Consider the following 72,089-nt stretch of genomic DNA (forward strand, 5'->3'; position numbering starts at 1 on the left):
CCCACCATACACATATTAAAACCATTTTCAAGCCTTCATATAAGAACCTTAACAAATCCTCCCCCTCATAAAATTGACAGTCAATGTACATCAACATAAGTAAATACACTTCAAATATATCATAATCTATGCATTTAGAGTCATCATCTAAAAGCCCATAAGAATTCATCATTTAGATTTTAAAATATCAAGTTGAGGATAACATTTGGGCTCCATGGGTGGAAGAACCCATGGATGAAACCCACATACCTTGGGGGGAAAAAATCCCTGGAGACTTGGAAAGGCCTTGAGATGAAATCCTAATCTTGCCTTAGAGTTCTTAGAAGAGTTTGAGAATACATAATTTGAGTGTCTTGAGTCTAAGTGTGAAGAATGAGGTATTGAAAGGGTTTAGGGTATTTTGATGGAATAATTTTGCCTTCAAAACGACTCCATTTTGATTTAAAACACAAGAAAAGACTGTAATGTCCTTTTTAAAATATTGCTGGAACAAGATTTACGGGGACCCTTCACGGTCTATAATACTCACAAAGGCCCATGGTAAGGTACTTGGAAATTATTTTGGAAAAACCTGCAGGGTAAGTCTATTAAGTTTCACCATGGAACCTCATCACGGTCTGTGAAGGGCACGACGGGCCATGAAAGGTGGCCGTGGTGCAGGTTCTATAGGAGGCTATCACAGTGACCACCACGTGGACACACCATGGTCCGTGAAGGGTTCCATAGTTCGTGGAGGTTGTCCGTGGACCTTTTCTTGGAAAATTTCTTGAGGATCTTGGGGAGGGGTCACCACGGAAGGCTTCATGGCCTATGGTGCTCACCATGGTCATTGGTCCTCCATCGTGGTTCCTTCGATACAAGTCTAAGTCTCTAAATCTCTACCACGGTTTCTCACCATGGTTCATGGTGCTTACCACGACGCGTGATGACTTCTATTGTCAGCCTCTGGTGCCAGTTTTTGCAACTTCCTAAGTTTTCATCCTTTATTCCATCGTTTAGGACCTTTCACATTTTTGGAGTCTTACAATAGAGTAAATTCTAATGAGACTAATCGAGTTATTATTTTTAGTATTTTACTTACTTGAGTATATGAGAATTACTGGATATTATTTTGGGAGTAGTATTGAGATCGATTTGGGTAAGAGTTTAGATAGCTCAAACTCCGTAAACTATGTAGCCAGCATAAGATGGGATCTTATCGTTGGTTCGAGCGACTCCTCATTTTGATCCATTAAATACAATTTATTGGATCCATGAGATGAATTTGTATCCCTTACCCTTTAATGGACAGCTCTAGAAATGACAACAGTTCATTGTATAATCATGAGGCTCAAAAAGATGGTTGTCAGTTATAGAAACTCCCTGAAGAGTAAATGTTATTGCATTAAGTTGAATTCACTTATATTTGTAAAGCATTGACTTATTTCATAATTGCATGCTTTATCTTGAGTTGAGATATTTCAGTATTCACTCATTTGAGTATATTTTTTCAATGTTCCCTTCCAGTTATTTTACACACTGTACATTCTAAGTATTGACGTCTTTTGATGTTGCATCATTTTATGATGTAGATACAGATATTAGAGATCCTCAACACGTCGAAGATCACATCCATCCAGCCTTTGGTGATACCTCTTTGCATTTAGAGGAATTATTTTAGCCACTTATTTATCTTTTGAGGTAGCCCTGAGTCTATCCTGTTACCTATTTAGAGTCATTAGAGGCTTCATAGATATAGATAAAGTCTGGAGTTTATTTTAATTTTTCAGAGTATTTGAGACTTAATTTTGAGAAAGTACTATGTTCTTTTGAATGCCCATCTGAGTTAGCTTTTGTTGTAACTTAAGACTTCCGCTGAGTAGTTAGCCAAGCCAAGGGATCTTTTGGGAACCAAAAATGGTTTATGAGTTCCATTCATCCCTAAGGTGTAGACTCGGGGGTGACATCCTGGTGAATCCCTTTTCCAGTCATTACATATCCCTTTGCCATGGTTCAAGTACTGGAGTATCACTTAGCTACGGTTCAAGTCCTGGTGTATCTCTTAAGCCATGGTTAGAGTCTTGGCGTATCTCTTCAACCACGGTTCGAGTCCTGGAATCACCCTTCTAAGCCAGGTTCGAGTCCTTGCTAGGTTATTATATTGGGTTCATTCGGGTGCCTTAGTTGTGGTTCAATTTTGGGGATGGCTTTGTTAGTTGGAATGTCCTATTCTCAGTTAGTAGTATCCTTAGTCTTCCGTATACTCATCAGGCTTATGGGGATCCGCTTGAGTTTTACTTAAACTTGCCCATGAATGTCTAGGCATATGGGACCTAGTGAGGTCATAGATGATTTTTTTTCTTTTACGTTCCTTCCTAGACTCATGTGCATTCCATATTAGAATTTCATTCATTTGGTCTCTATAGTGTTAATTCCTTCTTTTCATATCGCTTTTACTTTTCAAGCACAATCGGCCTATGATGCCTATAGGGTACTTGTTGTTTTGGTACTCACAATACACTCTACATCTTTTTGTTATGTAGGTCCGAGTACCAATTAGCAGCACTGAGTTTGAGCCAGTTGCAGGGGGTTTCATAGACGAGGGTGAGCATCATGGTGTTCTAGATCATACATGTCTCCTTCTATTTATACTTTTGTCTAGTCTTTTATGTTTGAGACGAGTATGTATCTTTTTGGTCCACTTTTGGGACTTGTACTCATTTTAGTAGCTCTGTACATGTGACTACCAGGATTTGAGATTGGATCTCTTTTTGTATTTTCTATACTTTCTCATTTTTCTCTTCATCTGTTGTGTTCTATAAATTATCTCTTGTTAATTGTTGTATCTCTTGTTATCTATAGTTTCTACCCAATATGTCTGTTACTAGTCATTTCGGGATATGGATTGATTTTCCTACTGATGGGTTATGGTAGGCATCATCATGACTCGAGGTTTCAGGTTGTGACAGTTATATTAAAGACTTTTAATTAAGTCTTAATCCATTATATTAACAATATTTAACTATCACAGAAATTAAACAACCAGACAAAGAACACATTTTCATAAATATTATTCAAAATATCACAATTCATATGATCAGTTGTATATATTACATATCATCTTTCTCATTACGCTGGTGATAAGGATTTATAACACTATCAGCCAAAATCTTAGCAAGAATGTCTATAGGAGAAGATTGATAAAAATGAGGTCTAGGACACGTCCTTAGAAGCCAATATTTCTTTATTTTAACTTCTATATCTATTTTTCCTCCCACTTGACTATAAGTGCATACATATATGTCAAAAACTCCTGATTTGAACCAACACAATTATAAATGCTAAACATTTCTTTCATTCAATGATCTGGGAGAGAAAAAATAAATATAAATAAAGCTTGCGGATCGAAGATCCATATAAAATGGGAAGTTAACTCTTCTCGTTTCATCTTAAATAGATGAATATATCCAGGTATGGAAGAAGAAGGGTCCATTTGGATCTCTTTAAATTCCTCATATTTTCTTCTCCTTTCCCTCATCCAAGCTCTTTGATTCCTTAAGATATTTTGAATAGAAGTTGAATCAGAATTGTTAATGACTAATGTCTTTCGTTGACGAACTCCTCTACGTTGTCTTCTTGCGTGATTGTTAGTACCACTCACAGTTGGAGTACTGTGAGCCTGCCCACGTCCAACCATTTCTAAAATGAGAACAAAGAAACAATCAGAACATTTATTCATAACCATTTAATAGGTGTATAAAACATCAGGCAATTCAACATTTTATCTATTCCCACAATTCAACCTAGAAAACCAATCAAATCGAGTAGCATCTTTTCACCTAAGTTATGAACATAGGGTCTTGCTACTCTTTGTCAAACAGAAATCAGATATTCTGTCTTCTTATATTTTGAAAAAAAGAAAATAATTTTTTCAAATATCATATGTTTAAAAATGAAGATATTTTATGTCTAAAAAATCCATAAAAATAAATATAAAAACATAGGCTTTGATGCCAACCAAAAATATTAAATAGTAACATGACGATCAATTGTACCTATTAATAATAACAGAATTTTCTCATAACCAAATCAAAAAAAATTGGCGCCTCTTTGAAAAACAAGAGATCCTCTTCTACTAATGAATATAATAATGTGATATACATTTTTATGTTAAAAAACAAGTATTTACACCTATATTTATAGCCTATCCGGGCCTAGCCTTATGGCAAGTAGTTTGACCCATTTGATTACTTCTTTAGGATATTGGATTTCTTATATCTATTTTAGATAATCATTAACGATTATAATTAATAAAGATGTAAGAAACATATTTCATCAATTTATTTGAAACGTAACTATTCAAGTTATATTTTAATGAACAATCCTTTTATCTAATTTAAATTGCTTGTGGTTATTTAAGAAATCAAAATTAAAATTGAACAAAACTAAAAATCAAACAAAATCCACGTGTAAACTATTTTATTTGACTTTGTTAGGTACATTTAAATAGTAAGAAACCAACAATATTGTATTATGTTCAGTTTTTATTAATATGAAACCATGTATAGGGATTTATAATATATGTCGTTTAGGCATATTCCTGAAGCTTTCTTCTTGAGTTTATATTTTTCTATATTTAACTTAATATGGAGTAATTTATTTTATTATTTTAATCATTAAGGTTAGTTAATTTTGAGACAATGATGGATCCAGGATTTTATGGTTGTAGTTGTTGAACCTTTTTTCATAAAGCTACTAACGATCATGAAATAGAAGTGCAAAAATATTTAAACACAAGAATAAAAGAAGTTAATGAAAAACCATCAAAGAAAGTTAAAAACTAAACGTAAAAATTGTTTGAACACAATAATAATAATAATAATAATAATAATAATAATAATAATAATAATAATAATAATAATAGAAAAAAGGTAAAAACTAAGATTTAAAAGTGAACTAAGAAAGTGTAACGACCTGTTCGGTCACTATCAAAAGCCACATCGTTACTGAATAGAGAGAATTATTGAAATAAGCTATAAATTTAATTTAGGGTGACACGAAGAAAATTTTGGAATTTGTAATTTAGCTCGGGCTAATGTCATAGCACTACAATAGGAATTTTCCCGCTATAGTGTCACCATTGTAGTGGCCAGTAGATTGTTATATCAGGCTGACGGAATCAGTAACTAGGAAACATGGGTTTTATATTGGGACTCCTCCTCTTTATTTGAAAAGGGGACGAGGGATTTTCAAAAACCACCTAGGCTGTTGCAAGCTTTGGAGAAATGGAGAGGAAATCTTGCGTGAAAGGGGTAAAACTCATGGATTCTAGGCCTAGTTCCATTAGGATTAGCCTCTATAGAGTTAGAAGTTCATGCTCAGACTTTTGTAGAAGTTGATCGACACCCTGGAAGGCTAGGTTTAACTGAGTAGTTAGACATGTTTGTGATTTTATAATATGTTTTAGATTGATGAAAGATTTCATGCTTAGGTCTTCGAGCACAGAGTCTGGATGGCTAAAATGCATTGATTATTATTTTTTAGGGTGAGAATCGGTGAGGGGGTTATTCTATGATTGATAATCTATGCGTAATCGGGCAATGAGGTGGGATTAAGGAATTGGTAATGGTTAAGTGTAAGGGAATTGATCTGTCTAGGAAGGGTCATGCAAGTTAGAACGATGGACAATAGTTTGGGGTAGGTGATTTTGAATAGTTTTCCAATTTACGTTATGTGTTCATGTTAATTGTTTCATTAGTATTGCTTGTAAAATACGTGTGTAGGGAATAAAGAAATGAATGTGAAATAATATCTTCTTGTCAATTTCATGCAATGAACTTGTCTTAATTGCTTGTGGTCTTATAAGTTGGGTTGTATTTATTATGGATCGGATTGTGTGATATTTGTGATTCTTTGATTGGATTGGGTACTACGCTTGGTATTGATTAACGGTTGGGTTGGGTATCATACCTGACATAGGATATATTTTTATTTGCTCGAGCACCATGCCTGGTAGAATCTATTATGGTTGGCTCAGGTACCACGCATTCTACATGTTTGGTTGTGCTTTTGTGGGTTAGTCCATGAGTGGCCTAATTATTGAGTTTTAATGCTGGAGTGGTTCTTGTGTAAGACCAAGATTGCTAGTTAAACACCATAGACTATGCCCTAGGGATATGGGTAGTCCAAGTTACTTGAATGTTGTTTGGATCATGTGCGGGTTGTTGTTGTGGTTTGAACATGTCCCAAGTGATTGTTAATTAGTCAAGTTGTTGGTTGAGAGTCTTTCTTATATTCAATAACTTGGAATGTATATGTCTTTTAAGGTGGTCTAGGACATCACTAATAAGGGGGTTGAGTTAAGATGGATAACTAAGAGTTTTGGTAGTGATCCACTAGATTGGCTAAGTCTAAGGATCAAGGTTGCTGGCATGGGATCTTAAGTGAGGGTGACAGACTGGCTAATGGGGATAGTTAGTAAATTTTAATTTGGGGTAGGAATTAGTAAGGAATTCTTGTGTTTGGTAAGATGGGTAGGCTTGGAAAGCCTTAGTGGGATAGGAAGATAGAATGGTTTCTAATGGTAGAGTTGGCAAAAGAACAAGGTAGGGAGGTTTGGGATATAGTGTATGAGTTCATAGGTAGTATACCTAGTAGTGAGGGTTGTTATTAAAAGACTAGGGTTGGATAACTTGAAGTTATGTTTCTTTTGAATATTTACATGATATCATATGGTGGATACGGATTGATCGATAATGCCTACAAGTATGTATTGTTTGTACTGATATTACTCTTGTTATAAAATTTGGTATACTCTAGTTACTGGATCATTGATGTTTTCTAGGTGAAGATGATGGTGATCTCCAGCCGCTTCTACTCATCTCTACCTATGGTGGGATATGTGTATATTGTCATACTATCCTTATACTTAGAAACTCTTGTACCTATTTAGACTAGTTCTTAGGGAGGGGTTTTCTTGGTTTTGTAAATGATTTCCTTGTACTCAAGTTTACATAATTGTTTTTAAATACTAATGGTATTTCTAATTATTTTGATTTCTGAATTGCCTATTTTAAATTGGGTGGCAACAGTTCTCCTATAAAGGTGACTAGAGTAGGTGCCCGCATGGACTAGTAGTTGGGTCATAAAAATATGGTATCAGAGTGTGGATTACCGATCTCACAATATAAGAGCAAATGTCAAATTACGACCACATCTAATCTTTAGGAAGCTAGGAAGCATTTTAGGAAATTGTTCCACTTCTTTTACTCCTTTTGTGCGGTCTATTACTTGCTTGGGCGGGTTGATTTCCATTGGTATCTTTTGATTCCAATTGGTATTTCAATGAAATAAATTAAATATTGTTGATTCTGACTGAACGACACAAGTAAGGGAAGTTGGAATTAAGAAGGTTTCAATTGGTATATGTCCTTAAAGGCTATGTAAATACATGAAGATTGGTTATGTAACGACCATTTCAATCACTAATGGAGAACTAATTGTAAAATAAATCGGGCAAGAAATCTTTTAAAATAGTAAGTTAAAATTTTCAGGCTAGGCTAGTCTTGGACAAAAATCTGAAACTGGGAAGTATACGTCAATCTAGGGAATGATTGGGTGAAACATCTAAGTAAAATTTGCTTTCCTTGTAGCTATGAAATTAAGCAGTCTGCAGGACTTTTCCAAATTGAATTCATGTGAGTGAAACACCCGATATCGAACTTAGCATGAAGGTTTAACGACCCCTCTAGTCCTTATGAGTAAACTAATGGTGAAAGAAATTGGGTAAGAAAACTTTTGATGTAGTGATTTGAAAATTTCAGGCTAGGCTACATTTAGACGATTTACAAATGAGGTGAAATCTAGGACAATTCAAAAAAGGATTGTGGGTAATATTTGGGCTTCAGTTGAATTCTCTATTAGCTAAATGTTAAGGAATCCTTAGGACTTTTTGGAAGTGAATCCGTGTAAGTGGAACTCTCGTATCGAAATTGACATGAAAGGGTTAGTTTAGAATGTCAAGGCTCGAAGGTGTGTATAAAAATAGGGACTTTTGAGAGGACTTCTGAGTTTCTTTCTTGTGCAGGCCTCTATAGCGGGTGGGATCCCACTATGGTAGTGACTCTATAGTGGGTTGGGGGGCACTATATTGGGTTGAGTCGCAATTCTATGCAGAAAAGTCCCAATACCGCTCATTATTCGACAAACACATTTTGGGAAAGTATAGACGCAACCTAGGGCATTTTTTATCTATCTTCCATCATTTTTATCGATAAAAGTAATTTAATTACTCCCATAACCTAGTAATTTTATGTTTAAGCCTCGAAATATATTGTGGTAATCTTAGGGGAGGTTTTGACTTGAATTAAGGGTGGAAAATCCCTTGTTTGGGTGGGATGATCATGAAATTATCCTAGGGTTATGATTAAGTTATAATACGGGTATATTTAGGAAATATTTAATTGTTTTAGACCAAGAACAAGCCAAAATGCATAACAAAGGGAAGGCTCGAGTTTAATAGAGCTTCCAAGGCTTGATTCAAGGTAGGTGATGTTTGTTTGTTTTCCAAAGTATGTAATGTGGGAATGTAAACTATTTTATAGTATTACTTGTACAATGCATGTTCGGGAAAACATAAGGGTGAGTTAAATGATATCATGTTGTATTCTCATGCAATGAATATGTTAATTTTACTTGTGACTTACAAGTGTGGTTGATTCATTGTGAATGTGATTGTAGATTGGCTCGGATACCATGCCTAGTATGGGATACTATCGGTTAGCTTTATAATAACCCACTAGATCATTTTGTTCATCTCTAGGAATTATGACGTTTAAAGCTTTACTATAGCGACCCCAAGTCATTTATGACTTGTTTGAACTGATAATTTAGTCGCCTCATCATTCATTTGATTTTTATACAAATTTCTATGTTTTGAAGCTTTTAAATAGTTGACTTCGATCAAATTTTCAGCTAACGGCCTCAAAATGATATTTTTACAATTCAATTAGCTCCAAAAAGTCAAATTTGGTCTGGTTGGACCTTTCTAATAGATCTTGAGGCTTTTTTGCTCATCTTAAGACCCCTTATGGTATTTAACTTAAAAAGTGTTTGGATATGGGACCCATTTTTCATCAAGAAACCTTGATTGGAATTTTTTACATCTTTGTTGAGTTTGAAATTTTAAATTTGGTGGGGTAGTATAGTTCATTTGCATGCAGCGGTTCCGAATGAATTCTGAGCACCCCGTCAGAGATTTGAACTTTGGAAAAACCAGTTGATGTTCATCAGCTGGTGCAGACCATATTTTCTCTTTATATTTATAGGCAGTGGTTTGCATTTGTAGAGGCCAAGGGAATTGCTATGCACGTTCGCTAAGCCCCAACCGCATTCACGAAGGCCTGGCTTGGATTCCTTGCAAGTTCATGGAAGGCTACCTCATTTATGGAGGCATAGGCACTTTTCATCCACGTTCACGGGACTTCCTTCGCATTTATGAAGGATAGTCTAGTTTGGGATACCTTCCATGTTCGCAGAACCTTTTTCTATGCATGCTTTTCTTTACGTTCATAGAGAGAAATTGCCTGGTCTTTGAATTAAAACACTAGATGTGAACCAACCACAATTTTAAACTTCTAACTTTGATTGTGGGATCTATAAACCTCCAAATTGAGTGATTCCATTTACCTTGCATCCATATTGTTTGTAGACACGTGTAAGAGTGTTCGGGGAGCATCATATGGAGGTATTTTTGTCTATAGACACGTAATGTTTTACCAAACCCAAGATTTTACACCATTTAGTATTTAAATATTTCTTTTATATCTTAATTTGATTGTAATGACCCTGGAGGTCATTTTTGACAAAATTACAATTTTACCCTCTATGTTAGTTTTCCTAAGTCATTTTTGGTTGGGTTTGAAAGCTGATTTTTGAAAATCTTGTAAACAATTAAGGTTTTGCTAAAAAAATGAGTTTTAAAGGCTTCGTTGTCAAATTTTGAGTTTTGGAGTCATTAGGAGTTTTGAGTCTCATAATAGAATTATGTCGATTCTATCAGTTCCAGAATATGGAAATTGGTCTAGGAGAGTTGTCGGAACCATATTTGGAGTTGAAACATGGATTTTAGGTCTGAAGTTGGAAATTTAGCTAAAGTTTGATCCAAGTTTGACTTTGGTTAACATTTGGGGCTTGGGCGCTCAAATTGAATTTCTTATGATTCCAACGATTACGAGGGATGATTCTAATGCTAGAAATGGCTTCATTGTAATTTTTTGAGGTCCCAAGGGTATTTTGGGTATTTTAAGTATCAAAACTAGATTAGTTGCGACTATCGGATTCCTATTCAAGGAGAGCTCAAATTCGAATTTTGATGAATCCAATTGAGCCTAGAACATCAAATTTAGTAGGGTAGAATATATGGTTTGTGTATATAGTGTTTCAATCAAATCCCAAGGGTCAAATTGGAAACTTTTGTGACTTGGTATATTTCTTGAGTGTTGAGATCTAGTGCACTCGCTTTATCGGAGGGGGGGTTGTCGCTTAAGCGAGGTACCTATCTCTTTAGCGATGTTCGCTTAAGCGATGTACCCGCCATTTTAGTGAGTAGTGTCACTTAAGCGGGGTTCACTTAAGTGAACCATGTTCGCAAAAGCGAAAACCTAGTCACTTATGCAACATCTGAGAGAATTTAGGCAAGGTTTAAGGTGTTTACACCATTTTTTAACTTTTAAAGCTCGGTTAGGCGATTTTCTAAGAGATGTTTCGTGAAAAAACATTGGGTAAGTTGTTTTCAACTTATATTTTTGATTTCCATTAACTAAATGATGATTTAGCCTGAAATTTGGTGATTTGAATTGGGGATTTGCGTAATCTGAAATTTTATCAAAACTTGGGATTGTGAACTCATTTTAACCCCGTTTTAAATGGTTTTTACCTCTAGATTTCTGATTACTTGAAGAATATTTTCAGCTAAAAATAATCATATTTTGAGTTCATTTTTCATTGTGAAAGTTTTGACCATTTTGCCCCTATCACTTGAAATGCTTGATTTTAATGTCGATAGCTTTGAAATGTGATTGTGGCTCGATTTGTTTTTAGATTGTGGTGACTTGGAGCATCGTCGGAGAGCGAAAGCTTTGATTTTGGATTGATCATTACTTTGGTTAAAAGGCAAGTGGACTTCTAATCTTTTGTTAAGTATGTTGAACCTTGTATTTTCCTATTTGGGATAGTACATTGGATATGATTCATCTATTATGAGGCATTGATTGTAGAATTCAGGTATGGATAATTGTCAAAGTGTTGCAAATTCTTAGGTTATTAATTATTTATGTGTGATTATGGACTATATGGTATTATATTATGATCATTTATTATGTATTCACTCATTACTTGTGCATATATTTGTATGTGGTGGCTGAGAAAGTGGTATGAGTGAGATAATAAATATTGAGACCAAGGTTTTTAGTCTTTACTATGTTCTAGTTGTGTATTAACATTTGTACTTTTTGAGTTGGCCAATGATCCTACAAGTTTAATTTTGTGTACTGATACTACGCTTAATCTTTCTTTGTTGAGTACAAGGATATTTAGGTGGTTGGTATGCAACCTCACCTATCAATCTCATGTTATTTGAGTCTAAGGGTGAGTGAATTCTTTCGGACTGCCATGGGTTCGTCTTTATTTTATACTCTATGTTCCAGACCTGACTTCTTTTATTTTTGGGGTTACATCCCCATACTCTAGACTAGTAGATATTTTGATACATGATTTTCAGATTCTAGGGGGTTATTTTGGAAATGTTTTATGATGATGGATTTTAGTTATGAAACTTGTTTTAAATTGTTGAAACTATTACTTCTAGTCGTTTTAGTTGTGTGAGTATAAGTAGATGATTTTCTCTCCCATCAGAGGGTCAAGTGTGGGTTGGGTGGTGAAAGAACAACTATAATATTCCGGGTATTTAAAAGTTGGAACATGATATTATAAGGTTAAGCATTGCAAAAATGACCCCGGTGGATTTTAGATCAAGTATACCAAAAGATAAAAAAAATCCAAAAATCACATTTCCAGTAGGGTGCGCGATAGGTCCACCTCACACCTTCTCCCCTGCAGTTCAAATTTTTCCCAAGTTAAAATCTAGTCAAATTCTCATTCGCTCAAAATTGGCTCGTTAGGGAACAAGTCCGCGTCGTGGACTTGGGTAAGCTTTTCCGTCCGATTTCAGTTTTTAAGTAGGAATATTATAGACTTTTTCCTAACTATTAGTTAATGAATCTGAATGTTTGTAGGACCTAATTCGACCCTATAAACTACCTTAAAACCCTATTCTCGTTCATTATTTCACAATTCATCTATTCAAATAATTTTTTCTCTACAAAGACTCTCAAAAACTCCATTGAAGACATTCAAGGAATTCTCTCAAGTTCTCCATCAAAATTCCAAATATTTTAAAGTTTCTTTGGTATTCTCGTTCAAGGTATGTGGGTAATTCATCCAAGGGTACCTTTCACCCATAGAGTCCAATAAATTCTCATCTTTCATGACCCGAAACTCAGGAATGATGGTACTTATTCTTTTTCACCTGAGAAGTCAATCTAAACCCACTAGATGTGGAAGATAAAAATGGAAAACAATTTAGATAGATAAATATAGATACAGCGGAAACTTAGCCAACTACAAAAAAATATGGAGTGGTTGTCACATGTACAAGCCTTCTAATTACAAGATACGAAATAAATATAAGTCTCAATCTTTGTCTCTCGAACAAAACAAAGTAATAAGTAACGAGGAATAGGAAAGGCGGATGGCATCAACAGCTACCTCTCGAATCGCCTCAAAAAGTGTCGGATGAAAATATAAAAAGTGGGTCATTGTCCGAGCTCAGAACCTACACAATTATAGTTAGCAAGGAGTGAGTACTAATAATGCGGTACCCAAAAAGTAAAAAAGTAAGACTAAGCAAAGCTAGTAAACTACACTTACTCATGTCACACCATCCAACCCCTAGACTACAAATTGCACAGAAATTATCCTAGTCTAACAGTTCTAACAGCACAATATTTATATATCTCAACAACAGTACAATTCAATTCGCAAGCGAATTAGCACAATCAGTAATACATATTAGGGGAATATTAGGGGTAAAATAGTCCGCATTGGCAAAACATGTATGATGCAATAGAATGCAATGCAATATCACATATCATGATGCATGTCTGCCCTAAATGATACACATCTGCTGATCACCTCAGACTGGAACCCATGGGGGCCTTACATGGACCATGTATCTACTGAAAGAGACTTCGGCTATAATATCCGCCGAAAAGGACTCGGCTATAATATCCGTCGGAAGAGACCTTGGTCATCGAAAAAGACCTTGGAAAATCACCTCGACTGTTAAAAACCTCAGCTCCAATATCCAGCATCTCGCTCATATCACTTTTCTGAGCCATCACACATAAGTATATGCACAAGTAATAAGTGAATACAGAATGAACATTCACATACAATGTCATATAGTCCACAATCACCTAATTAGTCAATATTATCATAACAATATATCAATATAACCAAATATCCACAACAAGCCCAAGGTTCTATCATATCAAACATAACATGTTATCTCATTTCAATTTTCCATTTATTACCCTACTATTTATCATCAAGTTCATTTGAATATCAATAGTTCTTAAAACCACCTTCTATCAATCTTCAACACATAAGACAGGCATACATGATCCTACAAGCTTAAGAATATGTTTAAAAATTTACTTGCCTAGAATTAAACCTCGTACTACTTCGAAATCTGAGCTTTATCCTTACGTCGATATTTGGGATCAAGATAATCTATTCAAATATGCAATCCGAATAAGAGCACGAGTCTAATGATACCTAAATCAATATTTTTGAAAATTGGGCTGAATCTGACCTGAAACACCCGAAAATCCCGATTTCATAAACGAATAGAAAATTCTAAAATTTTTACATGAAAACGATCTTGAAGTATTTTGAAACTAATGTTGAAAACTAATTTAAATTTAGAGTTGAAATCAGCCCTTAAACATCAATTATACTAAAATCTATGTGTTTTGAGAAAATCCCAGTATTCGGATCAGAAATCCCGACTCAAATCTGAAATATTTCTTGCAAAATATCTTACCCATGTTTCGAAAAATTTAAATATGAAATTTAATCAAAATGGAGTTAATATCGACCCTGAAATCCTCAATTTAGCAAACTTTAACTTTACCTAGAAAGTCTAAATTATACGCGGTTAATATGATGAAAAATAATAGATGAATCAACATATTTATGTCAAAATCAGTTTACCCATAACACAAAAATCTGAAATTTACCTTTTTCATCAAAAATGAAGTCTAAATCGATAAAACCCCAATTTTCTTAAGAAGTTTAAGGATAAGGAAAGAAAATTAGATAAAGAAATCATGAGAAAATGTCAAATTGAGGATCGGATACTAACCCCATATTAATTCGAGAAGAATCCCACAAGAATCACTCTATTCGGAGCTCTAGAACTCCTAATATGCTCAAAATACAAAATGAACACAATCTGAAATTTTAAATATTAGTACATGGTTGTTTTGCACCTGAAACTAGTAGTGAATATTTTTGGTAAAAAGGTCGAAAAACTTTCTCATATGATAGAAAAATAATCCGATTCTATTTTCTAAATGTCTTAAATAATGATACGGACCTCTCCCTTAAATCGAAACTCAATTTCGTATTCGTTTGCCCAGCCAAATGTCATTTCTACTCAGTAAATAATTATTTTATATTTTGTGATAAAAGTTCAATCTCGGCTTAGCGAAAATGCATCAAACTTTGTAGATAAATCTTTTAATTCATACTCAAAATATTAAAACTTTTGAAATAATTTTTCGATCTTTAAAAATAATAATGGATCCTTTAGTAGCCACAATTTGTTGAAACAACGTCAAAGAATTCAAAAAGCTTTAAAACTCACCCAAATCTCATTCAGCACTTCCCGAATACAAACCAAATATGCTACTAGCGTGGATATGATATTTTACACTCGATGGAATTGTTAGAAGACGAATCTGAGGTCTCCTTGACTCAAAATCCGCTTAGTCGCAATTAAACCAACTTAAGGCTCAAAAGACCAAAATGCTCTTGAAACTCTCGAAAAATATGACAAAACTTCTTCTACGCCTAAAATCTCATCCTGAATCCAAGGAATCATCAGAAATCTAATTCGAGCATCCGAACTCAAAATATTAACAAAAGTCAAACCTTGTCCCATTTTAACTAAAAATTTCAACTTAGGACCTCAATTCCACAAAACAACCTCAAATCTAAAAACGACAACGCTCCTAGATCAATTTCTATATTCTGGAGCTGATGGAACTGACGGAATTTTATGTTAAGACCCATAACTCTGATTGGTACCAAAAACTACCTTTTGAACAACTTAAGCCTTTAAAACTAAAAAACTCACATATTACTCAACGTTTCCTCAAATCTCCAAAACCAATCACACCAATGGGTCAAATATGACTCGAGGCAACTATTGAAAGGGGTAAAATAGTCATTTCACAAAAAATTTCCACAAATGACCTCCAGGGTCATTACATCATCTTTTTGATAAATTCAAATATGTATTTTTATGGATTTTATGATGTCTATTTAAATTACACGAATTATGATTATAAATCTATTTCAATATAAATTGATGGTTATTGCATCAAATTGAAGAGTTTTTTGTGAATTTTCCTACATTGATCTATAGGGTTCATGATATGGATTATGGGTATTTTTAATTATACTTCAAATTGATATTATTTCTCATGAATTACGTATGATTTGATATAAATTGGGTTATATTGATGTTTTACGTGTAAATCCCCTCCTATTGTATCTTGAAATTATGAATATCAAAGTGTGGATCTTGTAGTTTGACTTCTGCTGATATACTTCTTCTCAATTAAGCATGAGTGTATTCAAGTTAGATGATCATGCATATTTTCAATCTAAATTCATGATTTCTAAGTTAATTTATTGTGAACCCATGCTCTATGCTATTTTCATGTATGTTTTCAAGGAATCATGATCATGAATTTTCAAAGAATTTCAATGAATTTTTATGAATGACTCATGAAATGTTTGAATGATGTTTTAATGATATTTCAAGCAAACTAATGATAGGGTGACCTAATACCCTAATGATACCCTTTATGGAAAAGTATTCATAATGATGGAAGGCTTACACCCACATTATATGAATCACATGATAATGATTAACTCTTGTGACTAATTTTTTTGAATGATTATCAAGGTCTAAGAATGACTAATGAAAAAAAATGACTGATGAATAATAAGTTATTCTTATGATATATTTGTATTATGAATGATATTCTGTTGGGATTTGTACTTAGCAACGAGTGGACTAGTGGTTATTACCCACATTCCATAACTACGTGCCACCATAGGGAAGGATATTAGAGGCGAGCATCCAATCTCAAGAGATTATAGGCGAGTACCCAATCTCAAGGACTAGAGGCGAGTATTCGGTCCAATGATGATAATGACTTTATGTCCCGGCAAGATATATTGGGCCCTTTTTCGATGGGTCAAAATATTAGAATTCCATGTTATAGCTTGTATGGTCTTAATGTCGGTTACGGTTATCTCTCACATATGTATGGTCTGTATAATATTTTAAATGTCTAATCCTCTATTTACTTTTATATGATACTCTTATGGTTTATTGTGCATTGATCCTTCTTATGTTTACTTATGATTTTACTACCTCTCCCATCATGCTATTTGAAATGGTCATTTGCACAATATGGTATTTCTTATGCATTGCATTGCCTACATACTTAGTACATTCAAATGTACTAACATATACTTCATTGCCTACATTATATTACAATGTAGAGATGGACGTTTCATCCTCTTCTTGTAGCTAGTTGGTGATTTATTGAAGACTTGTGTGGTGATTCCTCATGCTTTGAGGGCAACTCGAGTCTATCTTTCCTCTTATTATCATTTCTAGAATATGATAATGTTTTGAGACTATTTCATGTCATGTTATCTTCTTTCCTTTGAGGGTGAGATAGAAACATGTCTTAGTCCCCACTTATGTAGTCATGTAGAGGCATATTGGATATCTGTATGGAATCTATGTTGTCTTACTTTATTCTAACTATGCTATATTCTTTGACTTTTATGAGTTTTCACTTATTTGTTACTTATGTATGCTTATGATATGCTAAGAGGCTTGGTTGGAGTTTTTTCGAGAATCATAATCATCGTGTCACGTCGAGACCCTAGTTTGGGTCATGACACTAACGGTCATCCATAAGGGAAATAAAGGTAATGAACATCACTTGATTTAGTGATTAAACATGAGATTGTGTCTATGTGTAATTATGTGTGTAAATGGCTAAAATTATGAGGTGTGTAACTGCTTCTATTGTTGTGATATTATGGTCAGGAAAGGGTCATAACTTGGTTAGGCAAAATTAGTTGAGTGACTTGTTGTTATGTGGTTTAATCGAAAGGTATGTACTAATTTTTTGGCATGGACTTACCATTAGTAAAAATGGTAAGGGTATAGAATGGGTTGTAACTGTAGGTAAACTACAGTTTTAGGATAGCTGGGATTGGTTCGGAACCATGGGGAAAGGGTTATTCTTGTATGATAGTGGAAATGTGATGTTATGAATAACCTTCAGGTCTGATTCATAACTAAATTTATGGTAATGTGGTGCTAAGTTGTAATGACCCTCCTGGTCATTTTCATTCTTTTATGATCTTTTCAGTGCTTAGAGTCTTCCTGTAGCTACCCCAAGCCATATATGACCTACTGACACTGACAATTTGATCGCCTAGTTATTTTTTGGGGTTTTATGCCCAATTCCCTGTTTGGAGCTCTTGGAGTTTGAACGATTGACTTCGGTCAAAAATCCAGGAAAATGACCTTAGAATGGAATTATGAGATTCTATTAGCTTTGATTTGGCCAAATTAGGCCAGTAGCATGGTAGGCACGAGTATTAAGGCAATCGATATGAGTTTGGGACCATTAGCACTGTAGTTTTTAAAATTTGGCCTACAGTTGGCTTTGGTTAATATTCATAGTAAACCCGCTCGGATTGAAATTCTATCAACATAGTTAGCTCTGGAATATCAAGTTTGGTCTAGAATGACCTTTCATTCGTGTCTCAAGGCTTCCGGACTCATTTTGAGCCTTTTTGTAAAATTGGCACAAATTATGCTTGGGTGTGACACCTATATTTTTTTAAGACGACCTCAAATGGAAATTTTGACTATACCATTAAGTATAAAATATCGAATTTGGTGGAGTGGCATAGTATTTTTGTGCGTACGGGGTTCCGAATGAATTTTGAATGTCAATCGAAGAATTCCAAATTTCCTTGGCCTTAGCTGATGTAGGGCTGCTGGCGGCCCATTATTGTGCTCTACATTCGCGGTGGATGTGTCTGCGGAAGTATGGCAGCCAAGCCTCTATGTTCGTGGGCACTTTACCGCATTCACGGAGGAAGAGCCCCTAGACCTCTGCATTCGCCGGAGGACTCTCTACATTCACGAAGTTAACATGCTTCACTGCCACGTTCGCGGGCTTGACTTTGCATTCTCAAAGAACAAATAAGGTCAGTCAGTGGTCTTAAAATAGACCCTTTCAGCAGCCAAGTCACATTTTGAGACTTGGTATTCTTGGGGCTTTTGAGAGCAATTCTCAACCAAAATTCATGATTCTTGTTCCGGTGAGTTGGAAATTCTTGTGGGAATGTTCTGGGACCCTTTCTCATCCTAAAGGTCTTGTAAGTTCCACGTAAATTTATTGTTTGCTTGCATTGTTTTACTATTTTAAGGCTTGAAATTGGTGGTTGTTTTGAGCTCTTCCGGTGCTTGGAATGTGGCCATTTTGGGGAACAAGTTCCTTAAGCTATTTGGAACCTTGTGACGGAGTTGGTTTTTAATTTCATGCACAGGTCTCACAATCTCGATTTAGACCCAATTTTGGGTTCGTCTCCAAAATATGCAATTTTAGTATCAAAACATTCGTATTAATAAGGTGATTAAGATTTTGATAGTGTGGAGGCATTTAGAGTTATTTTTGGAGCAAAAAGCTACTAGAAAGAAGACTTGAAGTGTGCGCGTTCATCTTTGAGGTAGGCTATGATCTCCTTTATTTTGATTGAACTTCTTGAGATATTGTTTAGTATAAATAACTTGTAGTTTGGATTGTATGTGATGGGTTAGGCTTGATTCCTAGACTTTTGGTTCTTTATCCCTGTGTGATCCTTAGGCTAGGTTACCTTTATGAGATTTCCATTCTAGTTGGTAAGGTTGTTGATGATGCCTTAGTTTGGCCTTGATTAGCCTATTTGAGGTGACTTATTCGATGTTTAGGATGCTTGGCGGATTTATGCCTTAAACTTGAGATATGGTTTGATCCTTAGTTGTTGTAGTTGTTGTTGGTAGGAGTTTATAAGACTTAGTGTTCTTCATTATTGTAGCACCTATTTTGAAGCCTTGGTGTAGTGATTTCCACCTGGTTAGGCTTGTGAACTATTGTTGGATTCTATTTTTGGATTTAGAGCTAGAATTCCCTATGCTTTCTTGTTGTTGTTTGGTAGGGCTAGTTGTGGTTGTATTTTCGAGGTTGTATTCCTAGTTGGATCTAGAGGGTTTGATTGACTAGCTGAGTACCGTTTCCTCACTTTTCTTCTTCTTATTACCCATTTAGGGTTGAGTTCCCTTTTGAGCCTTGTTGTTGAGTTAGAGGAGTAGATTTGAGCCATTGTCCTTAGTTAGTGGTCAATTACATGTGCTAGTCCTGTGTCTATGCTCTAGAGGGTAAGGTGCTTGTGGAATCATTATTGTATATTATTGTGCATGTTGTTTAGGTAATGGTGATGGCATGCATTGCATTAGATCATTGTTTTCTCATGGATGTAGTCTAGCCTGGTGCATGCATTTATTCTTGGCATTGATTTGAGAAAGTTGGGTTGTAACCCAAACTATTCTATGCAGATTTTTGAATGGGGTCGTACTACCTTTATTACTAATATTTTCAATGGACTAGAGGCATCGAGGATGTGCTCATTTTATGATATTGATTTGAGGCATTGAGGATGCGCTGATTTTATTATATTGATTCGAGGCATTGAGGATGCGCTCATTTCATAATACTGGTCCAGTCGTAGAGATTTTTCGACCCTTTCTATACTGATTTGACTATTTATCTCTGATTATTGCAACGGAGAATATTTTATGATCAGATACAAATTGATATAATACTTGGATCAGGACCATGCAAGTATATAAGGGCATTTCCAAGCTCCTCATGGCGATCCCAGAGAGGTGCATGGGTCCTACTTCCTGGCCGGGACTGGAAGTAGGTGTACATATCTTGGCATGAGTCACATGGCACAAATGGTACTACTGATTTAGATATCGTACGGAGTAGCTCTTAGATTTTGGAGACTGGGTAAGCTCTTTGCGTTCGGAGTTGCCTATCTCCCTTTATTTTGTTCTGGACTAGTCTTTACTTGGTATTCAGAGACAATCTGTCCTATTACTATTATTATTGTATATATATAAATTTTATACTTTCTTATTTGGTCTAGTATCTCGACTACCGACTGATTCCAAGTCTTGGGGGTTATCTTATTGTATTGTTATTGTTCTTCTTTTTCTTATTATTATTCATTTCTCTCCTTTTGCTTGTAATGGTCCGTTGCTTATTATTCCGAATGGTGGGATTAGGTTTACCTACTAGTGGGGTGATAGTAGGTACTATCATAACTTGAGAAATTGAGTAGTGACAGAGTGCTATCAGAACTTAGGTTCGCCAGTATTGTTGGTATAAGAGCAAGTACCTAGTAGAGTCTTGTGTATTGGTGCGAAGACATCCGTATTATATCTTCGGGAGGCTATAAGGCATTTTAGGGAAAATCTATTATTGATTCCTTATTGGGTGAAACTTCTTTAATCAACCACTAAATACTTTCTTGGAATTCATTCCTCCTTAGATGGATAGTACAAGTTTTTCGATGGGCATGGCTGGAGCACCAACACATACTGCCTAGAATTATATAGTATCTATGACCACCTGGCTTCTTTGGATCCAACATTGGAGATTCAGCGTCTTGATGAGCATATGCCATAGGCAGGAGTAATTTTGGGTGCATCAAGTGGTTCTCACTTAGAGTTAGACTCGTTGGTCCCCAACAAGGTTCTTTGCTAGTTTTTAAAAATATGATTGAGTGTCTAGAGTGGGATCGACAGACTCCCCCCTTGTTTCCTACTGAGCGAGAGTTGATTCAGGGGTTTATTAATGGATTGATTTTGCCGCTCTTCCTAGAATTACAACACTTGATAGCAATGGGGTCTACTTTTCCCCAAATAGTCAGTTATGTGAGGTCAATGGAGCATGCATGTATGGATACTTACATAGGTGGAGATAAGAGATCCTACTGTTAGTGCAGTAGAGGTAATACCTCGCGTCGAGGTAGGCATCTCTGAGGTAGGCATTATCCTAGTGAGGGTCAGCTTCACTCTAGACCTACCAATCCCATGGTGAAAGCACCTCAGGTTCCATGGGGTCCTATGACAGGTTATGGTACCCACATTGGATAGAGTTCATGATAGACTTCTCAGGATTTGCTATCCAGGCATTGAGGTTTTGGGGCTTATACTAATTTGGCTGGTTCATCTTAAGTGGGTTGTGTTTGGTGGAATGTGCTATACGTGCGGTAAGTTTGGGCATCTGACTAGAGAGTGTCCTACAGTCACACATCGTAGGCAACAAGCTTGATAGGATCAGGTTTGTAGGGCTCAAGAACAGTTAGTTAGAGGTGGTACCTCGAGTGTTGAAGTTAGTGGTATGGATGTTCAGTTCGAGGCCAGGTGTATTCCATCCCATGCTTCCGCAGGTCAGACAGAGGATGAGATTCCATGTATTGATCGTATTTATGTGAAATTATTTTTAGGACCTTCCCTGCTTGTAGTTCTTAGGTGTTGGGGGCTTCGTACCCACCGGTGATTACTTGGATTTTTACATTCATCTTATGAATTTGGTAATTATTTTATTTGGACTTATGTGAGTGTGCTTATTCAGCCAGATTACTTACCTATTATTTGTTATGATAGCTTTGCTTGAAACTATGTGTATGTGTTTATCTCCCCTAGGTGAATTCTTTTAGTAGTGGATCATTTTGGTTTACATTTATGTGGCAGTAGTGGTAGAGTTATACCTTTTTGATATTGAGTGTAGTTGATTGCTCTATGGGCTTTGTTCAGCTATTTTAGAGTTTTTAGCTGTCATTTCCCCTTCCTAGTTTGCCCTCCCTGGTATACTTAGCTGGTGTGAGGTTGCTGTCGAGAGAAGGGTGTGTCAGTAGTTGTGGCCCTTGTGGTCTACTGTAGATCTTATTCATCGATTATTTCTTTGTTCGATTCCCTATTGTTAGTTTCTAAGGTGGCAAAGCTAATGTTTGGCCTTCAGATTAGTTAGGTTATGTTTAATTGTTTAATTATCAGTTAAGCTAGTTGTGTGATGCGGTCTCAGATGGCTATTTTGAGTTGAAAAAATTGAGAATGAATTGTCTCTGGTTATTCTAAATATGGTGATATTTTAGCTTGAAGCGTCATGTAAAGAGGGTTCTATTAGGTTCATAGAAATGATGGTTTCTGTATGCTTATGACCGACCAACAATTTGCAAGAAGAGATGATTGTGGAGCGAGAGCGTTCATATTGATGAGATGTGGTTTATCAGAATTACCTTGGTGTACCCTTATGACTGTTGGACTTTTAGGTGGTTAATCACTACGTCTCGAAAATTTCAGTCACAGGCTTGTCTTACCTTACAACGAAGGGCTACTTTCAGTTTTGGTGATTTCATCTTGTGCCTTGGTTCTACCAGTAAACTACAGTGGGTGCATTGATGGTTCAAGAGAGTCAGATTGTTGAATTGGGTCTTCTGTGGTGGTGTTCTTTGACTAATTCAAGCTTTGGCTTCCATGGCGAATGAAATTTATCTTAGAAACTTCAGATTCAGGATGAAGTCAAACTAATTCGTGGGATCATCTCTTGGGTTTTTGTTAAAGGTGCAAGGTTCGCGTGTGTCATTATGGTTAGTTGGCAATGTTCCATGTGGTGTACCTTGCCATGGTCCATCTTCATTTGAGTAGATTTTGGTGGGTTGATCTACTTACTCGCTACCTGTCGGCTTAGCTTTTTCTTGAGTTTGAATTGTTAGCTCATACTTGCATTGGCAGGTCGACTTGTGGTAATTGTTGCTATGATTCGATTCCATTGGGTCACTGTTGGCAGGTATAATATGTTAATAAATTGCTTACTAGGCTGGTTTTGCCCTTCAATTGGTGGGTTACTCAGATTTACACTCGTGGAGTGGTATATGGACTCATGGCATTAGTTTAATTGCTTTTAGGGTTAGATTCTCATGTTGGTTCAGTTTTTTGGAAATTCCATTGGCAGTAAAGAGACATTGGAGCTGGTCTCAGTGCGATATTTCTAATAGAGGATTTGGTTGTCCTTTAGAGTAGCCTTTTCAGTTTTGAAAGATAGACTTCAGACTAAATTAAAGTTATTAGTTTTGGGAGTCATTGGATTTGAACATCGGGTTTATGCCCTGGGCTGAGTTGTTTATTTTGAGTTCTTGATGCTCATCGATGTTCAAGTAGTGCTTGCTTTTTCCTCATGGTTATTTGGGCAGTGTTCAGATGGTGCTGAGAATGGTTGTTGTGGGTTAGGATGGGTAGGATACCTATGATAACTAAAGAGTCTTGACTTTGGAGTATAAAGCAAAGAATCCGACTTAAGAGTTATTTAGCATCCCCTTTTTTCTGTTGGTTGCCTAATTCGGAGGTATTTGTGTGGTTTTGGCTTATTACAGGTTAGTTTATTGCGCTCAGTTGAGTTTGTTCTTGTTGAGTGGAAGTCAGTAGCAAAAGAGAGAAATCGGGAGTTGGCTTGAGTTATGAAGAAGTAAAGTGAAATTGGGAGTTTTCCCTTAGCTTGAGTTCTAGGTTGGCATTGCCTTACCCATGAAGGTACCAGTAGGTCTGACGGAGCTTGCGGTCCTAGCTTTCTAATGTTTTTGTACACTTGGGTTCTTTTCCCTCCTTTGATTTTTGAGGACGAAAATCTTTTTAGTAGTGGATGTTTTAATGACCCTCCTGGTCATTTTCATCCTTTTATGGTCTTTTCAGCATTTAGAGCCTTTCTATAGCGACCACATGCCATATATGACTTGCTAGCACTAATAGTTCGGTCGTCTAGTCGTTCGTTTTGGTTTTACACCCGATTCCCTATTTGGAGCTCTTGGAGTGTGAACTATTGACTTCGGTCAAAAATCCAGAACAATGACCTCAGAATGGAATTCTAATGATTCTATCTGCTTTGATTTAACAAAATTAGGCTAGTAGCATGATCGGCACGAGTATTAAGGCAATCGATATGAGTTTGGGGAAATTTGGCACTTTAGTCTTTGAAATGTGGCCTAAGGTTGACTTTGGTCAATATTCTTGATAAACATGCTCAGATTGAAATTTTGTCAGCATGGTTAGCTTTAGAATGTCGAGTTTGGTTTAGATTTACCTTTCATTCTTGTCTCGAGGCTTCTAGTCTTATTTCGAGCCTCTTTATAGAATTGGCAAAAGTTATGCTTGGTTGTGAGACCCATATTTTACCGAGTTGACCTTGGGTGGAAATTTTGACTGCACCATTGGGTCCAGAATATCGAATGTGGTGGGTTAGCATAGTCCGTTTGCATGCACGAGGTTCCGAATGAATTCCAACCCACATCAGAGAATCCCAAATTTCATTGGCCTTAGTTGATGTATCCTCATTTGCGGTCCTCTTGGCCACATTCGCGGAAGTGTGGCAGCTAAGCGTCCACATTCGCAGGTATTTCTCCATGTTCACAGAGGGACAGCCCCTAGACCTCCGCGTTCGCGAGAGGAATCTCTGTGCTTGTGGAGGGTTAGCATGCTTAACCTGCGCGTTCGCAGGTTTAACTCCGCATTCACGGAGAAAAAATAAGGCTAGTCAGTGGTCTTAAAACAAACCCGTTCAGCAGCCAAGTCTTATTTCGAGACTTGGCATTCTTGGGGCTTTTGAGAGCAATTCTCAACCAAAATTTGTGATTCTTGTTCCGATAAGTTGGAAATTCTTGTGGAAATATTCTGGGACCCTTTCTCATCCAAAAAAACTTGTAAATTCTGTGTAAATTCATTATTTCCTTGCATCTTTGACTATTCTAGGTCTTGAAATGGCGGGGTTATTTTGAGCTCTTTCGATGCACGGAATGTGACCATTTTTGGGGGAAAATTTCCTTGAGCTATTTGGGACCTTGTGACAGAGTTGATTTTTTTATTTTGTGCATAGGTCCCACAATCCCATTTTAGACCCAATTTTGGGTCCGTCTCCGAAAAATGCATTTTAGTGTCAAAACATTCGTATTAACGAGGTGATCAACATTTTGATAGCATGGAGTCATTTGGAGCGGAAAGCTACCAAGAAGAGGACTTGAAGCGCGTGTGTTCGGCTTCGAGGTAGGCTACGATCTCCTTTCTTTTGATTGAGCTTCATGAGATATTGCTTAGTATAAATAACTTGTAGTTTAGCAAGCTATTGTATGTGATTGTGCATGTTGTTTGGGTGTTGGTGATGGCATGCATTGCATTGGATCATTATTTTCTCACGAATGTAGTCGACCCCGGTGTATGCATTGGTTCTTAGCATTGATTTGAGAAAGGTAGGTTGTAACCCAAACTATTTTATACTGATTTTCGAATGGGGGTCGTACTACCTTTATTACTACTATTTTCAGTGGACTTAAGGCATCGAGGATGCGCTCATTTTATGATATTGATTCAAGGCATCGAGGATGTGCTCATTTTATTATATTGATTTGAGGCATCGAGGATGCGCTCATTTTATTACATTGATTCGAGGCATCTAGGATGCCCTCATTTCATGATATTGGCCCGATCGTAGAGATTTTTGACCCTTTCTATATTGATTTGACTATTTATCTCAGTAATTTTGACGAAGAAGATTTTATGATCGGATAAAGATTGATATAAAACTTAGATCGAGACCAAGCAGGTACATAGAGGCGTTCCCGATCCCCCCATGGCAATCCCAGAGAGGCGCATAGGTCTTACTTCCTAGCCGGGACTGGAAGTAAGTGTATATATCTTGGCATTAGGCACATAGCTCAAATGGTACTACTGATTTGGATATTGTGCGGAGCAGCTCTTGGAGACTGGGGTGAGCTCTTTGCGTTCGGAGTTGCCTATCTCCCTCTATTTTGGCCTGGACTAGTCTTTACTTGGTATTCAGAGACAATCTGTACTATTATTATTATTGTATATGTATAAACCTTTTACTTTCTTATTTGGTCTAGTGGCTCAACTGTTGATTGATACTAGGTCTTGGGGGTTATCTTGTTGTATTGTTATTATTCTTTTTTTCTTCTTATTATTATTATTCGCTTCTCTTCTTCCACTTGTGATGGTACGTTGCCTATGGTTCCAGATTATGGGGTTAGGCTTATCTATAAGTGGGGTGATAGTAGGTGCCATCATGATTTGAGAAATCGGATCGTGACATAAATTTTAATTATGCTTTGTTGGGGTTGGTCTTGAGGTTATATTTAAGACCATGATGCAATTTCAAGAGTTAACTTTCATAACAGGGAATGGGAGATAAGGGAACTTTATAGAAATTTGCAAATTGGGTTGCTTCAATGGGGTTTCCATAGTGGCACTGATCCACTACGGTGATTCCGTTGTAGCGGGATTTTCTCCGCTATAGCAGTGTTGCAGTGGCGGCGCGCCAGCCGCTATAGCGGGATGGGTGGGATAGAATCCCTGCCCTATTTTGCTTTATCCTTTTCAGGATGTTTTAAATTGTTAATTTCAGCTGAGAGCTACTACAGATATAATGGAAATCACTTTTAAAAATTTAGCATGCATATACGAGTAATATTTTTAAACAAGCATGCAGACAAGATGGAAAATGAAGCATACAATCATCAAGACAAAATACAATGGTTCAATTTTGAGCAACTATCAGTGGAGTGTAAGAGGATAATGAACATGGATAAATCAAAGATACCAACATTGAGGATTAAGAAAAAAAAAGATTAAAGTTCAACAACATCAACATTAGCAAGCATAAGTGCACAAGCAATACCATTTACAGACTTCACAACTATGATATTTACATAAAGTTTTTTCCACTACAGGGCGTGCATAGCTGTGAAGCTACTTAGCCTAGACTATGTCATCTTACAAAAAGTTTCTCCAGCAAAAAGCTAAGGCCTTAAAGTCAAATGGGTATTTACTGATCTATGGTTGAGGAACTCGACAAAGAAGGGGACCAGGAGCATCTTGGTATCTCCACTGCCGCTTTAGCTGGAGAAGATAAAGTTAGAGGGGTGGCAAAGGAAGCAAAAGAGAAGTGATAGAAGAACATTACTTATAGTGAGTTCTGAGCTCAAACATAAGACTAGGTACCTCTATCGAAACCACCTTGATAACCATTTCATACACCGTGTTAAATCTCTTCAAGAGAGGAAATAGAGGTCTGTGAACACAAAGAGAAGGGGAAAAGAGCAAGAAACATATGAGTATTATCTTTGCAAGCAGAGAAAAGAGAACTCTTAATTTTATTTTCAGAGCCTTGAGTTTTAACCAAATATCCTTCATTAGAGCTAGTCTATATATCTATCTTTCCTCTACAATTCCCATAAAGGTAAAATGTTCAGCTCATATATTAGAAAATATAAAAGGTACTCTTTTAGCTCTATGGGGAGGCTGTAATTGTAAGACCACAAGGGAATGATCTGATATAAGGGGAGGCCATTATTAGTAGTCACGTGTTCCCAATTAATCATCCAATCAAAGTCGTCAAAGACTATCAATTATGGATATGACTCCATCTGTTCCTTGTTGCTTATTTGACCATGTGCAGAAGTCCCGTTGCCACGACAGTTCATGAACACCACTGTGTTGTATACATTCAGAGAAGTCTTGGATTTCAGCAATTATAACAGGGTTCCCAAAAATACTATCCTAGTAGGATAAGACAACATTAACGTCTCCAGCAATAACCTATAGGTGAAAAGCCCCTTGTCACAATATATTTAAGTTTTGCCATAACGATTTCCTCTGATCTATAGTGCTAAATGCATAGATGACTGTGGCTAAGAATTGGTGATCCTTGGACCAATCTCTGGCCAGTCATTGTATTAATTGAGAAGACTTGTATTTAAGTGTAATTTCATACCAATTAGGGTCCCATAGAAACCATATTATCCCATTGAAAACTTCTTGGTAATTAGTATGAATGTTCCATCCATGGGCAATAGCTTTAGAACTCTTTGCAATATTGTGTTTCTTAATTCTAGTTTCAACAATACCAGCTAGACTGATATTTTTATTCATAAAAACTGCTTAACCTCTCTCTATTTGTGTCTTTTATTTAAACCTCTAATGTTCCAGAATAACCAGATCATTTAGACAGTTTAAGAGGTACCACTTCTATCAATAGGGAGGGTAGAGACGTCATTATTATCCTCGGCCAAAACAGAAAAGGAGTTTTGTTAGTAGCGGACGTTAAGACTGGGAAATTTATCAAATTAAACTTTAGGCTTTGGGGGGTCATTTTAGAAGGAGACTTCATCCTTGGTGCAAGCAAGATATTATAATTCCCCATATTGTTCTGCATTGAAGCTAAACTTGTTTCTCTTGACACTTATCTAAAGGCTCTTGTGTCTCAGGAAGGATGACACCCTTGAATTTCTACTCTTGTGCAACCTCTTTTCCATGTCTCCTCGTTTTAGAAGGTTCTTGCTTAGGCACAAGTTGTTGTTCATGGCAGGCATGCCCTATTTTTTTGGATTTAGGATAGAAACTCGGTTCCTTTCATATATAATCTTTTACGAGAATTGATGCCCACTAGGATCCATCACAGTGATCTCATCATATTGACCTTAATGAGCATGCGAGCATATGATATACTAGTCTGTTTTTCTATACCTTCATTAAAAGATAGGGGGCACCAATGGCACTAGCTATTCTACTCAAGGAACCACAATTCCAACAATTAAGTGGGAGTTTAGAAAATTTAACATATAGTGGTATTTCAACCATAAATTCAATACTAAGATCGAAGTGCATAGTCTATGGCTCCAATATCATTGGCTTATTATTGATTATGTATGGACCAACATATAAAATTTTATGCACATTTTCAGTTTCTCCAAACTTAATGATGTAATAGCCATCTTCATATAGGTATAGATGTAGTTTAGCAACATTAGACCAATTAGGTGATCTATATTTAATCATAGCATTATATCACGAAAACTTGCCAATAAAATATGCAATTAGGACACATTTCCATTTATCAGTTTTATTTTTCACATCTACTTCTTCTAGATGCACAACTGGTTCGTCATCCACTATTAGAGGAGGAATATAAGATAGATTCATACCATTTGCTGCAACTCTATTGTGTTTGAAAAGGCTAACCCAAGTTCCAACTGGTTGGTCCTCTCTCTGTATACTCCCGATAGATTTCACACTCACAATATCCTTGTTTAGTTTCTTGTCACCTTCCTTGGAAAGTAGTGTTACTGTTCCATTGGCTGAAGTTAGAGACATTGTAGGTACGCTTATATCCTCTATCAGCGTTTTAGGGCTAAGGATAAGTTTTTTAGCCACCTCAGAATTACTCTTTGAGGGGCTATTGTCTACCGACGATTATTGAGGAATCAGTTAGGTGACACCTTCGTCTATTAGATTAGGATTGTCATAAGCTCTTTTGGCAATAGAGCTAACAAAAGTAGATAATGGAATTTTTCGGGGACGGCCTTTCACTTGTCCAGTTTGCACTTGATTTACTCGTTTACCTCCTGCTTTTACTTTCCCTCTCACCATGATTGTCGATTCGGTGCATGTTAACTAACTAAGCTGTCTCCATAAGAAAGAGAGTCTCTTTATGAATATTCAATATTACATATTTGAATTAACAAAAATAAATTATTTCCTTTGAATGTTGAAAACAAATACTTAAATTTTTGAATTAACAATTAGCACAAAAATTCAATTAAATTATTGTCCAAATGCATCATAAAAGTAAACGAATTCTTTTTCAAGTTGACATTGTCTCTTACTGTACATAAATTTGTTTTCATAAGAAGAGCATTGACAACAACAAAAAAATAATTAAAAAGTTATATCAATTATAGAACATAGCAGTGGATGGGGATTGTGGTTTCTTCACTTGATCAAAGGTCTGGGGTTTGAGCCCGAGTATATATTATTTTTGAGAGAAAGCGTTTTCCTCCGAATTGAATCATATATTGTGCAAATTAGTCGAACTTTAATACGTATAGTAAACACCAAATAAAAAATAAAAATAAATAAATTATAATACATACTAGTATTAAGAGTCAAAATACAAATATGAAGAAACAAGGATGAAACAGAAGAAGACTCATTATATTAATTATTATTATTATTATTTTGCATTCATTCCAACAAATAACAACTCTCTATTTATGTTTGGTAAACTTATTATTATTTATAGTTCGATCGAACTTATTTATTAATATGATCGAAATATATAAATTGATATATTGATTATGTATATATATGATGTATACATGTATAATTTAATTTATCGGCTATTTTGTAAACTAGATAATTCAGAGGCATTGCACAAAACTTATCCCTTTATTTTATATATCAAGTTATTTATTGTAAAATTTAACATTCGTCATTTTGACTTCTTTTTTTATTTAGCAACTGACTGGGATTAATATTCACTAATTTTAGGAACTTATGTATTTTTACTTTAAATTTGTTTTATATTTCAAACATATTATTTATGTAACTTTTTTTTTTTATAAAAAACAAGCATGTACTTAGTACTATATTTAGGATTAATAATAGGTGCAGACCTCATACGTTTCCTTCCATATCTGTAACGTTTCCCTCCAAAGACGGGTAACCAGAAAATCAACTCTACCGTTACAAATCATATCTGTAACGTTTCCCTCCAAAGACGGGTAACCAGAAAATCAACTCTACCGTTACAAATCATATCCTAACTTCCTTTCTTGCTTCTTACCTCTTAAAACTAGGGTTGGGCATTCGGTAATTCGATAATCGGTAATTCAAAGTATATGTTAAGTACCGAATTTTTAAATTTCAGTTCGGTAATTCGGTAATCGGTAAATCAAACTTCGATTCGGTACGGTATTCGGTAATACCATATTTTTTAATAGTTAATGTACAATAAAAATTTATCTGCATTTTATATTTACATTAACCTAAAGAATACATATCTTAACTTACATTTTTATTACTACACCATAATTAAGTAATATATGCACTTTAACTTACTGAATACCGAAACTGAAATTACTCTGAAGACACATTCTATGGAGGAGAAATGATACATCATAAACAAAAAGAAAATAATTTATGAATAGATACAGAATAAAAAAAATATTACCATGTAATAAAAATGATGAAAAAGAGTGAAAACAAAAATCTCTAATATATCACACATAATTTTTATACATATGTTTTTCTTTGAATTATCCAAAAACTCTATATCACTGCACTAATTATTAATTAGTTCCTGCAAAGATATGAAAGAGTTGGAATCTTTCGTTTTCAATGTAACTACCAAACAGTTTATGTAGATAACTGAAGTGGTGAATCATGCAAAATGAAATTAGAATATTAACCAATTGCATAAATTTGAAATTAGAATTTATAATTTTTACATGTACATAAATTTAAATTTCAGCAGTTATCCATAATGTACGTGTTTGAAAGTGTGCATATAGTATGCTGTAAACGTGGGAAAGTTGAAATAGAAATGGTAAGGGAAATGAAAAAATGGAATAGCTCCCTCTTACTAAACTCTTCTCTTTTTGGTAATTTTCTTCTTTTTTTTTTCTAGTTTTTTTGTATTAATAATAATAAAAAAATCGGTATTCGGTATTTTTCGAATACCGAAATTGAAATATCGAATTTTATATTTCAGTACCGAATACCAAACCGAATTACTGAAATAACCGATTCAATTCGATAATTCGATTTTCGGTATTTTATGCTCAGCCCTACTTAAAACTCATGTAATAAATGTTTTAAGAATTTCAATTATGTAATTTTAATACTTTTTTTTATATAATATTACTATATTTAGCCTATTATATCTGTTTAATTATTTTTTATATTATTCTCCTCATTCATTTTATTTATTCATTTTGAACTTTGCATATCCTTTAAAAAACACTTTATTTAGTTTATATATTAAGTGAATTATTAAGATATTACACGTGTGTTAAGAGAAACATGTAAGGACAAAATTAAAGACTACATTTCACTATTACCATTGTAATATTTTTTAAAGTATTCTCCTAGACATTGTTAAGTAAGGATAAATACGAAGAAAACAAATATTTTGAACTATGAAAAAAATATCAACAATATACTTAATACGAACTAGAAAAAGTTATGATTAATATCAATAGTTTAGTATAATACTCATATTAGTTAATATATAGTTTTAAGTCTAGAAAAATAAATAATTAATATTGACTATAAAATAAAATATAAATATAAATAATCCTTTTGTGATAGGAGAGAGTATTATTATAAATTTTATTTTAACTATCTTATAAAATAATTTTAATCTCTAAAATAGTTGTGGGCTAGCTTTACACGCACTCATAGACAGAGAGTGCGTTAGAGTTTGTTGAGAGAAAAGGAAAGGTATAGAAAGAAGAGAGAGAAACAGACAAAATTGTTAGAGAGAGAAACAGACAAAATTGTTAGAGAGAGAAACTCACCCACTTCGATATGCCTTAAAGAATTACATTACATTTCACCCAAACAACCAAGAACCTTTCTTGACCCTATCAAATTTCTCTCTTTTTTTGAATTGTTGTTTCTTATATTCATTCAATCAAAAAAATTGTTTCTTCTTTCATCCCTTACATCGACTTTTCTTCCATTTTGTGGGATTGAGTTTCTTCTTCTTGTTATTAAATCAAATATGGCCTGGGAAAGACACATGCTTGAGTCCAGTTCTTTTGGGGTTTTATCTTGCGTGAGCAACTTTTGTCTAGTTTAGTTGATTGCTGCATTTGATTTCAGTTTTGGTGAGTAAACTGATGCCTGAATTGAATATTTGTATTGGGTTTCTAATTTCTTATATAGTCATGTGCTTTTTAATTACTTAATTCGTTTTTTCAGGGTTCTTTATCTTTATACTGTATAGGAATAAAGATTGAATCTTTTTAGTAAGTTTTGGATCCAAGCTATTTTTGAGGGTTTGTTTTAGTCCAAAGAAAATAAAGAATGTACATTGAAGAACTGAAGGAGGGGGGAGTAGTAAAGAGAGAGGAGAAGTTTTGTGATGATACTTGTGAAGGTTCATTGGCTGTTTCGGATACGAAAAGGGCTTTGGTTGGAGCAGGGGCTCGTGCTCTTTTTTATCCTACATTGCTCTATAATGTTGTGAGAAACAAGATTCAGACCGAGTTTCGATGGTGGGATAGGGTTGATGAGGTATAATTAGTACCTATCTCTATTCATCTTGTTTGCTATTACATGATATCTGCTCTTGTTTATGTATATATTGATTTTAACCTTTTATTTCATATGTTAGATTTCTGCTATTTCATATTGCAATCTATAATAATTAGACTTTTTCAATGTTTAATAGAAATAAAAGTTATTGACTTTAAGATGTGACACATAGTTTGGCTAGTCCAAGTTCAGCCAGGATCATGTTTTTAGTACTGCTCTTTCATTTGTGATCTTTCTTTGTTCTTTTAAAGGGTAAATTACATCTCTAATACCAATTGCCCTGTCAAGGAGACAACGGTAGCTTTTTCCACTTTTCTCCCTTGGTGACTCGAACACAGCCTCTTGGATGGAATCGAGGATGCTATCCCTCCCTTGTCAACTGTTTCAGTTGTGCTTTGCCCTCTTGATAGTAACTTCAATTGAGAACTACAATTGGAGCTGCACTCTTTTAACTTGATAAACTATTGTCCATATTACTTGTTCAATATTTGTCCATTAAAAAATATTACTTGGGAAGGCCTAAAGGAGAATCAAGTTATATAGGTGAAAGTTCTCAAAAGTTTTTTAACCTTTACCGCCCCAAACTCACCTTCTACATCAGGGTGGTTCTGCCGTGATTTTTTACTCACTTTTCTATAGAGTATATGCTTCTAATATTTTGACCACATGTTTATGGGATGTTTAGTTATCCTTTTAATTTCCCAATAGGTGTTCATAAATCAAATTTTAGATTGTTACGCTCTAAATTTGTAGCTTGGCTCAAAATTTATCATGAGTAAGTACAAAATTATGAGATGCAAATGCTGTAATAAGAGAAACTTCAGTGTTTGTCAGAGAGATCCATTCTAGGATATGATATCTTAGTATTAAGTTGCAACACATATGATTGAAGTGTTTTCTCTAACGTCCTCTCATTGCTCTGATTTGTGCTTATTGTGGGCAGATTAGGGCTGAGTATTTAATAAAAGATGTTTTCATAAGAAGTTGATACCTCTTCTATGTCAGTGTTGTTGAAATGCAGTGTTGGAGGTCCAGATGTGCAACTGTAACAGTTGTTGACATTAATTTATAATGCTTCATTTATCACAGATTCTCTAATACTTTTAGCTGCTTTGGTTTGTTGAATTTGATTAATTCCGAACCTATTCTCCTCTACCTTTCTTCTATCAATTTAAAGTTGTAAAATTATGTGTTCGCTGTGTATTCTCTTATTATGTGTGGGAGGTGATTACATATCATCACCCTGTTTGCTCCCTTGTCCTTGGCTTTTCCGGGCTTGGTTGTCTCATTAGATTGTTATATCTGAAGAATCCGTTTCCTAAGCTTTTGCCTTTCAAGATTAAAATGACCGGGTGTTCAAGAAGTATAGAATTTAGGATTCTTTTACCTGACAGTGGCACCAATTTGTGTGATGTTAAAATATGGCCAGATTGTGCTGAAAGAAAAAGGAACTTAGTGGATACAAAAGAGAGTTGAGCCATTATTATTTACCAAGTATTTTGAATAGGGTGTAAAACAAATGTAAGGAGAAGAAAATTAGTATTCTTTTAGGAAAGAGATTTAATAGCCTGTCCCTCTTATTTTGTCCCTGGACTTTCCCTTTCATTCCTTTTCGCTATCCAATATCTCTTCTCCCAATAGTTGGTCCAAATATTTGCAGTTCTTGCAGACTTGTCAACACTTCAGGTTCATTGATTCAAACTGCTTTCAAGAAAATTTTCATTTATATACAGCCACAATGTGAAATCGAGCGGTTGTTAATATTTGTTCATGCACTTCCATATTGTGGATTTTTTAGTTTTCTCTGTTGATGCTTTCAAGAAAATTTTCATTTATATACAGCCACAATGTGAAATCGAGCGGTTGTTAATATTTGTTCATGCACTTCCATATTGTGGATTTTTTAGTTTTCTCTGTTGATTCTTTTCTTATCTGTCCTTTAATCAGAGCAGATCATATCTCTGACCTAATGTCTCTCAAAAGTAAAATGCATATATTGAATCATACATTGGGGTCTAACCATTTAGCTTTTCTTTCACTTTTCTGTTTTCAGTTGATTGAGGTGTTTTTAGTTTATATTGATTAATTTTCTATTTTTCAGTTCATACTGTTAGGAGCTGTTCCATTTCCTGCTGATGTCCCTCGCTTGAAGGCTTTAGGTGTTGCTGGAGTGGTTACCTTGAATGAACCATATGAGACTTTGGTCTCAACATCATTATATCTTGTACAGTCTAAGCCCACTTTCTTATTATCACCATCTTTTTTAGTCATTACATTTCATTAAAGTTTTATTTACTATGCTAGGTCAGTAATGGGATTGAAAGAAGGTGACTGGATTGCCTATCTGTCTATATACATATTTTGCGTGAAACTCTTAATTAAAGCATGTAATATGTAAAAGAATCAATTACAACTAGAGAAAACATATTTGGTCCTCTGTGTTTTTGCCTAATGTTATGTAGTAGTGCACATTAGCGAGAAAACTTCCCCAACATTGTTTCGAAACCACTGTTTTCTATCACTCTTAAAAGGTGGTGATTTGCACTAATTTTTCATTCAATAGTCGCCCCCTTTCTTTTTTGTAGAATCATGGCATCAATCACTTGTTGATTCCTACCAGAGACTATCTTTTTGCACCATCAGATGGAGATATTGACCGAGCTATAGAATTCATCCATGGTAAGTATTTCTCACTCAGCTCTTTAGTAATTAATGATGGTAAGAATCTTTTCCCAGCTTTTATATATCATGACTTCAAGTATATATCTTACATTGCCGGAGTTTACTGTTCATTGCATTATTTGTGATTGCCAATTCATACTTTTAATGCATGTGGCTCTGAAGGTTATGCATCTTGTGGTAAGACAACATACGTACACTGTAAAGCCGGTCGTGGACGTAGTACAACCATTGTCCTTTGCTACCTGGTGGGCACCACTCCTAAGAGTGTTCAATTATAATCTGCTTTGGCTATTTTATATTTTAATTATGCCTCTTGAGCAGGTCAAACACAAGGATATGACACCTGAGGATGCTTATGATTACGTTAGATCCATCAGACCAAGGGTGTTGTTGGCCTCCTCGCAGTGGCAGGTATGCTCTTATCTAGGATACCTGTTCTGCATTTAGGTTTAATTGTTCTTGTTGTTTTTGTTCTTAGTGCAAGGCACCTATATTCTTGCTCGATTCTGCGCGTATGAGTTAGAATATGTCAGCCGATCCCCCACAACTTTAAATTTGTGTGCTTTTGTGTTTTTGTTATATGTATATGCATGTATTGCTGCCCTCAGGGCTTTAGTTTGATGACAAAGGCTAGTACAACGCATGCAGGGGCGGATCTAGGTGGGTGGGAGGGGGTTCACCCGAACCCCCTCGTCAAAAAAATTACACTGTAGTTACAAGGTTAAATTTGATATTTATGGATATATAAAATGGAATGAACCCCCTTAAGACAGCTGAGAAGCTTAGTTCAGTGGTCTAGGGGGTTTTGAAGTATATCCGCGGGTCACGAGTTTGACTCTCTCTGACGGGGTGGCTTTTCATCTTTTTTTGGCTTTCCCCAGTATCCCCCACTGAGAACTTTCAGTTAATACTTAATACCCATATCACCAAAAACTCATAGGAAATTGGGTTAGAATTTGATGAGAATTAATAATAATTAATTAACATAACATTTGATTGTTTCTTTAAATTTTTTTCATAAATAATATTTACATAAATTATGTGGAAAATTCTATATTATTTTACGAAGGATATAATATGGAATAAGAATATGGTACTACTAATAAATATGTTTACAAACTAAAATAACAAAACTAATAGCTTGATTGACCAAAATTTCTAAAATTTGTTATTATGAAAAGTACTTTTGTATCTAAGTATTTTTGTATATTAACAATTTATGCTTGACTAATCAATTTGAAAATATTTTTGTTGATATTAGAGTTCTATTTGTGCTTAATCAAGATTCCAAAATTATTTTTGAAGAAAGTTATTATTTCAAAGATAATGCATGATTGCAAGGACATTAATTCGGAAGAAAATAAAACATTGCAAAGTGAAAGGAAAAAGAGCTCAATAAAATTTAGAAAGAGCTCAATGTAGCAAAACAAAAGTAGTAAGAAATGTTAAATGGGACATGACAAGGCAAGTTAAAATTTAGTGGGTTAAGATTAGTCTTTCCCTTCTTCTACCCCCTCTCTTTGGTCTTCTTATAATTTTCGCCACTTTAGTTCATATATATTTTGAACCCCCTGAATGAAAATCCTGGATCCGCCACTGAACACATACCACCACGAGTTGAATCCTGGCAGGTGAACTAAAACTGGAATTGAAATGGAGAAGGGGTAGATAAGGAGGGCCCTCAACCCACCATTTTATTAAGCTGGAAACAAATAAAAAGATTATGTGTTTATACTACTGTTTAGTTTATTTAAAATGCTTTTATTGATAGCTCAGAATTCATTGTCCTTTCTATTCTTATTTTTTATTTTTCTGAAGTAAAAAGCGCCAGTTCCATTGCTTATACATATGCAGGCTATTCAAGAATACTACATAAGAGTAAAAAATACTGATAGTGATGTTTGTGGAGATGATAATTCATTGAAAGTGGTTGACTTTCCAGCAGAAAATGAAGTTTCTGCCTTTGATGATGGCTCGGTTGTTCTAGTCTCTGAATGTGACCTTGATGGATATGATGAAAGCATTGAGTCAGGTCTAACACGTAACGAAGGGTTAGTGGATTTAAACCTTGCATGTAGAGGAGTTCAAGTTGCTCGCCAGGCAGCAATTTCTCGGCTTTCATACCTCTGGCTCCGCTATCATTCAACGACCCAGAAACTATCAACAAAGAAGCTGGGAAGTATTGGCATTGACATCCATGTTTATTGAGATGCCATATATGTAGGTTAAGGGAGGCCTAGGTGTTGTCTGTTCTCCTTTTTTATGGTGGTAATGTTAGATGCTTCCTCCCTTTTAACTTAAACTCCCTCCCCCTTTTTTCATGTCTTGTGGGGAGCTACATCAAAATTGTTGCAAATGTAACTCTCAAGTTGTGAGAAGCCAAGGATTCAACAAGTATGCGTAGTTTAATAATATGAAGTGTCGCGAAAGGGCATAACTGTAATCAGTTGAGTTGTCTTTGAAAGGAAACGCGTGAGGCATGTATTACTGAACTTTGATGTGTCTAATGCAACATCTTTTTATTTAAGGGTAATGCTATTTGACACGACCCAAAATGACACGAATTGGCACAACTCTGTCAAAAGACAAGAATGCCCTTTTGGCTCCAAAACCACTTTACCATTCACTCCAAAATCAAAATAACCTCTGACTTTTTTTATTTATTTTCTTTTTTCTTTCAATAAGTTTACCTTTTGTATTTATTTTTTTACGTTCTTTTTAATACATAGTAGTTAAGATGACGTGATGTACATATGTTGTGTATTTTTCAAACGTATTGATATTTGAGTTAATTAAATTGAACATTAAAATTTTTATTAATTATTTAGTTAATTTAAAATAAAACGGAAATTGGATTATATTTTGATTTGTTTTGTGCAATCTTTTTAATTAACTTGAGGTGGTAAAATCGACAGATTTAGCTCTTCAAGGTATTCTCAAGTAATTGACTAGACTACACAGAGCTATTGAAAGGATTTGATTTGTTAGTATAAGATTTTCTTGAGCCACAAGTTGAAACCCTTCTAAGTCAATAACTTTACTTCCTTTATCTTTACTACTTTTCTTACTCATTTTAACATCACTGTGATTTTTTTTTTGGCCATTCTAAATTCAAGTCACACAATCCGTTCTATTAAAATGGAACGAGCAATGATAATACGTAATTAAGCCAAGTATTGAGTGATGTTTTTTGTTTAGATGATAGTGATAGTTTACTCTTCAATAGTGATCAACACAATGAAGAATCAAACGGTGCCTATGGTGATGGCCTTGATTCTTATTTGGACAGTTAGGATGAAAATCTTTCAAACTTGATTCGTGAAGAGATGAGCATGTCAAATCAAGTGGAGCAAGAAGACGAATCTTTAGGTGTTTCCGGTGAAGAAGAATTTGATCTTCTAATGAAAGTATTTTAGAAGATGATGAAAATGCAATGAACGACGGTAATTTTATCGACCAACAATACATAGAAGGCCCTGTTCAAGGTATGATTTTTGCTAGCGTTGAATCCCTTTTTGTATTTTACAAAGAACATAATCGTCTCACTGATTTTGCTGTTGTGAAAAAGAGTACCACCAAAAAAAGTCATGAATATGCTAGGTACATTTCCTTTGCTTGCGATAAGGGTAGAAAATCAACACCTAGGAATTATAGTAAAAGGGTTGATTGCAAAGCAAAAGTTAATTGCAAAGTGATGGCCGATGGCTCGTGTGAGGTTACAACAGTTGTAACTGCTCACAATCATGTATTGGAATCTTCTTTGTCACATATTTTTGGCTGCCATAGTCATTTAAGTAGGACGTTGAAGAGAAGGCTTGAAGCCAATGACATTGCAGGATTGAGACTTTCGAAGAGCATAAGACTCTTGGAAGTCGAAGCGGGTGGTCTTCAGAAAATTGGGTGCACTCTCAAAGACTGTCAAAATTTTATTCTTCAGCAGCGGAGGATGAGGACATTGTCCAGCGATGCTGCAGCAATACAAAAGTTCTTTGTCGATATGCAAACGAAGGATGAGAAATCTTTTTTATGCAATCGACACAGACAATAGTGCGAGACTCCGCAATGTAGTGTGGGTTCACACACATTGCAAGTATGCATATGGGGAGTTTAGTGATGTTGTTTGTTTCGATACGACCTACCTCGTGAATCAATGATGTATGTCGTTTGCTTCATTCATTGGTGTGAATAAGCACAAACAGTCCATCATTTTGGGCTTCCCTATGCTCACGAGTGAGGATATTGAGACTTACAAGTTTGTGTTCTCAACTTGGCTCGCGACAATGGGAATGCACCTCCTACGTCTATCCTCATAGACCAATGTGAGAGCATCAAGGCAGTAATTAGAGAGGTGCTTCCAGACACTATCCATATGTATTGCATTTGGCACATCATGACAAAGCTGACTGCAAAGCTAAAGGGAGTGTGGGATTATAAGGCTGCCAAGTCTGAATTGAAATCAATAATTTTTAACAGCATCACTATAGTTGAGTTTGACGCAAAATGGACTGCCTTTATCGAAAAGTATGAGCTTGGGGAAAGAAAGTGGTTCCTCAATCTATATTCAGAGAGGGAAAATTGGGTTTCCGTATTTCTCAAGAACTATTTTTTGGACGGCATGATGTCCACGCAAAGGTGCGATTCAATGCATGCATTTTTTGACAGCTATATAAACGGACGAAGCTCTCTAAAGCAATTCATCGAGCAACATGAGATAGCCTTGAGATACAAATACGAGACGGAACTGCATGCAGAAGCTGATGCAAGAAAGACACATTCACCATCCTTTAGCGGGTTTGAATGGGAGATGCAGTTTCAAGGGCACTACACCCGAGTTGTCGAGCAGCTAAAGAGGCTGTACCACTGCGAATTAACAGAGCATGTTGATTCAGGTGCAGTTCAGGAAGTCCAGAAGTTTAGTATAATAGATTATTCAATAAGGAGTGATTTTCATGGAAATCAATTTTTTATACCGTGAAGTATCGATTGGGCAACTAATACCTCGAATGCAACTGCAAGAACTTTGAAAGCGAAGGTATTGTTTGCTGCCACATCTTGAGGACTATGTCATTTCGAAGGATCAACAATCTCCACGAGAGCTATATTTTGCGTCGGTGGAGAAGAGATATAATTCGTCCTTACTTATGCAATTTTTTTCTGGGTGGCTATCCAACAATGACGGAAGAGTACAAGAAGTACAATTCCTTGAAGAAATGGTTTAACAGGAATCGCGATATTGTGTTGGACAGCAACGCTAAATATTTGGACTTCAAAAATGTCTTGAAAAGTCGTTTCAATTCATATTCGGATTGGAACGACGATATGAAAGTCCCAAGCGTTGGTTATCAAGTGTCGGACGATGATGTAACATTCATCATAAATTTGAGGGAAGTTCGTTCACGTGGAAGGTCTCAGATGAGTAGGAATAGGTATGCTCGCGATAACTTATTTATGAGGGGTGGTGGACGAAGAAACACATCTTATCATGATGCAGTCCAAGAGGGTGAGAGCAGCCAAGGTAGGAGGGACGGTGGGAGATGGGAGGGGGGAGGTAAAATGATTGGTAGAGGTTGTACATTAAAGCACATTTGAAAATTTTTATCATCGTAAAATATTTGCATGAAGTCGTTGTTTGTGGTCAAGCTTCAACATTAATAAAGTGAAGATATACATATGAGAAATTTTTTGAGAAAATGCAGTAAAGTTGTTTCAGTTTTTACTAGCTCAAAAACATGATGAAGAAATTTATTTATCGTACTGATGGTACGTAGAATTCTTATTTGTTCATTAAATATTCACCAAAATTATATATAAGCTAAGCGTACGTTGTGTCTAAAATCTTATCTAAATTCTCTTTGGTCTACATCTTTACCTAATACTTTATCATGTTCATTCAAGATCAAATAATTGGCCACCTGTAAATCGATTGTGATATTCTATATTATTATAACTATATCTAATGGGAACTCATATACAAATAAGAGTGTAAGAAAAATCAATGAACAAAATGTGATGCGCAAAATTGAGACAAAAGAAGTATATATCTATTTGTTCTTGTAATTTCCCGTTTAAAATAGTTAAAGTGTACGATGAATGAGATCAATTCACCTAATACAATTGATTGAAATAATTATTCAAATTAGGAATAACTTACGTGTTCCAAAATAAGTAGAATTTTATGTGTTTGCTTATACTAATCTTTTCCAATTGTAAGTTGCTTCTTAGATGTCATTTACTCTATGTTCACAAGTAAGAATGACCAGTAGGGGTTGTTTGGTACGTGAATGGGATAGACAAAGTTATCGTATGGATCGATATATTTCATGAGATAAATTATTCTATTATATATATGAAATAAATTATTCTATTAAACTCAGGATAAAATAATCATGCATATCCTTTGAAGTCGAATAAATTGATAATCACGATTGTAAGCTAATAATAGATATATGAGTATACCTATCATACCTAAATAACATTAATACGCAAGAATTCCCGGATAATATTGAATTTTATATCTATTGAAATTGCTACATGCACGAGGTTCAATTCCTCAATATTTTTATATTAAAACTCAACTTCATATAACTTGTTTGGACTGCACCAAATATTTCCATGTAGAGGAAAAAGAATGCAATCAAAATTAAAGCAAAATAAATTATCAAATTTTTGATAATTAAAACTTCAAATCTTAGTAGACGTATTTTAGAATTGACATGGAGCAGTACGAAATTGTCGTATTAGTGCTTGATATAATAACAACGATCGACTTCATCCAAATAATGGACTTTACCAATTGATTTGATCATAGAATTATTTAAATATTAATAATATATGATTTTATTTCATGATATTCCTCAGTTAATGTCATATATTTAACTGATATATACATTGTGATATTGTAATGACCCTCAAGGTCATTTTTGAAATTTTTGTAAAATGACCATTTTTACCCCTCCCTTTAGTTGCCCCGAGTCATTTCTGATTAGTTCAGGGTGTTGATTTTTAGAAAATCCTATGAAAAGTTAAGTTTTTGGAAATTTGAGTTTTCATAAGCTTTAAGTATTAAAAAATGGTATTTGGCGTCAATCGGAGCTACAGATCTAGGAATGGAATTCCGTCGATTTCAGCAACTCCGAAATGACGAAATTGTCTTGGGAGACTTTACGGAATCAGTTTTGGAGTTGTAACGAAGATTTGAGGCCTTGAGTTGAGAATTTGAGAAATTTTAAGCTAAAGTTTGACTTTGGTCAACTTTTGGAGTTTCGATGCTCGAAATGGAATTCTGACAACTCCGTTGGGTTCGGGAGATGATTTTTGGTCTAGAAAAAATATTGGTTGAATTTTAAGAGGTCCCGAGCCCATTTTGGTATTTTGAAGACCTAAGTTGGTTTAGTTGCGACTTTTCAAATTCCGGATCAAAGAGATCTCGAATTCAAATTCTGATGATTCCATCAGTTCCGAATGGCTAAATTAGACTAGTAGCACAATTGGAATGACTATCGAGGAAATTAATACGAGTTTGAGGCCATTTGACGCTTTTGACTTTGAAAGTTAGCCTATGGTTGATTTTGGTCAATATTCTTGGAAAACCACTCGAATGAAAATTCTGACATCACGGTTAGTTCCATAATGTCTATTTTGGTCTAGAAAGATGTTTCATTCACTTTTCGAGGCTTTCAGACTAATATCGAGGCCCGTTGTGGAATGTGACTTAAAATGACTCTTAGGTGTGGGACCCACTTTCTATTAAAATGATCTCATATGGGAATTCTTAATGCGCCATTGAGTACGGAACATCGAATTTAGTGGGGTAGCATATATGGTTTATTTTTATCGAATTCCGAACGAATTCCGAGCACCCCATCGGAGATTTTGGATTTTCCAAAATCTGATTTTGGCAGCAGCTAGTGCAGCCCGTTTTTGGGTTTTTCTCCGACTTTAAAACCCTTTATCTTGAGTTATATAACTCTAAATTAGGTGATTCAAAGGCAAACTTGTGAGATTTTTCGTGGAAAACGCATTGGAGAGCTTGAAAACTGATTTGGAGCATTTGATTCAGGTAAAAGTCATGATCTTATTTGCAGCAGTGTCCATTTTCGGAATAATTTTTTGAAGAACTTTGAGAAGTTATTTCTTGACGTATATAAATCCGATTTTAGTGATTCAAGGGTCTAAATTGAAGAGAATTTCGTGAGGAATCTCGGAGTGATCTCAGAAACGCGAGTGGAGGCTTCATTTGAGGTAAAATGCATTTTTAGTTACTGATTTAGTCTTTTTGGAAAGAAATTTTGTTGAATTTTGGAAGAGTGTATCTTGGTCAATATAACTCCGTTTTGAGTGATTCTTGAGGCTAAATTGTGGGGTTTTTCACAAGGATCATCTTAGTATAATTTTTTTGGATTTGAAGGGTCTCGTTTCTTCTGAATTAGCTGATTTTGATGCTGCCATTTTTAGGTCTTTTAGTTGGAATTTATGTGTTTTGGTTGCATGCTCATCCCATGTAATTTTCTACCCCAAATTGTGTTATAAATATGATTTGTGAGCTCGGAGTGATGTTTGGAACCTATTTTGGAGAGTCAAATCCGGAATTTTATATATGGGTCCCATAATTCTCGTTTTAGATCCCAAAATTAGTCCATCTCCAAAAATTATGAAATTAGTGTCTAAACGACCATATTGACATCTTAATTCTGCTTTTGACAGTGTGGCAGCATTCCGAGGCATTTCGGAAAGAAAAAGCTCCGACACAGTGATTTAGAGCTTGCATTTTTAGCCTTTAGGTAGGCTACGGTTTACCTTTATTTAGATTGAGATGAATTGTGTGAAAGAATGTTGAAATAGTTAGAATTTGGGTTGGGTGGTTTGATTGTATATTTTAGCTGTTAGAAATCATGTTGTAGGCTAGTTATCGGGTTTTTCAGATATTTAGAAACATGTATATCTTGTCGTTATTTGTTAGTATTATAAGGAGAGTTGGAAGAGCATGGTGTTGATACTGTGGAGTATGTTGGCCTTAGTATGAGATGTAAATTTGCTTTAGATTCCCGATGTCGCTCTGGTGGACTTAGATTCTTGTAGAATAGTATAGCGGGCTAGTGCTTGGTAGTTTGGCCTTAGTTAGGCGTTACACTTTCTCTTAAAAATATCCTCATCCATAAATTGATATAATCATGTATTTTGTGATATGTCGGCAACACTAGATTTCATGATCATTGACTTTGGCTTCGGTTTCAATTTTGGTGGCATATTGGTTGAATCATTTGGGAAAAGATTTTTGGTACTGTTGTATTCTAGTTGGGAAGTAGAATATTTGGGATTATGGGATAAATTATCTATGAGCATCCGGGTACCAAGTCCCGACCTCCATTATGAATTATCGGGGAGCATCCGGGTACTCAGCCCCGGCCTCTACTGGCTTGCTAGTATGGCGAGCATCCGGGTACCCAGTCTCGGCCTCAATCATATCAATGTATTACGATGAGCATCCGTGTACCCAATCCCAGCCTCGATTGTACCAATATATAATGGCAAGAATCTGGGTACTCAATCCCGACCTTGACCACTTTAAACATTCGGGCGAGCATCTGGGTCCCAGTCCTGGCCTCGACCCCTAAGTTACCCATATATCGATTGACTCTTAGAGATTTTGGGTTTGGAAATGATATAGTACTTCGGCTCCTAACATCTCAGATTCTTGGTTCCTAGACTTGGTAGTTGTAGCTATTCTGTGTACTCGGTGGGCTTATTGGGGTTCGTCTGGGTTTTTATTCAACTTGCGCACGTGTGTCCCGACTGGGCTTATGGGGGCCTAGTTGGGTATAGTTAGCTGTAGTTCTCATAGGTAGTACTATTTTCCCTTTTTGATGCTTATGTTGACTCCTATTTAGGCTATTCCTCTTTTTCATATTGTTTTTACCTTTTCTACTCATTCGGCCTATGATGCCTACTGGGTACTTGTTGTCTTGGTACTCATCCTACACTCTGCATCTACTTTCATGATGCAAGACCGAGCACCACCTACCTCCATGGATAGATCGAGACTATTGCAGTCAGCTTCGGAGACTAGGGTGAGCACTTGGCGTTTTTGGATCATTCCTATCTCTTTTAGTATGGATGGTCCGGGTTTTGCCTTTTGAGACTAGCCAATTGTTGCATATATTTTTGGTCTACTTTCAAGACTTATACTCGTCTTTTATTTTGTAGCAGCTCTATACTTGTGACTTCCAAGTTTTGGGAGGGATCTTTAGTTGTTTATATAATGTTTTGGTTTACTTCTGCTTATTATTTTTGCCTATCTTTATAATTCGCCACTCTTGTTTAGTTTCTGCTCTCAAACCCATTACTTGAAGTTTCGGGTTGAGGAGTTGGCTTACCTACTAGTGGGTTATAGTAGGTGCCATCATAACCTAAAGAATTGGGTCGTGATAAGTTGGTATCAGAGCCCCAGGTTCATTGGTCTCATTTGTACAAAGCTAATGTCTAGTAGAGTCTCACGGATGGGTGCGGAGACATTCGTAACTTATCTTCGAGAGGCTACAGGATGTCATTAGGAACATTCTCTATGTTGTATCATTTCGAGCAGTGTTGTGTCTTATTGATTTTGTGAAATCTCATTTGTTCCTCTTTTTCGCAAGGATAGTTCGTACGCGTGGTACCACTGATCGTGATAACGCACCAAGGCCTGGCATGCCTAGAGGTCATCCTCATGGGACAGGTAGGGAAGTAGCACCAGCTCCCGACCTCGAGATAGAGCCAGAGCTGGTAGAGGAGCATCTGGACGCTCCTATTACTACTCAGCCAGAGGGACCACCACCACCAGCACAGCCCTCAGCTGCACCAATTATGACCCCAGCACTACAGTCAGCGATTGTGCAGCTCCTCACATCTATTGGGGTTGTACTATAGGACCCAACCCCAGTAGTGGGCATACCAACACCGCGGGATCTGCCGTCCATCCAGCACCTGAGGTTCAACTGCCTCCACCAGTTATTGCTCCCTCGCTAGTAGTTTCGGAGGGTGTGATGTCAGTACAAGATCAAAAGATGTTAGGGGTATTTCAGAGGCTGTCACCCTCAATATTTTCTAGAGCCATTGTTGAGGATGTCATGGAGTTCTTGACTACCTTTCAGGAGAAGCTCCATTCCTTGGGTCTTGTGGAGTCTAGAGGCACCGACTTCACTGCTCACCAGTTCAGAGAGGCAGCCAGACAGTGGTGGTGCTCTTATTTGCAGTCTAGCTGGGTCACCATCATTAACATGGGCCCAGTTCTTAAAGGCTTACCTGAATCAATACATCCCTAGGAGTGTTAGGGACCAACTTCAGGATTAGTTTACTCAGTTGGAGCAGGGCCACATGACAATTAAGGAGTACGAGGCTAAATTTCATCATCTTTTCTGACATGCCACTATTATTCTACCCACTGAGGAGGAGCGGGTACGATATTTTTTACGCAGATTGAGACCTTACTTAAGGTTAGGTACTGAGTACTTGGTTCCTGCGGGCCGCTCTTTTCTGGATGTGGTGGATCATGCCCGCACGATCAAGATTATTCATCTTCAGGACCAAGAGGGCAGCGATAAAAGACCCAGACATCAGGGTAGATTTAGTGGGTCTCAGCCTAGAGGCAATGATAGTTAAGACAGGCCCCGCCAGCGGTTCCAGCAGGATAGATACCAGAAGGGTCAGTCCAGTCGGCCGATTCAGGCCACCTTGCCAGCAGTTGAGGGTAGTCAACCCCGTTCGGAGTGTTCCACCGTAGGGCAGAGCTCGAGGGGATCAGGTCCATTTCCTTCCTACCACATATGAGTTATCATGGGCCGCTCAGCTTTAGTATGCTTCGATTGTGGCTCACTAGAGCACTGGGCTAAGGAGTGTCCCAGCTGGGATAGACTGTTAGCAGTAGCGCCACCTCCACCAAGAGGTATAGATCGGGGTCAAGGCTACGGCAATGGTCATCAGGGTGTTCGGGGAGGTTTTCGGGGAGGCATGTCAGGTGGTAGGGCGAATGTTCATAGGGGAGGCCGATAGGGCCACTTCTATGCTGCTCCGGCAAGGGCATAGGCTGAGGCATCAGATAATGTTATCACAAGTACTATTCTTATTTTTCAGCAGACTGCTTCAACTTTATTTGATCTAGGTTCTACGTATTCCTATGTGTTTATATATTTTTCTCCACGTTTGGGTATTGCTTATGAGTCACTTGAGGTCTCATTGCATGTTTCGACCCCAGTAGGGGATTTTTTAGTAATGGATCAAGTTTGTAGATCCTGTACGGTGACTATTCAAGGGCATGAGACTTATTTTACTTGATATGCTGGACTTCAATATTATTCTAGGTATGAATTAGCTATCCTCTCATCATGCCATTTTGGACTATTATGCCATGACTGTTACATCCATGCCTGGTATTCCCTTGATCTTATGGCAGGGCATTTATAGTCGCTCACCAACTGGGATCATATCCTTTATGCAGGCCCAATAGCTAGTTGTGTCTGGGTGTTTGGCGTACTTAGCATATGTCCATGATGTGTCCAGTGAGGCCCCTACTATTGATTCAGTCCTTATGGTTAAGGAGTATACGGATATCTTCCCTACTGACCTACCTGGTCTACCCCAGAGAGAGATATTGACTTTGCCATAGATTTGGAGCCAGGAACTAAGCCTATTTCTATACCACCTTACCGTATGCCCCCGCAGAGCTCAAGGAGCTCAGTGTGCAGCTTGAGGATCTTCTAGGTAAGGTATTTATTCTCCCGAGTGTGTCGCCGTGGGGTGCACCCATCATGTTTGTTAAGAAGAAAAATGGGACTATGCAGATGTGTGTTGACACAGGCAGTTGAACAAGGTGACAGTAAAAAACCATTACCCCATACCTCATATCGATGATCTATTTGATTAGAATCAGGGTGTGACCGTGTTTTCTAATATTTACTTGAGGTCTGGCTACTACCAGTTGCAGATTAGAGCAGCCGACATTCCTAAGACTGCTTTCCGGACTCGCTATGGCCACTATGAGTTCTTGTGATGTCTTTTGGGCTTACCAATGCCCCTACAGATTTTATGGACCTTATGACTCAGTATTCAGGCCTTATCTTGACTCTTTTGTGATTGTATTCATTAATGACATACTGGTATACTCACGGAGTAGGGAGGAGCACACGAAGCACTTGAGGGTTGTTCTCCATACTTTGAGAGATTAGCTCCTTTATGTTAAATTCTCAAAGTGCAAGTTTTGGTTGGAGTCCGTGGCATTTCTGGGACACATGGTGTCTATAGAGGGTATCAGAGTGGATTCGACAAAGATTGAGGCTATTCGTGGTTGGGCTAGGCCCATATCTATTACAGATATTTGGAGTTTCATTGGATTAGCTAGGTATTATAGGCGATTCATTGAGGGTTTCTCTACTATTGCAGCCCCATTGACCCATTTGACCAACCAGGATATTCCCTTTGTGTGGTTCGAGGAGTGTGAGTCGAGCTTTCAGAAGCTTAAGGAGTTTCTTACCACTACTCCTATTCTGACTCTACCAGTTGAGGAAGGGATCTTTTCGATGTATTATGATGCTTCTGGTATAGGTCTTAGGTGTGTAATGATGCATCATGGCCGAGTTATTGCTTATGCTTCCAGACAGTTGAGAGTGCACAAGCGCAACTACCCCACCTATGACTTGGAACTGGCGGTGGTAGTTTTCACGCTTAATATGTGAAGGCACCACTTATACGGTGTTCATTATGAGATATATATAAATGACCGCAACTTACAGTACATTATGAGTCAGAAGGATGTTAATTCTAGACAGTGGCGCTGGATTGAGCTACTGGCCGATTATGACATCTCTATCCTCTACCACCCTGGCAAGGCAAATATAGTAATAGATGCCTTAAGCCAGAAGATGAGGAGTATGGATAGTTTAGCTTAATTGTCTTCTGCGGAGAGACCCCTAGCCTTGGATATCCAGTATTTGGCTAATCGGATGGTCAAGTTGGAAATCTCAGATTCTGTACCGATTTTGCTTTTGTGGGAGCTCGATCATCTCTACTGGACCAAATTCGTGGCTGGCAGTTTGAGGATAGAGGATTGGTAGAGCTTCGAGAGTTAGTATTGCGAGGCGAGGGTGGCTAGGCTTTTATAGATTCGGATGGAATACTATGTTTCGATGGTCGCCTTTGTGTTCCTAGAGTTGGAGACTTCATTCAGTTGATCCTTCACGAGGCCCACAATTCCAGATATTCTATCCATCCGGGAACCACGAAGATGTATTGGGATTTGAGATAGTATTACTGGTGGTGTGTTATGAAGAGAGATATAGATGAGTATGTATCCCATTTTTAAGTTGCCAGCAGGTTAAGGCCGAGCATCAGCAGCCTAGTAGAGTCTTTCAGAGATTACCCATTCCTGAGTGGAAATGGGAATGGATTACCATAGACTTCATGATGGGATTTCCTCGAACATCTAGAGGTAATGATGGTATTTGGGTCATCGTTGATCGATTGACCAAGTCAGCGCATTTCTTGCCAGTATGGTCCACTTTTACTGCAGATCATCTAGCTCGAATCTATATTTAGGAGGTGGTCCATTTGCATGGGGTACTGATATCCATTATATCAGATAGGGGATCTTAATTTACTTCGAGTTTCTAGAGGGCCTTTCAGAGAGAGTGGGGCACCTGGGTTGATCTTAGTATGATATTTCATCCACAGACCGATGGTCAGTCAGAGCGTACTATTCAGGTTCTGGAGAATATGCTGTGAACTTATGTATTAGAGTTCAAGGGTCATTGGGAGTAGTACTTAGCTTTGGCAGAGTTTGCGTACAACAACAGATACCACTCTTGTATTCAGATGGCCCCATTTGAGGCCTTATATGGTAAACGTTGTCGCACTCCGGTTGGTTAGTTTGAGTCTTCCGAGCCTAGGCTGCATAGTACCGATTTATTTCAGGATGCCATAGCTAGAGTTTGGGTTATTCAAGATAGGTTGAGGATAGCTCAGAGTAGGCACTAGAGTTATGCTGATCACAGGTGTTGGCCATTGCACTTCGAGGTAGGAGATTAGGTGTTCTTGTGGGTGTCGCCCTTGAAGGGCGTGATGAGATTTGTCAGGTGGGGTAAGATTATCCCCAGGTATATCGGGCCCTTTGAGATTCTGAGGAGAGTTGGAGAGGTTGCTTATGATTTGGCTTTGCCAATAGTATTTTCAGCTATACATCATGTTTTTCATGTTTCTATGCTATGCCGATACATTCTAGATAAGTCTCACGTGCTTCAGTATGACTCTATTGAGTTGGATGATCGCCTAACTTTTATTGAAGAGCCAGTTGCTATTCTAGCCAGAGAAGTTTGCCAGCTTCATTCTAAGTCCATCCCTGTGATTATGGTCTAATGGCGCAATTGTCTGATCGAGGAAGCTATATGGGAGATCGAGTAGGAGATGCAGGAGCAGTTCCCCAGCTTATTTGTCCATCCAGGTATACCTTGTCTTTACTTTCGTGGATGAAAGTTCTTTTAGTAGTGGATGTTATAATGACCTCAAGGTCATTTTTGGAATTTTTGTAAAATGACCATTTATACCTCTCCTTTTAGTTGCCCCGAGTCATTTCTGATTGGTATCGGATGTTGATTTTTAGAAAATCCTATGAAAAGTTAAGTCTTTGGAAATTTGAGTTTTCATAAGCTTTAAGTATTAAAATGTGGTATTTGGGGTCAATCGGAGCTACAGATCTCAGAATGGAATTTTATCGATTCCAGCAGCTCCAAAATGTTGAAATTGGTTTGGGAGACTTTACGGAATCATTTTTGGAGTTGTAACAAAGATTTGAGGCCTTGAGTTGAGAATTTGAGGAATTTTAAGCTAAAGTTTGACTTTGGGCAACTTTTGGATTTACGATGCTCGGAATGGAATTCCGATGACTCCATTGGGTTTGGGAGATGATTTTTGGTCTATAAGAAATGTTGGTTGAATTTTTAGAGGTCCCGAGCCCATTTTGGTATTTTGAAGACCTAAGTTGGTTAGTTGCGACTTTTTGAATTACGGGTCAAGGAGACCTCGAATTCGAATTCTGATGGTTCCATCAACTCTGAAATGGCCAAATTAGGCTGGTAACACTGTTGGAATGACTATCGAGGCAATCAATACGCGTTTGGAGCCATTTGGCACTTTTGACTTTGAAAGTTAGCCTATGATTGACTTTGGTCAATATTCTTAGAAAATGCGCTCGAATGAAAATTCTGACAGCGCGATTAGTTCCGTAATGTCGATTTTGGTCTAGAACGACCTTTCGTTCGCTTTTCGAGGCTTTCGGACTAATATCGAGGCCCATTGTGGAATGTGGCTTAAAATAACTTTTGGGTGTGGGACCCACTTTCTATTAAAATAATCTAGTATGAGAATTCTGAATGATCCATTGAGTCCAGAACGTCGAATTTAGTTGGGTAGCATATCTGGTTTATTTTTATCGGATTCCAAACGAATCCCGAGCACCCCATTAGAGATTTTGAATTTTCCAAAATCTGATTTTGGCAGCAGCTGGTGCAGCCCGTTTTTGGGTTTTTCTCCAAATTAAAACCCTTTATTCTGAATTATATAGCTCTATATTAGGTGATTCAAAAGGCAAACTTGTGAGATTTTTTGTGGAGAACGCATTGGAGAGCTTGAAAGCTGATTTGGAGCATTCGATTCAGGTAAACATCATGATCTTATTTGCAGCAGTGTCTATTTTCGGAATTATTTTTTAAAGAACTTTGAAAAGTTATTTCTTGACCTATATAAATCTAATTTTAGTGATTCAAGGGTCTAAATTGAAGAGAATTTCGTGAGGAATCTTGTGGTGATGTTAGAAATTCGAGGGAAAGCTTCGTTCGAGGTAAAAATGCATTTTTAGTTACTGATTTAGTTTTTTTCGAAATAAATTTTTGTTGAATTTTGGAAGAGTGTATCTTGGTCAATATAACTCTGTTTTGAGTAATTTTTGAGGCTATATTATGGTTTTTTTCACAAGGATCATCGTAGTGTAATTGTTTAGATTGTAAGGGTATCATTTCTTCGAAATTAGCTAATTTTGATGCTGCCATTTTTAGGTCTTTTAGTTGAAAGTTATGAGTTTTTGTTGCATGCTCATCCCATGTAATTTCTCACCCAAAATTGTGTTATAAATCTGATTTGTGAGCTTGAGGTGATGTTTGGAATCTATTTTGGGGTGTCAAATCCAGAATTTCATATGCGGATCCCATAATTCTCGTTTTAGACCTTGAAATTAGTCTATCTCCAAAAATTATGAAATTAGTATCTAAAGGACCATATTGACATCGTGGTTCTGCTTTTTATAGCGTGGCAACATTCCGAGGCAGTTTGGAAGAAAAAAACTCCAGCACAATAATTTGGAGCCCGCGTGTTTAGCCTACAGGTATGCTACGGTTTATCTTTCTTTAGATTGAGCTAGAATGTGTGAAAGCATGTTGAAATAGTTGGAATTTGGGTTAGGTAGTTTGATTGTATATTTTAGCTGTTAGAAATCTTGTTTTAGGCTTGTTATCGAGTTTTTCGGATATTTAGAAGTATGTGTATCTTGTCGTTATTTGTTAGTATTATAAGGAGTGTTGGTTGAGCATGTTGTTGATACTGTGGAGTATGTTTGCCTTAGTATGAGATGTAAACATAATTTAGATGCCCCGGCGTCGCTCCAGTGGACATAGATCCTTGTAGAATGGTGTAGCGGGCTAGTGCCTGGTATTTTGGCCTTAGTTAGGCGTTACCCTTGATCTTAAAAATATCCTCATCCATATATCGATATAATTATAAATTTCATGATGCGTCGGCAACACTAGATTTTGTGATCATTGACTTTGGCTCCAGTTCCAATTTTAGCGGCATATCGGTTGACTCATTTGAAAAAGATTTTATGTACTGTTGTATTCTAGTTGGGAAATAGAATGTTTGGCATCATGGGATATATTATGTGTGAGCATCTAGGTACCAAGTCCTGGCCTCCGTTCTTAATTATCCGGGAGCATTCGGGTACTCAGCCCCGGCCTCTACCAGCTTGCTAGTATGATGAGCATCCGGGTACCCAATCTCGGACTCGATCATACTGATGTATTACGGAGAGCATCCGGATATCCAATCCCGACCTCTACTGTACCAATGTATTATGGCAAGCATCCGGGTACTTAGTCCCGGCCTTGTCCACTTTAAACATTCGAGCGAGCATCTGGGTCTCAGTCTTGGCCTCGACCCCTAACTCACCCCTAAATCGATTGACTCTTGGAGATTCTGGGTTTGGAAATGATATTGTACTTTTGCTCCTAAAATCACAGATTCTTGGTTCCTAACCTTGATAGTTGCAGCTATTCTGTGTACTCAGCGGGCTTATGGGGGTTCGTCCTGGTTTTAGTTAACTTATGCATGAGTGTCCCGACTGATCTTGTGGGGGCCGTCCAGTTGGGTATAGTTAGCTGTAGTTCTCATAGGTAGTAATCTTTTCCCTTTTTAATGCTTATGTTAACTCCTATTTAGGCTATTCCTCTTTTTTATATTGTTTTTACCTTTTCTACTCATTCAGCCTATGATGCCTACTGGATACCTATTGTCTTGGTAATCATACTACACTCTGCATCTTCTTTTGTGATGCAGGACCAAGCACCAGCTACTGTTGTGGATAGCTCGAACCTGTTGCAGTCAGCTTCGGAGACTAGGGAGAGCACTTGACATTTTTGGATCATTTTTGTCTCCTTCGGTATGGATGGCCCATCTTTTGCCTTTTGAGACTAGCCAGTTATTGTATATATTTTCGGTCCACTTTCGGGACTTGTTCTCGTCTTTAAAGTTGGTTATTTATGAAAGTTATTTTATGAGATATATATTTAGTTCTTCGATAACTTATATTTTTGCGTATATTAATTTTAGATCATTTTACATTTATAATTTTTTTTTTCAATAAAACATGACTATGGTTTTGTCACAGTTTGTCTAATGAAATATTTGGTTTGATTATTTTATTTTTGTTAAAAATGAAACTAAATAATGTGCGCTAGGTTGTGGATGAAAATAGATATTTGAAACAAACAAAATTAGTAGGAAAACTAGACACGATAAAATATTTGTTTTAATTAAGAATGCAATTACGCATCTTTTTTGAGACACTTAAAATTTTTTAAGGATGCGGTGATGCACCTTAGCCAAGTCATTTTAATAATTAACTTTCTTTAATTTAAATTAAGAGGTTGTAACACCCTTCAAAAAATTTCCCTAAGATTCGGACCTTTCTTGTACACGTGTAAGGTCGAACTCGAGTATTGTGAAGCAATTGCATGAGTAAGATGAGTCTTTGAAAAATTGAGCAGCGTTAGAGGTGATGTGGGGTCATGAAGGACCCCTAAGACCAAGCTAAGTCCAAAAGATCCATCGGGGCTAAGATTTAGGATGAGTTCGTAAAAGGGACCGACTTCTAACGACCCTATCTTTTGAAAGACGACAATTTGGGGGCCCACGACCTATCAAATTAAAGGTCGTCGAGTCTTCTTTCCAACGCCGCCAAGAATGTAATTTTTGGAGTTCGGAGTCAAAAGATATGACGATCCTAAGACGAACTAGCACTGCAGGAATTTCATTTTTCTCCTGGGTTGCAACTACTGGGGAAATGGCCCTGGCGCTGTAAGGGCGCGATGCACCACTATCGCGCCAGAAAATGCCTCAGTAGTTTGGTCCTTGGCACGATGCGCCACTAAAAGTTGTGCAGGGTTTTTCAGGCCAAATTTCCAGAACCCAGAAAATATGGCCTTGGCGCTGTAAGGGCGCGATGCACCACTATCGCGCCAAAAACATGCCTCAATAGTTTGGTCTCTAGCGTGGCACGCCACTATGAGGTGTGAAGGTTTTAGGCGTAATCGGCCTGGCGCTGCAATGGCACGACGCGCCACTATCGCGCCAGGTGCATTTTTGCCTATTTTTCAGAACTTTTGAGGTGGGGCAATTTGGGAACTTACCCAAATTATATATGTATCACCCTAGACTATTTTGAGATTATATTTTCAGCCCCTTCTCTCTCTCTAAAAAGCCCTATGAGTTCCTCTCTCTCTCTCTCTTCTTCTTCTTCTCCAAATCCTCCTCCAACAAGAAGTGTTCCAAGAGCTTCAAGGTTTGAGTTCTCTATTGAAGACCTAACCACAAGGTTTTCTTCATGTTTTCACTAAGGTATGTAAGGCTATCCAAAACATGGGTTGAGTCCACCCATGTGCCCTATTCTTGCTTTGAGGTTAGATGTTCATGAAAAATGGAGTTTTCTTGGTATGGTTATGTTTGTATGAGCTTTGTCCCCTATTTATTTGACTCTATATGTGTTGATGTTGTTGAGCTAAAAAGTTCTTAAAATGGGCCTTTATGTGAGTATGAGTTGATAAAGATGAGTTGTTAAATATGTTTTATTGACCTTTTAATTATTTAGATTGTGATAAAGGATGTTATTTTCCTAAAAATGTTATCGATTTTAAAATGTCGATTTAAAGTCTTGAAGTTGTGATGAGTCACCAAGATTTCTCAAATGGATGGAGGTAATGATTGATTATATCTATATGTTGCTATAAATGTGCATTTAAATTTCTTTTGAAGAGATGATTAAGATTGATCGGATAGTACGATTGGAAGAGATTTGATTGTGATAGAGTTTATGAGTTGACAAGGTTGTAATGAGACTTGTCAATATGAGTTGATTGAGTTGATTGGATGGAGTTTTATGAGCATTGAGTCTTGGGGGGAGTATCGAGCACCGAATTGGGCAAGAGTATAGTCCATACTCGAACCCAATACCTGTGTTGCCAAACATAGGGGGGATTGAACTGTTAAAGTCGGATGCTTCCCCAAGAGGTTTGTCCTGACATTATAGGACTTGGTTGGATTGTATCCATGATTGGTTGACTCGTTCATGCCCTGGCAAAGTATGAATGGACGCGGCAACAACGTCGGCTTGTTGTACTGTCACTGGCTCATAAGTGATGGTTGTCGGATAAGACAAACTCCCATATAGGTCTTGATAGTACTCTGAGCCAGAGTGAGTTGAATGGTATGTGATTGGTCCTGTCTAAATCATATTCTTGTTTAGACTTAGGACACTTGATTGAGTTGTTATTTCCCTTGAGTTGAGATTCCGAGTTGATTTGATTCTTCCTTGATGTTTGTTGTATTCGGCCATTTTACATGCTCGTTCATTCCATGTACTGACGCCATTTGGCCTGCATCGTTTCATAATGCAGAGATAGGTACTAAAGATCATCAACCGGCGCTCCATTGAAGATCCACATACACTCCCAGCTAGTTAGTGAGTCCTCCTAGTTTCCGAAGGATATTGAGCTTTCTTGTATAGTTTGTTGTCGTTTCTTTTATTTTGATTGTTGGTAGCCATGGACCTGTCATTAGCACCTCTTAGACTTTGATAGAGGCTTCATAGACTGGAGTGTGGGGAGGTTGAACTATTATTTTGAGGAGTCTTATTATATTGTTTTGTTTTGTTTTAAAATGCTTGGCCTTCGGCCCCCATATATGAACAGTATTTTGTTAATTAAGTTTTTCCGCTAAGAGAATGTGTTTGAATGAATATGTGACTGGACCAGGTGGTTTGCTCGGAGGTCAAAAATGGCCTTCGAGTGCCGGCCACGCCTAGGGTACCCTCCCGGGGAGTGACAAACATAGTATCAGAGCCCAGAGTTCAAGATTCCTAGGGTTGTGCACCACACTTATAAGCAGGAGGCTATAGGACATTAAGAATTATTTCACTTCTTTCATACTCTGACTTCATGCGATTAAACTCTATAAAATTTTCTTTCTAATTCATGTGTTTATACGTTACAGATAATGCCTCCTAAACGTACTGCTAGCCAAAGGAATGCCGATAATGTAGAGATGCCTCAGTCTGAGGTATGCCTGGTAAGAGCTAGAGGCCGACCTGCGAGGTATGTGGAGGCGCCCCAAGTGCCTTGTACTCCACCTGCAACCATATCAAAGGCAGAATTTTGAGGGGCAATTGCAATGCTCACGCAACTAATGGCTGCCTGAAATGGTAACCAAATTTCGCCGACTCTTAGCTCTAATTCCCAAGAGCCGTCTGCTGCCACTAGAATTAGAGACTTCCTGAGGATGAATCCGCCAGCATTCATGGGTTCTAAGGTTGATGAAGACCCCCAAAACTTTATTGATGAGATGTGGAAAATTCTGAAAGCTATGCATGCTACGGAAATTGAGGGGGTTGAGTTGGTATCTTATCAACTCAAGGATGTTGCAAACATCTGGTATAACTAATGGGATCAAGGTAGGGGTGAGGATGCTGAACCTGCTAGGTGGGATGAATTTGAGGGAGCTTTTCTTGACCACTTCTTTCCCCGAGAATTGAGGGAAACGAAGGTGGAGGAGTTTGTAAATCTGAAACAAGAAGGTATAACAGTTAAGGAGTATGGCCTGAAGTTCATCCAGCTGTCCAGGTATGCTCCAGAAATGATCCCAGATATGAGGTCAAAGGTGAGGACGTTCGTCTACGGATTAGGGAGGCATGTAAAGAAGGAGTGCAAAGCAGCATTGTTGATCTCGGATATGGATATTTCCAGATTAATGGTGTATGCTCAACAGGTAGAGGATGAGAAAAGAAGAGACAGAGAAGAGCACCTGAGCAAGAAGGTAAAATTAGCGGGCCATGAGAGTGAACAGAGGCAAAATAAGGGCAACAGGTCCTTCTTCCAGAAGAGGCCTTCCAACTATGCTTCATCTACCGCCAGTGCACCTATGCCGCAAAACAGGTACTATCGGCAGGGTCAGAGTCGCCAGAATTTCAGACCCTAGGGTTCTCAATCACAAGCTAGCGTGGGTCAAGGTTCGCAAGGGAAGCCACCATGCGGCAAGTGTGGTAGGCTCCACTTGGGAGAATGTAGAGCGGGAAGGGTTGGTTGTTATAAATGCGGCTAAATAGACCATTTTTAGAAGGAGTGTCCAGCATGGGGGAACAGATCCTAGTTCTCTACCACCACACTGCCAGCTAGGGGTAATCAGAGGGGCACTACTTCAGGTACGAGTGGAGGTACAAACCGCCTATATGCCATGGGTAGTCGCTAAGATCAGGAGAACTCTCCAAACGTCGTGATGGGTATGATTCGAGTCTCTTCTCTTGACTGTTATGTTTTGATGGATCCGGGTGCCACCCTATCTTTTGTAACTCCTTACGTGGCTAGTAAGTTCAATAAAATCCCTGAATGTCTTAGTGAGACTTTCTACGTAGCTACCCCTGTTGGTGATTCTGTCGTAGATGAGAAAGTCTATAGAGATTGCACTGTGTCAATTCATCACAGAGATACCTTGGCTGACTTGGTTGAGTTAGACATGGTTGATTTTGATGTGATCCTTGGCATGGACTGACTCTATGTCTGTTATGCCTCTATTGATTGTAGAACTCAGATGGTCACGTTCAAATTCCCGAATGAGGCTGTGATAGAGTGGAAGGGTAGTCCTGTTGTGCCTAAATGTAAGTTTATTTCATACCTTAGGGACAGGAAGCTAATCTCAAAAAGGTGCATTTATCACCTTGTTCGAGTGAAAAATGACAATATTGAGTCTCCATCCCTTGAGTCGGTTCCGATTGTCAACGAGTTTCCGGATATCTTTCCTGAAGATCTGCCTGGAGTCCCTCCTGATAGGGAGATTGACTTTGGGATTGATATTCTTCCTGATACCCAGCTTATCTCAATTCCTCCATATCTATCATGTTTTGTCCCCTCCCCATTTCCCTATTTATATATACTAATTAACTATTTATCATGTTTTGTCCCCTCCCCATTTCCCTATATATATATATATATATATATATATATATACACACACTCATCTGTTATAATCTATTTAATAATACCCACTCCGCATTATTTTATTTATTCACCCACTCTGCATTATTTTATATTTTCCGTCGTTCCGCATTATTTTATTCATCCATCCACTCCGCATTATTTTATATTTTCCGTCGTTCAGTAATTTTTTTATATTTTTTTTGCTCATTCCGCATTATTTTATTAATTTACCCACTCCTTATTATTTTAATCATTCATCACTCCCTATTATTTTCCTATATATATCTGAGTACTCATTCTAAAGGAGAGGGAGAAACGGAGAGAGACAAAAATTTTGAAAGACAAAGTTGCATATTTTTTTCTTCTCTCTACTATATTCGATTTTACTTAAAGAACAAAAGTAGATTCGTGACCAAGCCATCTTCATTCACTGCCCCATAACAGGTAATATTTACTTCATGTTCCTCTATTTTTCGTTGTCATTATGACAAAATATTGTCCTAAAAATGTTATCTCCCTAATTTCATTCTCTTCTTATTTGCATGAACACTTTGGGAGCGAAAATGGAGTCTTGATTCGGGACTCTAAGAAATTCGAGTCTTTAAGACTCTATAAAATCATCATTTTCCCCACACGGAGCCGATATCCTAGACTTCTTGAATAGCAAACAAAACAAGATGATCTCTCTAGGATTCAATTCCGCTTATTTATATTTTCAGCATTTTATTGTCTATTATTATTATGGTTGTTGTTATCGTTATTATTGATGTTATTATTATTATCATTATTGTTTTTTACGGTTTATCATTATTGTTATTAGTAGTAGTGGTAGTAGTAGCATATTTTATTTACTATTATTACTATTTTTTATTATTATTATTATTATTATTACTATTTTGTCATTAATATTACTAATAGAAGTAGTAGTATGTTTATTTCACTGTTAGTATTAGTACTATTATCATTATTATTGTTATTATTTTTGTGTTTATTATCATTATTATTAATGTATTTTATTTATCGTTATTATTATCATTATTAAGGTTATTGTTATCATTTTTTTAAATGATTATTATTATTATAATTATTATTGTTGTTGTATTGGTATTAATAGTATTTTTAGTTACTATTATTATTGTTGTTATTATTATTATTATTTTCTCTATTATTATTAGTATTATTATTATTATTATTATTATATTTATTATTATTATCATTTTTATCATTCTTATTCTTATTATTATTATCTTCTTCATTATTATTAATTATTTATTATCATTTTCTTTGTTATTATTATTATTATTATTAGTATTAGTATTATTATTATCATTATTTACTCTTATTATCATTATTATCGTTATTACTATTAATATATTTGTTTTTTTATTTTATTATTATTATTATTATCGTTCTTATTATTTTACTATTTCATCATATTTTATTTATTTATTTATTATATGTTATTATTATTTGTTATTACTGTCATTATTACTATGCTTATTGTCATCATTCTTATTATTATCGCTATTATTATCATTATTATTATTAGTATATTTTTATTATTATTATTATTATTATTATTATTATTATTATTTTCGTTGTTATCATTATCATTATTATTAGTATATTTTATTTACTGCTTATTATTGTTATTATTATTATTATTATTATTTTCGTTATTATTATTAGTAGTAGTAGTACATATGTTTTATTCTACTGTTTTTATTATTATTATTATTGCAATTGTTATTATTATTATTTTATTTCTTTGTTATTGTCGTTATTATTATTTTTATTATTATCATCATTATTATTGTTATTGTTATTATTATTACTACTACTAATACTACTATTATTACTATTACATATTAAACTTGCTTATATGATTTAAATATGTTCTCAATTATGTAATAGCTAACATTATCTTGGGTATGATATTTATGACCGTTTTGTTTCATTTAAATTATTCCTCCTTCATTAAAATATTTTTATACCAAGTATATTTCTCTTATAAATTCTCCTAAATATTTTAAAAAATTTATATTTCTTTCAAATTGTTTAATACTTTGATAATTGTTAAAACACATTTTTCCAAAGTTAGTCAAATAATTTCAAATCATCGGACAACCGCATGTTAGCGGCTATTTTAAGTGTTAAAACCTTCTTAAAATAGTAATATGAACCTCGTACCTCTTTTCTCTAATTTTTAAGACTTAAATCTGTTAGGGTCTTTTAAATTAAGTTTTCTTAATTTCTTTAAAAAATTAAGTGGCGACTCCTCTTTTAATAAAATTGATTTTTTCTAAAAAGATGGAATTTATTTTAAACCACGTCCATTTTTTGACATAACAGAAATGGCAACTCCGCTGGGGAATAATTAGGTTCTAACCATTAGATTTGACTAACCTATTTGACTAACTATTCAGGAATGTAATATTTAGTAATTCATTTTCTTTATTTTGAGCTTAAATGTTTGAAGTTTAATTATCCTCTTTATCTGCGCCTTATATGTTTAAAATTATGAGTATTGAACTGTCATTGCATGCATAGCAGAATCCCGCCAAATGGCAAATAATTTGCATTAGGATTAAGGACGGTTACGTAGTCACATGCGACCGTTCCTTCAGAAAATAACCATTACTTTTTTTGAAATAATAAACAGGTAGTTAATTTGTGGTCATCCAACGCCGTTTATAATATTCAGCCCGCAGTTTGTCCGACTCGAGTATCCGGTCTCTTTTCAAAGCCCACTCTAGTCCACCTAGCATAGAGCGAAACCAAATCCTAATTTAGTGCATTTGCCTAAGATAACCCAATACCCAAGGCGTATTGGGCCCATTAGAAAGACCACCTTGAATCCAAAATGGCCCCCGGCCTAAATGGACGATCATACCTATGTGTTTAAATTTGAAGGTTGTATACGCCATTTGATAAACATTGTCACTCGGGATTGGAAGTTTATTTTGTTAGCCTATTCAAAAAAACTTCACAAGTTGTTATTCTATCCAAAAGAGGTTGATTTTTGGAAATGTCAAGAAGTAAAAAATGAAAGATTTTTTCACGAAGGCTTAGTTAGGAATGTACCCCTGCGTGGGACTTATTATTTGTATCCCTTTTTCCCCGTTATGTATGCCAATTCAGTTTATTCATAATATTTGTATAAATATAAGTTTTGGGGCATTGGAATATCGCAAATGGTGTTATGCATCCTTCAAATCTTTAGGCCTACCCTTGACACAAAAGGGTCACATATCTGTTTAGGACACGTAATAAATGTTTACCTGTTATATGCTATAACTGTTTGAATAAATGTATTGTTTTACTTGAAGACATTTTAGCCCACTCTTTATATATATATATATACATATTTATTTATATTTTCAAAGCTCAAATATCAAGTCACTATCCAAAGTGCGGCCAAATTCTCTTAAAGTCTTTAGTTTCTCTACTAAATTTAAATTTCACTTTCAAGACTAAACTTACTCTCCCCTCTCAAAAATGGTTGATTTGTCGGAGCTAGTCAAACTACATAGGGACTGACATCTCTTTCTTGGGATACGTAGGCAACCTTTCGAGGTTTGACTTCTATCTTTAAAAGCTTGCTTTCTTCCTTCATATTTTACAAAGAGATACCAACATAAAAAAGAGACAAGAAGATCTTGATTCAACGCAAGTCATATTTCTCGATACACTAAATCCTAAAATCAATAGGCAAATTCCTGTCTATTTTGTCATCTTTTAATACTCGTGGGTTATCTTGTCTTCAAACAAAGCAACTCTTATGTGTTTATCCTTTTCGATATGATATTTTGCATTATCTCTTATGAATGCAGACTGACATATTTGCCTTTTGAGTTATTTTCTGTATAGGTATTTAGAATTGATCTGTGTTGATAATCTGGCCGAGCATCCATACTTCACGAGATCTAAAGTGCCTAAAGACTCCTTTCCCGATCGAAATTCGATAATAGGAAAAGAAAGATGACTGGAAATAATGAGGACACTAGATTGACTGATATTGTTGTGACAGACCCTGTCATCGCTGAATAAAATAAGTTGATTGCATAGTTAGTGCAATAAATCACTGAGATGAGAATTGAGATACAAAAAAATTGAGAATTATCAAACCTGGCTATAGCCACCAACACGCCTGTTTCAGGCGATGAAAGGCCTCAAATTCATTTCCCTTCTCCGAATTCAAGTATAGAACACAGTCAAAACCCATCCTTAAACCCTGCTCAAAATGCCTTCATCGTTGATCTCACTGTCTCCAACCCTCATCATGCTTCCACTTCCTACCAAGCACCACCTCACCCTCAAAATACCAATCCCCAAAGCTTTCCTCCCACACAAAACACCAACCCTCAATCCTGTCCTCCCCTACAAAACCAAAATGTTAACAATCCACAGACCTTTCCTCATCGTCAAAATCAGCATACTAACCGTCAAACATTCCCCCAAAATTACCAAGTCCCTCAAAATACACCAAACCCTCCCATTATTCCTTTTTTGCCTCAAAAGATAGCATTTCAAATCCCAATCCCAAATAAGCCCTATACCAATGGTTCCGAACTTGATCACTATGAGGAACAAGAAAGGGAGTGGAGAACCAAAGAGGAAATAACTAAGCAGAGCATGAAAGAGGAAATTGTAAAAGCTATGAAGGAGTTTCACTATACTCCGAATGTTGTTGGTTTGAATTATGAAGATCTGTGTATCCATCCAAATCTGGACCTTCCGGAAGGGTTTAAAGTACCGAAATTTGATACTTTCGGTGGAACCGGGAATCCTTTGGCTCATTTGAGAGCATATTGTGATCAACTCGTAGGAGTTGGGAAGAATGAGGCATTATTAATGCGACTCTTTAGTCGAAGCTTAAGCAGAGAGGCCTTGGAGTGGTTTACTTCTGAAGAGATGAAACAGTGGCCAAATTGGAATGCTTTGGCTAAACATTTCATTGAAAGATTTGCTTACAATGTGGAGATCATTCCCGATCGTTATTCTTTGGAGAAAATCAAACAAAAGTCTACTGAAAATTATCGGGAGTACGTCTATCGTTGGAGGAAAGAGGCTACCAGGGTGAGACCTCCCATGACTGAAAAAGAGATTATTGAAGTCTTTGTACGCAATCAAGAGCCTGAGTACTATGACAGGATGTTGTTGCTCGTAGGAGCGAAATTTACTGAGGTGGTCAAAATTGGAGAGACCATCGAAGACAGTCTTAAGACCGAAAGGATTACCCGTGTGGCCATCCAAGCTGGGTCTTCAGGTTTGTTCAAAAAGAAAAGAGAAGATGTGTCCTTTATTTCCCATGTGCCTGAAAGAAGGACACAAAGATCATGCTATTTTAGCTCCAGAAAAACCTTACCCTCCGAAATCTATCCCCTATCTCCACAAAATCCCTACCCAATCTTTTATGTCCAATCGAGTTATCAAACTCCGCCTCCTAAATACTTACCTCCGCACTATCAAAATGCTCCTTGTGGCTACCAAACTCCACAATGCCCAAATTTCCGAACTCCCGCACCTTTCCGCCAAAATCGTCCTAGTTATCGTCATGTACCCCCACCCCCACAAAATAACTACAATCTTACCCAACCCAATTTTGAAAATAGGCCTGCTAGGATTTTTACTCCTCTAGTGGAAAGTCGGACTAAGCTGTTTGAAAGACTGAGAGATGCAGGCATTATTCATCCCATTGCACCTAAATCAGCTGATACAAGCTCTAGATTCTTCAGAGCTGACCAAATATGTGCATATCATTCGAATAGTGTAGGGCATGATACTGAAACTTGTGTCAATTTGAGGCATAAAATTCAGGATTTGATTGATCGCGAGGTCGTCACTCTCCAAACCGCCACTCCCAATATTAATAATAACCCCCTGCCGAATCATGAAGGGGTGAATATTAACGTGATTGAAGTTGGAAAAGATTGGAATGCCGATAGCCCAGTCAAATCTGACAATCTTAAAAAGCCTCTTCCTCATGTGTGTCAGTCGTTTTCAGTGCAAGAGTCTTTCAATAATGTTGGTCTAGGAGAAGGAGTCAGTGATGCTATGATAATCGAGACGTCAGGCATATGAGATGCCAAGCCAAAAGAGCAAGTGCCTAATTGGACCTACAATCCACTCTTGGTTCCTCACTCGTCTTGATAGATAGAGACGGATTTTATGTTATTTTTGAAAAACCGATGGTAGTCTGGATACCCACCCTATATGTCACTTTACCTTGTTATGCTTTAATTCTCTTCGTATTGTTTTGAAAAAGGCAGATTGATCCATGACCATGGCCAAAGTTTATTTCTTTATGAAGGCCCCCTTCATTGTGAAAATTCGTTTTAAATACTTTACTTTACGAAAATTAGTTTTAATTTCCTTTTGAGCTTTTCCTGTAATTGTATCATTTTCTTGTAATCGCTTTCATGCTTGTTTATTTTCAAAATCTCTTTTAATTTGAACTACGTATGACTTGAATTCTCAAGAATGAGATACGTAGGCGGCCTATGTCGGCCTCGGTCATTTTTATTTATTACTTTTTATTTCAAAATCTCCCATTTTTCATTTATCTCCCCTGAGGAAACTACGTTTGACCTGATTCCTGCCTCAACGGGATACGTAGGCGCCATAACGGTTCGATCATATCTCCCATAAGTTCTCTATTTATGATAGAAACTGGGACAGAATTTTTGAGAGGGACTCAAAATTTCAAAGAAGATCTTCTCACAAGAGAAAACAAGACTGAGGTGCATCAGAAAAGTAACTGGGACAGAATTTTTGATAGGATCTCAAAAATTCTATAAATCTCTTATTGGTAGTATGATATTTACCAAGACATCTAATTGGGACAGAAATTTTTGAGGATGACCTCAAAAATCATATCTAATATCATCAGAAGGTTTCACTCGACTTCAAAATTCAAGGTTGGCCTCAAATTATCCCCGACATTGTTGGAAGGTCAATGTAAATCTTAATAATATCTAACGCCATCAGAGTTCAGAGTCAATTACAAAACTTTCTAGCTATGTCAGAACTTTACAAGAATCCTTAAAAAAATTTGTGAACAAGATATCAAGTCTGCTCGAAGCTTCGAATCAAGGACGTTCATTTAAGCTATACGTGATATGACATCTGGCAGTGATCCTTTCCAAATTGCTTTTCAAAAACTCATCTTTCTTAAAGATTTTGATACATCAAACATTTTGCATGAATATATTTTAGTCTTATATCTACCGAGAAGTGGGGAATCAGAGCAAGCGATCATAGCAAGACACGAAGAAGACAAATGGAGAACTCAACACAGATAAGTTCATTCAAAACTAATAATTTTTCTGTGGATGCAGATTTATAAAAGACCACTGTATCCCTCCTTTCAGCAAATACAAAGAAGTAAAAGGAACAAAGAGTTTTCAAAGTGATAGTTTTGTCACCAAGATTCGTCAGACGAAAAGGAGACGTTCAAAAAATGAACAACAATGCCTCTTTTAAATCTCCAGCAAACTATGTGCCAAAATGAATATAAAGTGTTCGAAAACGGGCATGATAGGCACACACTAATGTCAAAGTGATCAGGCACTTTGTACATATTTTCGAAAATTCTCCCTAAAGATTTTTACTCAGCCGTTAGTTAAAACAACAATGGGTCTATTACTTATTTTCTTTTGAGTGCAGGAAAACGCAAAGGAGTTACTTTCAATGCGAGCATCCATAATAACGTCAAATTATATTCTCCATCCTCAAAGACGTCTAATGGGCATACATTATAATGATGTATATGATGATCTAATGTCGTATACGATGATTCATATTTTATTATCGGAGGTGGTAATATCATTTGTCAAGAAAGCTATTCGTGTTATTTTCTTCATATTATATTATCGGAGGTGGTAATATCATTGCCAAGAGGGCCATTCATATTTTATTATTTGTATTATATTATCGGAGGTGGTAATATCATTGCCAAGAGCGCCATTCATATTTTATTATTCATATTATATTATCGGAGGTGGTAATATCATTGCCAAGAGGATCATTCATATTTTATTATTCGTATTATATTACCGGAGGTGGTAATATCATTGCCAAGAGGGTCATTTATGTTATAATACCATATATGATGATATAATGCCATATACGATGCCGTATACGATGATATAATACCGTATGCGATGATGTAATTCCGTATACGATGATATTATTTTATTCACATTATATTACTGGAGATGGTAATATCATTGCCAAGAGGGCCATCATTCATCATTCATCATTGTCAAGAGGGCCATCATTCATCATTCATCACTCATCATTCATCATTGCCAAGAGGGCCATCATTCATCATTGCCAAGAGGGCCATCATTCATCATTCATCATTGCCAAGAGGGCCATCATTCATCATTCATTATTGCCAAGAGAGCCATCATTCATCATTGCCAAAAGGGCTCTCATTTATCATATCATTGCCGAGAGGGCCATCATCTATCATTTCATTGTCGAGAGGGCCATTATCATGCCATTGCCGAAAGACCATCTTTATATCGTGTTAATTTATCTTCATATCAACTCATTGCATATTACATCAAAATTGAAGCATATCACATTAACTTAAGAAATACGTTTTGTTTGCTCTACGTCAAAACCGAAGGAGGTTGACACGCCGATATTGTAACGACGCTACCCTTTCCTTTGAAATATATTTTTCTACTAATGAGTTTTTATCTTAGTCTTTGGCGAGATCATCCAAGAGGATAGATTCTCAATTAAACTACAGGTGTGGATGCCTACAAAAAGAAACTTTAGCACAACGTGGAACTGTTTCTAAGCGGTGAACTGAGATATTTGTTGGAGGGTCAAACTCACCAACAATGGTCATGAATCTACTTTCGAACTCTACTCAACCTATGTTCCATAATTTGGGTCTTAAAATCCAGTCTCGTCATAACTCGATACTGGGATAATTTTGGGGCTAGGCTTTACTTCGTTCTTCCCAATATTCTGACACTTTGTCGAGTCCAGGTTTTTAATTTCACTTATATCTCTTTATATTATCACTATGTACCATTTTACTTCACATCATTTTCTAATAACTCTTCACTTGTTCAGTCTCATTCTTTTTCCTTGGCCACCTCTGTCAACATTTTTCTCAATCGCTAATACCAACACAATTTTATGATTGATGGTGTTGTCAACTCACTCCACCTTATTCTGGCATAACTTGAGAGTTGCACTCAGCTCGATTCTCATGCTACTTGAGATATGCAGGCAACTCAGAAATAAAAGTCCAGTCATAATTCTCATAAATTTCTTACCTTGTATATTCTGAGCTTCATTTCAACGTTGATGGTCAGGACAAAATTGGCTCGTGCGTCAACTTCTTTGCCCAAAAACTCTTTCATCGTCTTCGGTCAAAGAGGGACAGTTGTTAACACCCAATTTTGACCCTCCACAACGTAATAATTTAAAAAATAAAAATAAATAAATATAAAAATTTAAAAATTAAAAGAATATATATATATGATAACGAAATGTGTATATATTATTATTTTAAAATAATTTTGGTATATATATTAAATAATTCTTGACCATTAGTATATACATATTTATCATTTATTCAAAAATTGTCTTAGAAAGATTATTTTTATAAATATTTTGTCAATTAGTTTGACCTAATTAATAGACTCACATTTCAAGTTAATTAGTTTAAACTTGAGTTAATTATTCTACTTTGTCAAAATTAAGAAACTTGTTAATTAATTGACATTTACCCATCTTATTCTAGCCTCTTCAAATAAATTGAAATAGTTAGATTTTTATAAAACTCAAAATATTTTTCAAGTTATTTTGAAATAATTTTGTCATCCTTATTGTCTTAAGATAATGTATATAGTTTGTATAATTGTTACCTTTTAGTAATATTTAAAATTGACCCATAAAAAGTTTTTATTTATTTCTAATAACTATTTCATAAATTAATTGATTAATTTTACGTTTTTATTTATTCTCCTAAATAACACATAATTAATATTATATTAACAACATTTTAATTCCAACATTAATACTACATTATGCAAATACTATCCTCTTTTCGAAAATATTTAATAATAATTATAAATAAATAAATGCATAAGAAATACAAATAAAAATCATTAATCCATTTTTTAAAAAAATAAAAATAATAAAATAAAAATAAAAATAATAATAAAAAATAGTAATAGAAAATAAAATAAAATAAAAATAATAAATGAATAATAAAAAATAAAAAAAAATATATCTACCCATACTTTGTCCCCTTCCCACTTCCCTATATATATATATATATATATATATATATATATATATATAATAATAATAATAATAATAAATGAATGAATAAATAATTTCTGCCATATATATATATATAAAATAATAATAATAAACTTATGAATAAAAAATATATATATTTTATTTCATCCGAATATATATATATATATATATATATATATATATATATAATAAATTAATTAAAAATAATATAATATACCCGCCCATAACCCCTTGTCTACTACATAATAAAAAATACTCACGCGTGCTACCGCCCATTACCATTTGTCCCCCCTTCAGAAAAATAAAATAAATAAATAAAGTAAAATATAAAAATAATAAATAAAATAAATAATATATATTTCTTTATCCAAAAAATAAATATATAAATAAACCCCCCGCCCATATCCTATACTAAATTAATTAATCTACTCATGCGTGCCCCCTTTTCCCCATTGCATAAATAATATACATATATATATGTGTACTGTTCATCATACAAAAAGGTAATTAATAAATAAATAAATAATAATAAATAATACCCCGCATGCCCCTTCCCCTTCCCTTTTGTCCCCTTTAAAATAAAATAACAATATATATATATATATATATATATATATATATATATATATATATATATATATATCCTTCAGTCCGAAAAAAATATATATAATAATAAAATCCACGCGTGCCTATATATATCCGATTAAAAAAAATACAAAAAAAAAATAATATTAAATAAGTAATATAATTCATCCGCAATAAAAAAAAGTAAATAAATGAACAACTTCCGCCATATATATATATATGTATGTATATACACACTCATCTGTCATAATCTATTTAATAATACCCACTCCGCATTATTTTATTTATCCACCCACTCCGCATTATTTTATATTTTCCGCCGTTCCGCATTATTTTATTCATCCGCCCACTCCGCATTATTTTATATTTTCCGTCGTTCCGTAATATTTTATATATATATATATATATATATATATATATATATTCTCATTCCGCATTATTTTATTAATTTACCCACTCCGTATTATTTTAATCATTCATCATTTCCTATTATTTCCCTATATATATCTGAGTACTCATTCTAAAGGAGAGGGAGAAACGGAGAGAGAAAAAAATTTTGAAAGACAAAGTTGCATATTTTTTTCTTCTCTCTACTATATTCGATTTTACTTAAAGAGCAAAAGTAGATTCGTGACCAAGCCATCTTCATTCACTGCCCCATAACAGGTAATATTTACTTCATGTTCCTCTATTTTTCGTTGTCATTATGACAAAATATTGTCCTAAAAATGTTATCTCCCTAATTTCATTCTCTTCTTATTTGCATGAACACTTTGGGAGCGAAAATGGAGTCTTGATTCGGGACTCTAAGAAATTCGAGTCTTTAAGACTCTATAAAATCATCATTTTCCCCACACAGAGCCGATATCCTAGACTTCTTGAATAGCAAACAAAACAAGATGATCTCTCTAGGATTCAATTCCGCTTATTTATATTTTCAGCATTTTATTGTCTATTATTATTATGGTTGTTGTTATCGTTATTATTGATGTTATTATTATTTTTTACGGTATATCATTATTGTTATTAGTAGTAGTGGTAGTAGTAGCATATTTTATTTACTATTATTA

At 35.9% G+C, this 72,089-nt stretch overlaps 2 protein-coding genes across 2 annotated transcripts; both read left to right on the plus strand.

Annotated features, from left to right (window-relative positions):
• Positions 1 to 32,779: 32,779 nt before the first annotated feature.
• On the plus strand, positions 32,780 to 38,850 carry LOC129876813 (phosphatidylglycerophosphate phosphatase PTPMT2-like). Its single transcript, XM_055952305.1, has 7 exons — positions 32,780 to 33,213; positions 33,308 to 33,622; positions 35,745 to 35,867; positions 36,229 to 36,322; positions 36,488 to 36,570; positions 36,647 to 36,736; positions 38,180 to 38,850. The coding sequence occupies exons 2-7, from the start codon at positions 33,413 to 33,415 to the stop codon at positions 38,531 to 38,533; spliced, it is 954 nt and encodes a 317-aa protein (XP_055808280.1). The 5' UTR covers positions 32,780 to 33,213; positions 33,308 to 33,412; the 3' UTR covers positions 38,534 to 38,850.
• Positions 38,851 to 51,705: 12,855 nt separating this feature from the next.
• On the plus strand, positions 51,706 to 66,222 carry LOC129875775 (uncharacterized). Its single transcript, XM_055951017.1, has 3 exons — positions 51,706 to 51,791; positions 64,009 to 64,069; positions 64,660 to 66,222. Exons 1-3 carry the CDS (start codon positions 51,706 to 51,708, stop codon positions 66,220 to 66,222), a joined length of 1,710 nt encoding a protein of 569 aa, XP_055806992.1.
• Positions 66,223 to 72,089: the final 5,867 nt, after the last annotated feature.

This window comes from Solanum dulcamara, chromosome 12, assembly GCF_947179165.1.
Source record: "Solanum dulcamara chromosome 12, daSolDulc1.2, whole genome shotgun sequence".
NCBI lineage: Eukaryota > Viridiplantae > Streptophyta > Magnoliopsida > Solanales > Solanaceae > Solanum > Solanum dulcamara.

Coding starts and splice junctions, on each gene's coding strand:
- LOC129875775 (XM_055951017.1), top strand. CDS start 51,706: ATGGCGCAATTGTCTGATCGAGGAAGCTATATGGGAGATCGAGTAGGA. Junction 51,792..64,008: donor CAGCTTATTTGTCCATCCAG/GTATACCTTGTC, acceptor TTTTCTGTATAG/GTATTTAGAATTGATCTGTG. Junction 64,070..64,659: donor CATACTTCACGAGATCTAAA/GTGCCTAAAGAC, acceptor TTGCCTCAAAAG/ATAGCATTTCAAATCCCAAT.
- LOC129876813 (XM_055952305.1), top strand. CDS start 33,413: ATGTACATTGAAGAACTGAAGGAGGGGGGAGTAGTAAAGAGAGAGGAG. Junction 33,623..35,744: donor GGTGGGATAGGGTTGATGAG/GTATAATTAGTA, acceptor TCTATTTTTCAG/TTCATACTGTTAGGAGCTGT. Junction 36,323..36,487: donor AGCTATAGAATTCATCCATG/GTAAGTATTTCT, acceptor GTGGCTCTGAAG/GTTATGCATCTTGTGGTAAG.